The 66703-nt window shown below is 63.3% G+C and overlaps 3 protein-coding genes and 1 long non-coding RNA gene across 5 annotated transcripts; 2 read left to right on the top strand and 2 right to left on the bottom strand.

Moving 5' to 3' along the window:
• Positions 1-3688: 3688 nt before the first annotated feature.
• CLBA1 (clathrin binding box of aftiphilin containing 1) lies at positions 3689-11332 on the bottom strand. Of its 2 annotated transcripts, none has more exons than XM_060620952.3 (5): positions 10820-11332; positions 8347-8492; positions 6662-6791; positions 5475-5588; positions 3689-4492 (listed from the first exon to the last, which is right to left on the bottom strand). In XM_060620952.3, the coding sequence occupies exons 1-5, from the start codon at positions 11327-11329 to the stop codon at positions 4328-4330; spliced, it is 1065 nt and encodes a 354-aa protein (XP_060476935.3). In that variant the 5' UTR covers positions 11330-11332; the 3' UTR covers positions 3689-4327. The 2 variants fall into 2 exon arrangements, with proteins under 2 accessions (XP_060476935.3, XP_060476937.3); XM_060620954.3 differs by having other exon boundaries at positions 10050-10900.
• LOC132670399 (uncharacterized) lies at positions 11235-12377 on the top strand. The gene is made up of 2 exons (XR_009606652.3): positions 11235-11342; positions 11538-12377. It is a non-coding gene; the product is annotated as an uncharacterized LOC132670399 (long non-coding RNA).
• A 16501-nt stretch (positions 12378-28878) lies between these two features.
• AHNAK2 (AHNAK nucleoprotein 2) lies at positions 28879-49155 on the top strand. The gene is made up of 9 exons (XM_081796015.1): positions 28879-29545; positions 29640-29738; positions 30354-30464; positions 31226-31376; positions 31650-31834; positions 31979-36193; positions 36236-40981; positions 41024-44110; positions 44153-49155. Exons 1-9 carry the CDS (start codon positions 29387-29389, stop codon positions 48620-48622), a joined length of 17223 nt encoding a protein of 5740 aa, XP_081652141.1. The 5' UTR covers positions 28879-29386; the 3' UTR covers positions 48623-49155.
• Positions 49156-49582: 427 nt separating this feature from the next.
• PLD4 (phospholipase D family member 4) lies at positions 49583-58280 on the bottom strand. Its single transcript, XM_060620951.3, has 10 exons — positions 58106-58280; positions 56173-56366; positions 55611-55794; positions 55350-55470; positions 54817-54944; positions 54042-54242; positions 53294-53433; positions 52987-53152; positions 52802-52898; positions 49583-52295 (listed from the first exon to the last, which is right to left on the bottom strand). The coding sequence occupies exons 1-10, from the start codon at positions 58130-58132 to the stop codon at positions 52093-52095; spliced, it is 1461 nt and encodes a 486-aa protein (XP_060476934.1). The 5' UTR covers positions 58133-58280; the 3' UTR covers positions 49583-52092.
• Positions 58281-66703: the final 8423 nt, after the last annotated feature.

Genomic DNA, 66703 nt, shown 5'->3' with positions numbered 1-66703 from the left:
CCTGAGCTTCTCCGCCGAGGAGCAGAGGCAGGTGGCTGGTTGCTGAGGACGGACCTAACGTAAATGCAGGACTCAGGCCCTGTAAGCGCCAGTGTGGACATGGTCACGTGTTTTATAACCGTTGCAGAAGGAAGGTGTGGGGACCGCAGCGCGCTCAGGCTGCTGTGTTCACCCCACCTGTCCGTGCAGCTCTGCGCTCTGGGTCAGGGAGGTCGTCATCAGCACCAAGACACCGGATGCAGGACAGCCCATCCTCGCAGGGAGAGCAGGAAAACAAGGAGAGGAGCCTGGGTCCACAGTGGCCCCCAGCAGCTGCCGGGCACCCCGAGTCAGTGGCCTGTGGCCTGACGCGCCCTCATGCAGGGGGTGCCTCTTGACCCTGTGTCCCAGGATTCACCTACCCCTAGGTCAGGGGTGGGGCAATATCAGGGGCCTGGCCTAGTTCTGTAGCCGGAGCCCGTGTGCCCAAAGCCCAGGCCTCATGGTGAGGACGGAGATGTGGGTGAGCTCCTTGCCCCATGGCCATGCTGTGGGGGCCGCCCAGTGGGTACGGGGGTCACCCTGGTGAGCGTGCACACATGTGCATGCACGTGTGTGTGTGTGTGCACGTGTGTGTGCCTGTTGGGCGAGGCACACAGGGGGTGATTCCCTGGGGGTGGTTTAGGGTTTGCTTTTCTGTCCTGGACTGTTGTTCGTGTCCCCCAGATTCATATGTTGAAGCCTAACCCTTGGTGTGATGGTGTCAGGAGGGGCCTCTGGGAGGTGCTTTCCTGCTGCCCCCCCACCCCCGCCCTGGAGGCACACGGTGAAGGGGTGAAGTCGGCTGGCCGTGAACCAGGGCAGCCCCGCGGGTCTCCAGCCTCCAGCCCTGTGGGAAGGAACTGTTCTAGCGCCCGAGCCGCTGAGACGCAGCTGAGACACGGTGTCACCCCTGGAACCTGCCCGTCCCGTAGGACACCTCCCGCCCGTCTGGTCCCCGCGTCGCGGAAGCCGCCTGCATCCTGCGCTTGGGGCCCAGAGCCCGGGCCTCGGCCCCGTCTTCCTTCGGACAGCACACTCTGGGGGGCTCGGCGACGGGGGGGCGGGGGGCCACGGGAGTCTCAGAGGAAGCGGAGGAAGGCCTTCCTGGAGGACAGGACGCACCCTCGAGTCGGGGGGCCGGCGGCCTCTGTGCCTGTTGCCAGTGGCGACCGGTTGCCACCTTTGTTCTCTGCTTTTTCCTGAAAGACTCTTAGAGCAGATGTGAGATGTTGAAACATCTTGCCGGTGAATACATCCTAGACCTCAGAACCGCAACGCGTGTGGCGGTGAGGAGACAGACACTAATTCCTTCACACCAGCCACCGCAACGCGGAGCTCCGTCACTGGGGTGCCGCGTGCACCTGAACTGCGGGGACCGATTGGTGGCGGTTCGCGCAGGAAGGGACCGGCGCTGCTCTGCCCGGCTCGGGTCTGGCAGTGGAGCGCGGGGTCGGAGAGGGTCTGTCCTGCTGGCTGGCGGTGGGGGGTTGCCGGTCACCTCCTGTGTGTCCGCGTCGAGCACGGGCCTTGGCTCCAGTCGTCGCCGCTCCCCGTTTGGGTGGCTTCTGCTCTCATGTCTGTTCTTTGAGCCTACAGCTGTCTCTCTGGCACCTTGACGTGACAGCCCGGCCGGTGGCTCTTACGCTGGCCTCGTTCCCTGATGCGCCCGCGCACGATGGCCGTCCCCTCCAAGCTGTCCCTCCCGCCGCCCCGTTTGGGTGCCGCACCTCCATCCTCGTTCAGTTTAACCTGAGGAGCCCGCCCGCGTCCTCCCTGCGGGAAAGTTCTTGGCCATTAAATCCTCGAATATCTCTCCCCTTTGGCTCCGGCTCCTGGTCCGCCCCGCAGACCCCGGACACTCGGTTCTGTCTTCCTCCCCACTCTGGTCTCCGTCCTGCCCGCATGTTTCCCGGTGACCCGTCTTCGCTGGGCCCTCCTGCAGAAGGACTCACCCTCGAGGTCACGGCCTTCACTTCTGGCATCTCCATTGTTCCGTTTGATCATTCCCACGTCTTCTGCGTGTGGCCCGCTTTTCCGCTGGATCCCCACCTCTTCTTATTTTCCGGTCTTTGGCTTTGCCCGCCTGGGCCCTCTCTGCTTCTGCTCCCGTTGACTGGGGATCAGGGTTTTGTTGCATTTGGATCGTCTTGCGAGGTTTTCCCGAGTGCCGGGCGTTTGGATGAGGGGAGCAGAGACTGGAATGTCTCACAGTTAGCCGGACAGGTTCCTGGCGGGGCGTGTCCTCCTCACCCGCCGTTCGGCTGGGTCTGGGCCCCGTGGCAGCTCGGTGAGTGTCGCCCGGGCCTCGAGGTGGCAACAGGGCAGCACTGGTGAGGCGCTGGCCGTCAGCCTGTTTCGGAGCCGGGCCGCCATGACCTCAGATCACCGGAGGCTCCCTCTGCCCCCGTCCCAGGTCCATCCACCCTGCTGCTCTTCCTGGCCCTGGTGGACCACCCTCGCCCAGGGCAAGGGCCCGGCCCCGCCACTCCTCCCAGAGGGGTCTCTCGGTTTCCGGCCCCCACTTCTGAGAGGCTGGCTTCTACTTGGGGGTTTTCTGCAGGCTGTCCCCCCCTTACACCCACTCTTACCATTGCGAGCCCTCCGCGAGGGCTGAGAGCCGCAGACCTACTGGGTGCTGGCCCTCGAGACCCCAGACTCCGCCAGCAGGCCGGGTCAGCCACCCCAGGGTCCTGCCCCGCCCCTGGGGGCACTGAATTTAATTAACGTAGGCTCCTGTGTGTCCTCGGCTCTGTGATTATTTTGAACCCTGACTGTGTAGCTAACGGGGCGTGTTCTGGTCAGGGTGACAGTGGCAGCCTCTTGGGGATGGGTGTCCCTGAGTCAGGGGACCGGTCCGCACTGACCCTCCCGGTTCACTAGGCCCCCAGCTTGAGCAGACTGGCCAGACATCAGGACAGGGAACCAGAGCCAAACTTGGTGTCTGCTTGCACGTGGACCGAGGGACAGGGACAGCCCTCCCTCTGGCTCAGGGAGCCGGACGCTGGGCTGGCTGGGGCCCAGGGGCGGTCACTTTTCTGAGGTCTGTGAGGCGCTGGCTTACCGGCAGCGGGGCGGGGGGCAGCCATGGGGGGTTCAGTGCCCGCGTCTGAGAGGGACTCTGGGTAGCAGGAGGCAGGACACAGAATGGCCTATTTTAGCTTCAGGTCTGACTTTAACCAGAGGCCGGAGATGACGGCAGGACCCCAGGAGGCCCCAAGGTGGTTCTGCCCTTTGGTGAAAGCAGTGTGAGAACACTTGTGCCTTTTTCTGGCTGAAAATAAAAAATCAGGGCAGATTCCCAGACATATGGCACTAAAAAGAAACAAAACTGTTACCCCTTAACATGAACCTCAAAACCACATGCAGTCTGGTGGAGGGTGGCCAAGGACCCACTGTGCTGGTCCTCCCCGTGACAGGTGACATCTGCCGGTCAGTGTGTCCCCACAACGTCACTCTTTGGGTCTGACACCTGGGTTGACGGAGCTGGCATCTGAGGCCAGCCCCCTGTTGTGGTCTCCCGGCCACAAGGGTGGCCTTGGAGGGACAGAAAGGTCTTCTCTGCCAGCCTGGGGTCCCCAGGCCTCTGCAGAGGGACGGGGCCGGGGCTTCCGGGCAGGCACAGGCTGAGATGACAGGACTCTGGCAACAGACCCACACAGCAGATGAATCAGCGAGAACATGGGCTTATCCAGGCCATTTTATTTAATAAAATTTTACAAAACTCAGTGCCTCCACCAGAACCAGAGAACGCTCGCTTGCTCGGGGTTGGAGAGCAGGGCCGACGCAGAGAGAGGCCGCTGGATGGCAGTGGTCCAGGTGAGCACTCACGGGGCTCTGGGGAGACCACGGCTTGGCTTTCCTGCCGCGTGGGCCCTGCCCAAGGTGCGCCCGAAACACACTCAGGGCTTCCTGGGCGCCGGGACGGCTGTCTCCTGGTGACACCCCCCACCGAGAGCCAGGCCAGCCCGGTGCGCCCCCCGCAGTGCTATGCCGGCAGCCAGACCTGGGGTCCCTCACCAGGCAGAGGACCCCAAGTGCCACCCGGGTTCATGTGAGGCCGGGGCGGAGCTCCTGGGGGGCGCAGGGCGCCTCCTTCCCGTTGGGGACAGCTCTGCAGAAGGACATACTCCTAAAGCGGTCAGACCCCAGCGTGCGCCAGTAGGCGCGGGAGTGGTTTGCACAGGGATCCCAGGAAACCGACTTGGGGTTTGAGAAACTCCCCCACAAAATAGTTCTGGTTTCCAGTAGCAAACTGAGCCAGTAAGAAAATGTAAACTTTCTCATAAAAATACCAAGGACTCCCGTCTTAGCAAACGTTACTATTAAACAAGGTCATTTTTAGGTTACGTGGACTGTAAATCTTCTTTTTCCGTGGAACTGGGATGTACTGGCCGCTGCTGCGTAAGGGGGTCTTCAGAAAGAGGCTCCACGCAGTCAGGATCCCCTGTCTGCCGCCGGAGGGCCCCGAGAGCTGGCGTGGGAGGAGGGGCACCATCAGGGTGTGGAAGGACCAGTGGACCCGCTGTCCCCGGGGCCGGCCTGCTGCGCCCCGCCCCGCGGGGCTTTCTCTCCTGTCCTCATGAGGTCAACGTGAACGCGCACGGGACACCGCCGATAGCTCCCTGGCTTCCCGCAGAGCAAATGGGGCACCACGCCGGGAAGACGGCCAGGCTGTGCGCCGGGGCCAGGGCCACATGGGGCCTCCTCGACCCGAGTGATTCTACGACCCCAGCCCGTGGCCCCCCCCCCCCCAAGCAGCCGTGGGCCCGTTTCCTACAAGGGGTCACAAGGCCCTTGTGCTGTGTGTCGGGCCCTTCCCGCCCGTTTCCCGCAGCATCTGTGAACCTCCCCCTGCACCTGCTGCGGACGTGTGGGCTACTGTGAGTGGTGCCGCTGCGGAAGCTTCTATGTCTTGCTGCTGTAAGATGGTCCCTGCCTCCTGCCCTGTGGCATTTTCCAAAGAGGTCGACCAGCGTGCTTGGGCGTTGCTGCAGATGGCCCGTGCGACCAGGCGACAGGGCCCTCTCCCGCGCTCCATCCTGCCCTCCCAGCGTCCGCGCAGCAGCCCGGCCCTCCCCAGCACGCACTGTCCCCCGTGTGCCGCTGCCCGCCTGGGGCCGGGGGCCTGCCGAGCCGACCCCACCGGTGCCCTAGCTCCTGGTACCGGAGGAGAGCAGAGGCGCCCTCACTCCCAGGAAAGGCTTAGCCCCGCCCCCGCCGCCTGCTTGGCCGCGCCCCCCCCCAACCCACTGCCCAGTGGAGCCTGGCCGTCCTGTGGTTTCCCTGCGGCCACCCGCCGCCCTCCAGTTCCCCTGGGAGACCTGCCCCCACCGGCCACACCTGCCCAGACTGTGGGAACGCGACTTTCTCTAAGTCCGCGGCACTTAGGCGGGAAGTGCCAACACACACCCACGCGGCCAGCACCACCCACGGCCTGTCCAGGGGCGGCTCACCTGAGTGTGGACCAGGGCCCTGCAGGGCTGCGCACAGACGGTGCGCACACCTAGTTCTTCAGGCTCTTGGAGGTCGGAACATTCCAGAATGTGACCCAGGTCTCCAGAAAGGTTCTAGTGAGACAAACCAGTGTCAGCCAGCGAGAAGGAAGCTAAAAGGCCACTTTGCTCTTTCTCTTTGGTAACTCAGAGCCCTCTGGCACAGTGCACTGGAATACTGCGACATGGTGACTTGGTCCCCATCCTGCTGGCACCTGGCCCAGGGCCACCCTATCCCTCCAGGACTGCAGGGCCCCTCCACCTCCTCAAGTCAAGTCTTTCGCCACCTCCAGGGTGAGCCCCCAGCCCTGGAGCTGTCCCACCTCGGAGCCTCCGGTTCAGGAGGCCGCCCCCTTCCCTGGCTTCCTGGCCGCTTTCCTCGCACGAACACAGCGCCAGGGTGGCCTCGGGGCCCCTCGCTTCCCTCCTGGCCGGCCCCACGAGGCCCCTCGGCCAGGGCAGCCTCCGGTCCCAAGGCCCTGTCTTCGCTGAGACCTGCAAGCCCCTTTTAGGTTTCCCGCGTTTGAACATTTTCATAACACGTAAAAACGGAAAGACATCTCTGCCCACTCTGTTGCCAAAAGATTGCTCTTGCTGCGATTTGCGTCTTGGCTCACTCGCAGCCGGCCCTCCCGCTGCAGCCCAGGCGTCGCCAGCCCCTCCCCTGCCACCCCTCTGCTCCAGCTTTGCTGGCTCCCAGCTCAGGTGCGAGGGCCCCACCTGGTGGCTAACCTCACACCTCTGCCTGCTGCGCTCAGGCCGCAGCTCCAGCCCCCTCCTCCACCCTCCCCTCCTCAAGGGGAGCCCCCCACCTCAACCCGCCTGCCGCCCCCCCCCCCACCATGCTGTGTGTGTCATCGCCTTCTGCCACAGCTCCTCCTCACTGCGCGACAAGGGCTGGGCCGCGCGGGGACATCCGTCAGCCTGGCGCAGGGCAGGTGCCTAATGCCAAAGAACTGACCCATCTCGCCCCTTCCCTACCTGCGTTCCACGCTCCCCCCACCGTGCTGGACACCAGTGAGTCTTCTCTCCCACCTGCTGTTTCCTGACAACAAGGTCCCCTACCCCCGGCCGTGGCCTCAGGATGGCCTGCCAGGTCGCTGCGGAGCCCGGCTGCACCCCCGGAGTCACAGCTACACCCGCATCACCTTCCGGGCAGCATCCATTCCGAGAACAAGCAACAAGTTTTCCTGGCACCGGGACTCGCTCCAGAGCCATCGGGAAGTGGATGTGCTATCTGTGTTCTGAAGAGCTCCCCAGAGCCTCCTGGACTCAGAACTGGAAAAGAAATGCATTAATTAAATTAATTGAAAGGTAACGAGAAAGTCTTCAGAGAAAAAGAGGGGCAGTGGACCTTTGAAAATCCTGAGAGCAGAGTGTCCCCTGCAGAAACACCAGGCCGTGTCACCGGGCATTTATTCAGCCAACACCTGCTACCCCGGGGACACCCGGCACGCCTTCCCTCCTCTCCTGCTTTATTTCTCCCCTGAGAGCACACCCCTGGCTCTGTCTGACTTCTCGTCACGACTCAGTGTCTCCTCCAAGCGGTGGAAGCTCCTAGAGCCCGGTGCTCCTCTGGTTTTGTTCCTCAGCAGCTGGGGGACCATGAGCGGCACTGGGTGCCACAGAGACACTCGAAAACCAGGGGCAGAGCGACGCTCAGAGGACGAACCCCTGGGTGTCTCTCACGCACCGTCCACGGTCACGAGCCATCCCCCCACCACGTGCCGTGCACGATTTCTAGCCCCCCCTTCAACCACGTGCCGTCCCCGGTTGCTGGCCCAGCTCCCACGAGGCAAGGGGAGGTGTGCCCACGGAGAACCACAGCAGGGTCAGTTACACCAAGTGTCCACATCATTCCCAAGTAGTCCTCTTGCTCGCACACCCCAAGGTACCCCCTGCCTTCCATCCCACAACCGGGCCCAGCCCCGCCAGACCTGGCCCCCGGGACCACCCACCCTCTGGGTGTCTGAGGCTCATGCTGCCACCTGAGGCCCCTCTACCTGCCTGCTGGCCCGGACCACACCTCGGGGAAGCACCACGTCCGCAGGGCGTACGGCCCTCTGGGCCATGGTGGTCACAGCCCTCTGGGCTTCGGGCCTCTGTCCCCGGGCCTCTGTCCCCAGGCCTCTGCGGGGGCTTCCCCGGGGCGGGGGGGCAGCCACCGGCTTGGACCCCAGGAGTGGCCTGTCTGCAGAGCTCCCTCTCTGACAAAGAGGCATGGAGGGGCCAGGGGAGCCAGCTCCCGCCGACCTTCACCTCCTGCCGTGGCCTTGGCCCAGTGGACCTCAAACTTTCCCGCCGGGACACACCACCCACTGAGCGGCCCTCGTCCCTCTGTCAGTCCCAGTGGAAGCGCGTCTTAGGCAACGGCCGTCTGCAAACAGCCGCATGGTGACTCCTTTAGGAAGCCGGTCCCCAGGGCGGCCAGCCTCCCGCTCCACACCAGATGCACACAGGCTGTCAGGAACGTCCCTCCAGGGCGCTGGGCTGTTTTCTTGGGGGCCCAGGACCATTCGGTCAGGTCACCCAGGAGGCCCCTGTGCTCACGGCCCAGGCCCCCGTCCTTTCCGCACCCCCAGCATGTGCAGGGAGGCACCAGGAGCTGGCACTCGCCGGCCCGCCTTGCCCCGGGTGAGCTGATGGGGGTGGAGGGGGCCACACGTGGGTCTGAGAGAAGGGACCGTGGCCAGAGCGTCAACCCACACGCCCCTCTGTCCGTGAGGGCCCCATGGCCCCAAGGTTGTGGGGACTTCAGGAGAGACGGGCTCCCGATAAAGGTCCACTTTGTCAACCAGAAGCATAAATGTTAGTTGCGATTTAAGTTCATTACCACAGTATGTGTCCAGGTCCACAGCCAGGTTTTCCCTCACTGCTCATTTCTAAGATGCGGCCTAAGGGGGAGACACCTTCAGTTGCCTGCTGGACTGGTACTTCCTGAAAAGCAAACCTGAAAACATCCTCATAGCTGAGAATGAGCTGAAAAGAAGAGAGAAACACATGGACGTTAGAAGAGATACATTACAGGGTGCCCGGGTGGCTCAGTCGGTTAAGTATCTGACTTTAGCTCAGGTCATGATCTCACGGATCGTGAGTTCGAGTCCCACATCGGGCTCCACACTGATGGTGCAGAGTCTGCTTGGAATTCTCTCTCTCTGCCCCTTCCGTGTTCCCTCTCTAAAAAATAAATTAACAACAACAACAAAAAAGACTAGAAAAAATACATTACATCACCTTATACCAAATACATAATTTTGGCGTAAATGAAACGTGTAATGATTGTACCATTACTGTTACCAAAACAGGACACGCTTGTTCCCATGGAGTGTGGGACAGCGAGATTAGGGCACAACACTCAAGCTTCGTCAGACACCTGAGAAAGAGGCACTCATAAAAATGTGTTTCCCGCATGTTAACTGGCTGGGAAATCTACCCGCATGACAGTAATGTGGCATTTCCTTGGGAGATGATCTGAGGTTGGAAAGGTTAGGGCGTGAAGCCCTGAAATGAGGGCTGTCTGAAGTCCAGCAGGAAGTGACAGGTGTGCCCGCCGGGAGGCTGGGGGCGAGGGCGGGGGTGCAAGCCGACAGGGCCGGGAACCCAGAGAGCTGTTGGAGATGTGCGCGTGCACGATGTATATATTGAGGTCAGTGGGGTGGTTTTCTGCGTTCACCTAGCGTCTCCTGCAAAGTTCACACTATCCTCAGATTGTTCCCTGACCTATTAATCACGCTGGAACACAAGTCCTGTTTCCAACACAAGTGGTGAGCAGAGCGGGCCCCATGCACAAAGGGGCCCGTCAGAGGCTGGGGAGAGCCCAGCTGCTCGGGAAACACACAGCTCGTCCCTAGAACCAGTGGAACCTTTCCTCTGGTCCCTTCTTCATCTTACTCCCTCTGTTCTCGTGGAATCCAGGGTTAGCCCTTGGGAAGAGACCGTAGAGGAAGAGAAGCCAGGGGCGGAAGAGGAAAACAAGAAAAAGCCGCATGAGAGGCAGTCACAGAAAAGGTAGACCTGGTGGTCAGGTCGGGAAGGGCAGAGCAGGGCGCCCAGGGGATGAGGCCTGGGCTCTCCGGGCCATCCCCAGCACCCGATCGTCACACAGACTGCAAATGACCCTTGGTGATGCTGTCTAAACAGGCAGACTGACAGCTGAGACAAAAAACTCTCTCCCAAGTGCCCGACCTGAGGCCAGGAAAGCACAGCCGGGTTGAGGGCAGTCGGATGCTGGAGGCCTAAGGAGGGGACGGTGGGCACAGGGCTCGTAGAGGCCTCAGGAGGGGAGGCAAGGCGAGGCCGATGTGCCCGACCCCGGACAGGTGGGCACAGAAAGCGGCCCAGTTCCCGAGTCCCCCCAGGCGCGGTCCCCTTCTGCAGCCTCGTTCCTTCCCTGTGTCAGGAGGCCAGCCAGCCAAGGATGAAGGCCAAGAGAGAAACAGGCCTCCTGTCTGGCCAGCCCACTGAAGCTGGAGGCCGGCGGCGTGTAGAGGGCTCGCTGTGCCACACGGCGGCGGACACGGGGACTGGCAGAAATACCTCGGAGGCGGAGGTGCCGGGGGTCCCGGCGGCCCAAGGCCCGCCCCGCTGAGGCTGGCCAGAACCCCGCTCCTTTGGAGTGGAGGCCGCGCTCTGCAGCCCGCGGCCCGCGTGTCTGTCCCGGAGTTCAAAGGGTTGGGAGAAGTGTGGAGACTTGGCTGAAGATTCCTGAAAGCCTTCGAACTCCCCCCAGGCGCTGCTGTGCTCCCCAGGGTCCGGAGTGCTGACCGTGCAGGCGGAAACGCCGTCGCCGCCCCCGGAGGTCCTGGGGGCGCTCCTCATGCACTGCGCCCCGGCTCCTCTCCGCCTCCCGGGCGCCGGGCTGGCCCCGCTGTCTCTAGAGGCCCGGTAGAGGGACACCTCGCCCGCTCCCTCGTTGCCCGCGCGCGGAGACCCGCAGACAGGGGGCGCGTGACCGGGCCCTGCCCCCCGCAGCCGCTGGCCCTGCATTTCGGCGCCGCCGGGCCCGCATAGACGCCGCGGGGAGACACCCACACCGCCGTGCCGGGGCTGCCCAGCGCTGCACCGGGCGGGGGCCGGGGGCCGCCGGGGCCTCCTCGGCAGCGCGGGAGGCCTGCTGTGTGGCCAGGGTCGCTGTGGGACCGACACAAGCCGCCCGGGGGCAGGGGCCGGAGCCGCGGCCCGGCTTCCTCCTGCACGCGCCCGGGCGGCCGGTCCAGCGCAGCGGCGTGTCCCGGAGCACAGCAGTCCCCGAGAGCGGGGGCGGCGCGGGGCCCTGGGTCCCCGCGAGGGTCCGGCCTGCAGCCCACCTCGGCCGCTCCGCCGCCTCTGCCTGCGCGCGCCGCGGCCGTCCGTCGTCCCCACGCCCGCCCGTTGCCTGGCAACGGAACGCGCCAGCCCCCGCGCCGGGCGCCCGCCGTCGTGACGTCACCGCCCCGCCCGGCCGCCGCTGCGCCTGCGCCGTGTCCGCCCGGCCCCTGGCCTCCCACGAGGAGGGTCCTCGGTTCGGTTGGAGCGGCGGGGCGTCTCTGGTGCCCCCGATTCCGGACCCGCGGGGGTGCCGTCTCCACCGCCCGGCCGACCCCCGAATCCCAGAGCCTAGCTCCTCCAGCGTGAGGGCGCGTGGGGATCCGCCGCCTGCGGGCCGGAGGAGCGACGCCAACACCGGGCACAGCAGGCCCAGTGTGGGGCCTGGACAGCCTGCCCCTCCTGCTGCCTCCCGCCCCGGGGCAGGGGCACCGAGGGGCCAGCTTGGCCCTCCCGCCAGCCCCTCCCAGGCAGGCCAGGCCGGTCCCCATCTGACCCCACCCCAGGCTCATGACACCCACCTTGGTGAGTCAGCTTGACTCCAGCGTCCCCAGCGCCATCATCAGATGCCTGAGCCTCACCGCGCTCCCCAGTCTCTCTCCCCGCTCACGTTTCTCTACCCTGTGACCTCCTTGGGCCCTGTCCTGTTTGCATGAGTCGCCCGCTCTCCCTGGTCCTTCCCAGCCTAGCTATTGAAGTTTTAATTCTGAAAATTACCAGATGAGATCATACCTGACCTCTGGGCTGCAGCCTCCTGTCCCCTCCCTTCCCCTGAGCCAGCAATGCAGTGTGCATGCGATGCAGTCAGACTGCCCAGCTCTGGACAGACACCTACCTGATGACCCTGCGGGAACGTGACCAGGTGACAGCTCTTCTGCCTCGACGTCACCCCGGGGACAATGTCGATCCCAGGCACTCCTGCTGCGTACCCACTGCGTGGACCCCCCTCATCCATTGTCCTTGCCGTGCTCGTAGTCCAGGCAACTGGAAAGGGGTAGGAGAAGTGGTGCCGTCATGTACAGGTGGGGAAACTGAGGCCCAGGCCCAAAGACCTGAGTGAGAAGTGTTGCTGGGGCTGGGACCAGCTCTTCTAAGCTCAGCAGTTTCCCGCACCCTGTGTGGACCTCAGTGAAGACTGAGGAAGGCACAGTGAGCTTCAGGGTGCAGGCAGGCTGGTCTGCATTCCCCGGCGTGGTAGCTGAATAACGCCTCCCGCGGGTGTGCACGTCCTGATGCCCAGAGCCTGTGAATCTGGGACCTTACGAGGCACAAGGGACTTTACAGACACGATTACATTCAGGCTTTTGAGATGGGGAGATAGTCCTGGATCATGCTGTTGAGCCCGACGTCCTTACAAGTAGGAAGCAGGAGGGTCGGAGTCTGAGAAAATGGAGAGACAGAAGCAGAGGCCAGAATGACGCAGGGCTATAAACCCAGGGATGTGGGCAGCCTCTCGAAGCTGAATGGGACGAGGAAGTTGGACCTCCCCTGAATCCCCCAGGAGGACCACAGTCCCACCGAGGCCTGGAACCATTAGGGAATAAATGCAGGTTGGTTTAAGCCACTGTGTGGTTATTTTTTCCAGCAGTCATGGGAGACTAATATATCCGCTGACCCCTGGCTACTAAAAAGGTGCTGCCTTGGGGGAGCCAAGACTCCGAGGAGGTGGCAAAGGGCACTCGCCATTGGGTGCTCGGCGGTGGGGGAGGGGGGTGCAACCCAGGTGCTGACAGGTGGCCCCTGGCTACTCAGGCCAGCGTCCAGGCAGGCCGGGCATGAGACGTGGGGGCACAGGCTGAGGGCCAGGCCTCCAGCTGGGTGGGTGGGGCAGGCTTCTGTTCAAGTTTCAAAGGCTCACCTGCTGGGAAGACTGGTCAGAGGGAGCGTAGTGCCTTTAAAGTAGGTGTGCAGGAGACACAAGCAGGACTCCCTGGAGGGTAGCGGAGGGATTGGGTGCAGTGTGGTCAGGAGGAAGAGCCTGTGTGGCCCCCCCACCTCCTCTCGGACACCTCCGTCCGCCCCTGATCTCCAGCCCCGCTGAACAGGAGTGGTGGACAGCTTCTCCACCACCAAGCTAAGCCTCAGGAGGAAGGGGCCAGCCTCCGCTTGGCCCGGAGCCCACGGTATCATGTGCCTCGCAGCACTGCCTGATGAAGATGGGGAGGTGTCCCTTGCCCCCGGAAGCACCTGAGTGTCCTGCTTCTCTGGGGTTCTTGGACCTCAAGGAGGCCACCTGCCCCCAGGCCTGGAGCAGGCACTCAGCTTGCGGGAGACTGAGGCAGTTAGAGGCCAGGGGTCAGCAGACCCGAAGCTCCCCTGCTCCCACCTATATCAGGACCGGATGGGGGGTGGGCAGATGGTGGCCGACAGGGTCCTAGATGTCCCACCACCCAATCGTGCCTCTTGGGCTGGGCCGGGCCAGGGCAGGGACAACGGCAGAGCTATTTTTGTTTATGGCACTGCGGCAGCCGCAAGGAGACATCAATCATTGATGTTCTGGGCCTCCCTGCCCACCAGAGAGGCTCGGAGAGCAGCCAGCCAGGAGGAGCGAACTCTGCTGAGGGGCTAAGCCTGTGGAGCCGGCAGCCACGACTCCTCATCCCGGCCCCACCGGTGCCCAGCATCCTAGGCTCTGGTTCCCAGGTACGCAGCCTCGGGAGGCTGCGGGCAAGCCTGAGAACCCTGACTGGCAGGCTAGGGCCAGGGCCGAGGCGTGGCCCCCAGTGTCCCCGGTGTGGTGGTCCCAGGGAGGAGGTGGAGCCCGTGTGGCCAGCAGGAGAGAGCGTGGGGCACTGCAGAACCACCACGTCCCCCGCCACCCCGACCCTCAGATGGTGGGGGCTGCATCTGGGCCGGGGGTGGCTATGAGTTGAGCCCGAGACGCCGTGCTTGTGGGAGGACAGCAATTTCTGAGCTGTGTCCAACTGCCGGGCCTTCCCCAGCAGGGCATCGGTCCCCAACGGGGCCATCAGGACAGGGCGGTAGCTGGGCGTGACGACAGCAGCTCCTGGCAGCAGCTCAGGGCTCTGCGGCAGGCTCACAGCCAGGCTTTGGCTGGGGGGCAGGGACAGGAGGGGAATGGGGGGGGCGGCAAGGCTGTGCCTGGGCAGCGTCTTCCCCTCTCTCCCCTGTGATCCTGGGGCCAGGCTGGGGCTTCTGAGGCGTCAGCAGGTGGGAGGAGGGACTGGGCCCAGGGAAGTGGGGCCCAGTCGGGCTGGCCCTGGGTGGGTGAGGGCCAGTGTGTGGGCCATCTCCCTGTCTGCAGGGGCAGCTCGCCATCACTGGTGCACACAGCTGAGGGGCCAGGCCCTCCTAGAGGTGAAGTGGGGCCCACAGGGGGCCCAGGGGAGTGTGAGGGGGTGAGCATAACAGGTGAAGTCCGCTCTCTGCTGAGAGCAGGCAGGAGAGGGGAGGGGGAAGCCTCTGGAGCAGGGGTGTCCTGTCCACCCCCACCCTGAATCTGGGGCCCTGAGCCAATGCCGAGCCAACTCCCTTGCTGCAGAGTGAGCAAGGCCCGAGGGTGACAGTGTAAGCCACCCAGCCCCCACCAAGGCCAAGGGCAGAAGTGGCCCCAGTCTCCCCCAGGCCCTGGCCGGTCAGGGGTCCCAAGGACCACCCGCCTGCAGAGGGGCTAGCTGGGGGCCAAGTGGGACCCTCCTCCTGGCCTCTGCTTAGGCAGGGCAGCCCCCTGGCCTCCCCACCCAGGGCCCCGTCATCCCCTCCCCCACACAGCTGGTAGGAGCCACCATAGCCCCACATGCATCGTGCTGGATAATCAGGACATGTCACATGGAACGAGACCGCCTCATTTGGACAGGGACCCAGGGTCCACACGACTTTACCAAGGTCACTCACCCAATGGAACAGGGGAACACAGAGCTGGGTCTGTACCCCAAGGTCCATGATTATTCAAGACCGCTCCCTTGTTCCCAGGCCCCCACAGCCAGACTCACATACGCAGACAGGCAGGCAGGCTGAGATCCCGACAGATCTGGACAGATGCTGGACACACTAGGGACGCAAACAGCACTCCCTCCCTGCACCCATGAGCGACAGGGCAGGGCAGGACCTCAGGAAGAGAGGAGAGCACAGGGTCCCTGGCTCCAGGGCAATGCCGCCCAGCCCAGGACAAAGCACCGGGGCAAGAAAGGTGAGACCCACAGCCCGTGGTCTGCACCTGAAGGACAGGGCTGTGCCCCACTGTGGCATGGGCTCAATGGATGGGAGGCTGCCAGAGCCTCTTCCCAGAAGCGATGTGCGTGCCTGTGTGACCCGCTGCTGGAAGGCTGCCCAGCTGCGGCCTGGCTAGCGGGAACTGGCGTGCATGAGTCATCCTGCTGGGCAGGCTCACCTGGGCCCCACTGGCTGGGTGAGTCCGGGAGTAGAGTGCACGTGCACGTGTCTGTGTTCTGTTGTGCACATCTGGGCACGTGGGCCCGAACGGGTACATGGGTGTATGTGTGGGCGTGTGCCCGTCTCTGTGCACAGGGACATATCAAGTAGATCCGTGACTGTGTATTAGTGTGAGTACGTTTGTCATCTCGACACGTGTGTGTGTGTGTGTGTGTGTGTGCCCGTCCACCTGTCTGTCCCGGCACCACCAGCACCATTCCTAGGAAGCCCGCAGGAATGGTCCTCCTTGGTGGCAGCTATGCTTCTCTGGGTCTGTGCTGGCCCAGGCCCCCCAGCCCCAGCCCCAGCAGGACCCACACCTCTGAGGCGCCCTTCCCCAGGTCTATGTCAGGCTGGACTGCAGCTCCCTTCCCTACTTGGTGGGAACAGAATTCTCCTGGGCCTCTCCACTCCCTGCTTGTTCGCCGAGGAGAGCCTCCTCCTGCACAACGCCAAGCTGGAGCCCGGGCCAGCCCGCAGCCGACCCCACTCCAGTCTTCAGCAGGCCCCCCGCAGGCTTCTGGAACATCCTGGGTCCTTGTCTCCTTCCTCATGTTGCTGCTCTGGCCCAGCCCCCACTGTCTTGCAGAGCTTCTGACTTGCAGCAGTGTCCCCAGGGACAACCCCTCCCCCCTCCGCCCCTCGTCCCAGCCCCTGGTGGTCTTTTCAAAGCTCTCTGACCAGTCTTGCTGCCCCCTGCCCCACGGCACCTGATTCTCAGCCCTGTGAGCTAGCCTGGGCTCTCTTACCCTGTCCTGCGCACACACTACTCCGGGCTCTGGACTGACCTTCCCGCACTCCTGACGTCCTAGCTTAGACTGACCCCTTGGGAGCCTGCCAGGAACCCCTCCCCATGCACCCCCAACACCGTGCTAGCCGGCAGAGCACATCTCTAGACCGGGAGCCCCCAGGGCAGGGCCAGTGAGGCCACAACACACGCCCCTCGCCTCTATGGCCCCCAGGGCGCCCCGCCCCCCAGCTGAAATGTCCTTCTCTGGGCTGGGAGGTAAGACTGCGGGGCGCGGGTCCAGTCCGGGAGCCTAGGCGCGGCGTGTGGAGCCCCCTCCCTGGCAGGGGCCCAGAGTCCACTGTCTGGACCCAGAAAGGCCAGCTGAGGGCGCGGGGCCGGCCCGCCGCAGGGGTCGGGACCGGCGGCTGGACGCGGGAGGGGCGGCGGCGGGGTCCCGGGGGGCGTGGCCGGGCCGGGAGGGGGCGAGGCCTTGCGGGCTGCAGCCAATGGGCTGGATGGGGCGGGGGCGGGGCAGGGTCCGGGCGGCCGCGGGGTCCCGGGGGGCGGGGCCTGGCGGGCTGCAGCCAATGGGCTGAATGAGGCGCGGGCGGGGCGGGGCGGGGCGGGGTCCGGGCGGCAGCGGGGTCCCGGGGCGCCGGCTCCGTCCGCAGTCAGAGGCTCGCGGCCCGCGGCAGCGCCAGCCAGCGGAGGCAGAGCGCGGCGCCCGCCGGCTGCCCGGCCGCCCGCGCGCCGGAGCCGAGACCAGCGACTGGACGCGACGGGCCGCCGCCGGCCCGCACCGCCCGGCCGCCGCGATGTGCGACTGTTTCCACATGGTGCTGCCCACCTGGCCCGGAGCCCCCGGCAGCGGTGCGCCTCCTCTCCGCCTGCAGCCCGCTCCCCTCGGGAGGGTGGGCTCCGCGCGGGGCCGCGCGCCGGGCGGGTCGGGGTGGGGCGCCTCGGGGACCGGCCCGGGCTCTCGCGCGCGGTCGTGCGCCTCGGGCTGCTTCCCTCCTGCTGCCTCTCTCCTGCCTCTCTCCGTCTCTGCCGCTCACTCCGTCTCTCCGGGTCGCTCGCTGACTCATCCCTACCACTCACTCTGTCGCTCCCCGCCTCGGTCACTCACTATCCCTGTCTGTCTTTTCCGTTCTGCCACTGTCCCCCTGCTCTAACCCTCTGGGACGTCGTCTTGTCCCTAGAGGCGGCCGCCGGGGAGGGCCGCACGCGTGAGTGGGGGCCGTGGGTGACCAGGCGTGGGGAGCTGCTGTCAGGCTTGCCCTCTGACCTGCTCTGGGAAGAGCAGCCTGGCTGGACCCCGAGTCAGGGCTGTTGGCCTTGGTCCAGAGTCCCATGCTGGGCTGGGTCCACAGTGTGTGGCCTCTGTGTGGCTTGGTCACCGGCTAGGTGGTGGCAATGAGGGGGGCTAGACCCGAGGTCTGAGGCTTGGTGAGGGGCCTGAGTGGGGTCAGAGATCAGGCCACAGAGTAGCCCAGTGCTGGGCAAGGGAAGGCAGGTGTTGCCCATGGGGCAGTTCCCACTCCCCACGCCTCTGGCCACAGAATGGGAACTAGGAGCTCTTTGTTACCTGTCTGTCCCCGCACTAGGTCTGGTTCCAGAGGTTGCCTGTCTCAGCGTCTTGCAGGGCAGGGTGGGGTGAGGCAGGGGCAGTTCCTGCAGCTCTGGGTCAGTGGTGCGGCAGCCACACCCAGGACATCTGGCCAGTTGCCATCTAGGGGGGGCTGGGGCCATGCTGCAATGGTGCAGGCCGGTCCCCACCGCTCGGGGTCACAGAGGTCGATGATGACAGTGGTGTGCTGAGACAGAGGGGCTCTGGGGGCCCCTTGGCTTAGGCACACCCCTCCAGCTGCAGCAGGAGCCCCCATGGGCCCTTCTGATGAACACGGCTGACCTCCTGTTTGGGCCCCCCTTGTCTGGGGGACAATGATGGCCCCCGGCCCCCTCGTCCTGACTGTGGCCCCAGCCCACATCCTGGGGATCTGCTGCATCACAGGGAAGGAGGGGCCATTGCCCTGCCTCCAGCATTCCACACTGGCCTCTGCCACCCCCCGACCCCCGCCGGCCCTTCCCCCCCCCCCCCCCCCCCCAGCTCACAGGCTACCCAGAGGCTCCCAAGATGCAGGGTCTAAGGCCATCTCATCCGCCCTCCTGCCTTGAAAAGGCCTGTTCGGGCACCCCTCCCCAGCCGAGATCTCCATTCTCTGCTTTGACCTGGTGGTTCCCTGGCCACCCCTCACATCCCGCCTACAAACCCCTCTGCTCTTAGGGAATGAGGCCAGTGGTTCTCGTGGGGCATTAGTAGGAGACCTACTGGATCGGAGCCCCTGGGGGTTCTGTCTGCTGTGCAGATGGCCAGGCCCTCCCCCACCCTTCGCAGAAGCTAGGGAACGAGCATCCCTGATAAGGCCCCCTGGGGGCTGGTCCACGTCTTTCCAGCTGCAATTCCTTCCCAGCTGGCCAGAGGTGGACAGGTCTTGCTCTGCCCTCGTCTTTCTGCCCAGTCCAAACCTGCCCTTTCTGGCCAGTCACGCTAGGTCCTCTGAAGACCCCTCCCAGAGCCTGCATGCACGTCTAACCCTCAGCCTGGGGAAGGAAGCCAACCACCTCCAGCCTGCAACCGGAGGCTGCCCCCTTGTGGCTGTGCCAGGAACACGCCGCTCAGGGATCCGCCCAGGCTCGGGGCGCCTCGGCCAGTCCGAGGCAGCTGGCCCCCAGCTCCTTCCAGGCCCCTTCCCCTATTCCTGTGTGGGGAGGGGGCTCCACCTGGCTGCACTGCCCCCACACGGGGCATCAACGGCTTCGCCCTGTGATGGGCACCAGCTGTCACATCCCTTCCTATCCCGGGGACGGCCAGTTTCTTCCCAAGGTAGAGCTGGGTCCCGGGCAACTAGACTGACAGGGAGCGCCCTACTCCTGGCCTGGGCCCGCCCCCCCACCATGCCCACCCTGAGAAGCCCCCACCAGGTCCAGGGAGGCCTTGCTTATAGTGACACACCATGAGGGGGATGGTCTGGGTGGTCTCTTCTTGGTGGGGGGCCGTGGTAATGCAGGGGTCCTTCCCAAGAGCGTTGCAATGTGGGGCTTCCCTGTGGTGGCCTCTGCACGGCCCTGGGCTTGGGGCTCCCAGGAGCCGCGGGCAGTGCCTTGTATCTGTGAACGGGAGTGGCCACAGCTGTCCGCAGCAGAGGCTGGGCAGAGGGCTGTGTGGCCAGGGAGGCCGAGTGCCAGCGCCGGTGGCTAGCGTGTCTATGCTGTCCGCACTCATGGCTTTGCCCTGGGTTGTCCGCACCGGCACAGGGCTGCGCTCCCATTTTGCAGACAGGGACACTGAGTCTGGGAGCGACGAGGCCGAGCCCCACACCCCCCCGGAGCCTCTCTGCCTCTACGGGGGCCAGAGAGGCCACACCACACTCTCAGTGCAGTGATGTCTGGCAGGTGCTGGCTCTGCCCTACCCCCCAGGCAGTGCTCTCCAGTGCCCCCCTCCAGCCTAAAGTGTCCCTGGCAGGGGCGGGCACCAAGGAGGAGGCAGCAGAGGTCGTCCTAGGCTGGGGTACCGACCCTCCCTGAGCTTTAACGGGCGGATTTTCTAAGCCACCACTGGTGGTGGCAGATGTGTTCCTGATGGCACCCTAGCTCTTCTCCCTGCGGAAAACTGACGCCACACAGCCTGCTCCTGCCCCAAAGTCTCAGGGAAGTGGGTGGGGGAGGGCCCAGCTGTGCTAGGAGGGTCCCATGCCCCAAGGCCCCCTGCCTCCCCTGCGTCCCCACTCCACTGGGGCTCACTGTGGTGGGGCAGTGAGCCCGTGGCAGGAATGCTCTCATGGCCTTCCCTCCCTCTGGCTGGTCTCTTCCATCCCTGGCTGGGCTAGGAACTGCCTCTTCCAGGTAGCCCCCTGGCTTGCCGGGCCCACCCCCCACTCCCCTCTGAGAGATTCCAACCCTCTCTGTGTCCTTTCCCCCTTGACTGCCCTTTGCTGAAGGCTTCTGGGTTTCAGGTTCAGCCTGGGGCGGGCTGCCTGGGGGTGGGGAGCAGAGGTGTCTGGGAGAGGAAAGCAAGCAGGCAGGAGGGCCGTCCCCGTGGGACGAGATGGGGCCAGGCAGGAGGGGGGACACCCCTGCCCTGGGATGGCATCGGGCCCCGTCTCCAGATAGCTTTCTGGAGGGACGCGGCACCCACATCACCGCCAGGGGACTGATGGACCTGTGGGCAGAGAGCCAGGGGTAGAGGCTGGCTGGCGGGCTCCCGGGCCCTGCTGGGTCTGGGGTGGGAATCCTGACGGGGGTCTGCGAGCTGCACCGCCACCCGCCCCCTCCCCCTCCTCCCCGCCCCCCCTCCCCCTCCCCCCCCCCCCCCCCCCCCGCCTGGACACATCGCCGGGTGTGGGTGTCAGAAAGGAGCAGCCGGGGATGGGACTTTGTGGGGTCCTCGTCTGGGCCTCACCTCCCTGTCAACACCCCCTGCTGCTTGAGGGGCCTCCCGAGCCAGGAGGCTAGTGGGCAGGAGACCCCATTTGGCCAAGTCATGCCCCCTCTGTTTGGGGCTCAAGCCCCCTGCCGGCTGCCGCTCTGAGTGGGGTCAGCCTTGGGCGACCTGTGCCAGGCTCTGGTGCTCTGCCCCCTCCTGCGTCCTACGTCCTACGTCCTGTTGACGCCCTCGTTCCCTGGATCAGCGTGGGCCCCTCCCGGGTGGGGAAGAGGATGGCCTCCTCCCCGGGCTCCCTCCCTGGCAGGCCTTACTCCTGGGTGGCACCAGCACCTCGGGGGTCTTCTGTGACACGGCCCGCTAGGAACGCCATGCCTGGGCCTGGCCTCCTCCCCCGTCGCCCTGCCCGGCCCTGGACAGCAGCTGAGCTCCCACGGCAGCTCCGAGTGGGAGCCCAGGGTGCAGGTGGCTTTAACCACCTGTGCGGTGGGCATCAGCACACGTGTGCTGGGCAGCCTGGCCCTCAGGACCCGTGCTGCCGCAGCTCATCAGACCCCCTTCAGCTGCCCTAGCACCTTCCTGGCCGCGGGGGGCCGGCAGCGGGGGGCCGGCAGGCGGGCAGGGCCTTGCACGGTGGCCCTTACCGGCCAGAGAGCCGGGTGGGACCCCCATGGGACTGGACACTATCCCGGGGACGAGGAATGAAAGGTCTTGCCCCTGCAAGGCCACAGTGGTCTGGACCCAGAGCCCTGTATGTCCAGTTCTCCCATCTGGCTGGCACCTGTGTGGAACCACGGGCCGGGGAGCCGCCCGCACACAGCGCTGGCCACGGGCCACACGTGGGAGAGAGTCCAGGGTCCGAGCTGGGAAAGCACTCCGGGCAGAGTAAGCAGCACGTGCACCCCTGGGGGCCTGGGGGGGGGGTGTCGGGGAGGGGAGGGCAGGGCTGCAGCCTGCGGGCTGCCGGGGAACCAGGGCTATGGCAGGGCCCAGGGCCCGCGGCCGGCGGATTGGGAGGCTGAGGACGTGGCTCTGTGGGTTTGGGGCACCCGGGCTCAGGAGAGGAGGGGCGGGGGTGACCCTGCTTCTCCTCCGGGGAGGCTCAGCCCTGCCCTGGGGGAGGTGACATCTGCTGGGTGTCAGGCAGGAAACAAAGAGCTCCCAGGTGAGGATCGTCTGGGCCACCAGCTTTCCTGTCTCACTGGACATAGAGTCATCTGTGACCGTTAAAGTTTTAGGGACAGGGGAGGCTGGGAGAGGCCTGGGTGCCGTCGTTCCTTCCCGGACTGGTGGCCCACCCCTGGGCTCAAGAGTGCCCGACGCCCCGGGCCCAGGCTGGCCAGAGTCTCCTTCCTCCCTGGGATCCCCCTTCCCGGCACCACACCCCAGGCCACCCCTGGCTTCTCCTGTTCTGCTGTGGGGCCTGCTGCCCTCGGCTGTCCCCAGAGCCCCCAACCTTGCTGATCCTGGCCTGTGGTGTGAGGCAGGGGTGTGTGCTCGGCCGCCCCACTGCCTCCTCCCCAGGGCCGGGCCTGACCCCTCGCTGCCCTGGAACCCTGTGTGGGTCCCTCAGCTGTGCAGGCCTGCTCCGACCTGCTCGTGGGGTGCAGATGCCAGCAGCCAGCCGGGCCCCACCCCGCGGGGCCGTGGGGCGCAGGGCGGGGCGGCTCTGGGACCCAGCAAGAGATCTGCCGATGGCACGGCGGGTGCGGTCCTGCCCGGGCCTGCCGGGGCTCCTGCAGCCCGGTCGGGCCTGGGGTCTGCGTCTTCCCACCCGCCCCTCGGTGCCCAGCGTGGGAGCTGAGTCCCGGGGCCGGCAGGGTGAGGTGACCAGATGTGGCAGACCAGGCAGCCGGAGCTTTGGGGAGCAGATGACTGGGGTCTTCAGCCACCACTTCTAGCCAAGTGACTGGGGAGGGGGTGACAGATGCAGGTTCCTGGGCCCCCAGGGCACCCACCTGGAGAGGTGGCAGCAGGGCTGGAAGGGTGGCCGGGGTCAGGCTGCCCCAGGGGGACTCGGCGGGTGAGCAGTGCCCCCCCCCCCACCCACAAGGTCACTCGCTCGCCCGGGGCCCTGGGTGGGCTGGGTCCTTCCCTGCTCTGGCCTTGCTGGTGTCTGCTGTGGAAGGATCTGGCTGTGCCCTGGGCCGGGGCCTCAGCCCAGATGGGGCAGGACTTTGTTGGAAGGGCCTATGTACGCCTCGGGCTGTGCCTCCCCTGCCCTGCACCCCCTAGCCTGGCCAGCTTCCTGCAGGGAAACTGAGGCGCGGGGCCCAAGAAAAGCTTGCCCAGAGCGTCCTATCTGACATCTTCATCTGCGTACCTGTCTACACAGCAGGACTGGACTGGACTGCACGGGCGGGTGGTAGTGACTCAGACATCCCTGGGCGGGCAGGCGTTTCCTCTCCCAGTCAGCTGCTTGGGCTGGGGCGGGGGCGGGGGGGGGCTCTGGGGGAGGGGCGGGCTCCCCAGCTCCTTGAAGCCCAGGGGGAGGGACCTGGCCCAGCTCCGGGCCTGTGAGGGGGCCGCCCATCCCTCTGGTGGGGCTCCAGGCAGGCCTGAGGAGGAGGAGGCCAGGGCCTGGCAGCGGAGGAGGGCTGTGGAGGGGAGGGACCCGGGAGGGCAGCTGCAGGGAGCACCAGCTGGGACCTTCACTCCTGGGCAAGCTGGGAGGACTTCTGAGCTGGGTAAGCCACAGCGGCCGTGCTCTGTACCTGCCCCTGCCCCCTGCCCAGGTCCAGCCCTTGGGCCCCTGCCCTCTTCACTGCCCAGTCGGTCGGCCTGAGGGGGCTGGGTGGGGGGCTCGGGCTGGGGAGCACGGCTGTCATGTCCCTGGCCCTCTGCCCTGCCTCAGCCCCAGCCCTCCTTAGGACAGACATGTCAGTTCACGGCAGCCAAGGCTGTGGCCAAGCATAGCCACTGCCATCCCAGGACAGGCAGGTCCCCAGGCTGGACCGTGAGGCTGGGGAGGGCTCCTCAGGCAAGGCCAGCTCCCCTGCAGGTGCCGTGTGGGCGGTGGGGGCCTGCGGGGGTGGGCGGGATGTCTGGGGGGTCCTGGCCAGGCAGCTCAGAGACAGAAATAGGCTCGGGCCCACCAGTCCCATCTGGGATGGGCAGGACTGTGGGGGGCCTTTTGGCTGCCGGGCCCTTTGGAGCTGGTGGCTGGTGTGCCCTCCCCCCCTGCCTCAGTTTCTCCGGGTGCAGAAGGCGAGGCGCTGGGCCCACCACTGCCCGCCTAGTCCCACAGCTCGGGGGCGTCCTCAGACTGGGTGGGACGTGCCCCTTCCCAAGAGATCTGCCCTGCTCCCCGTCTCCTTCCTGCACTAGCCCTTATTATGCACCTACTGTGTGCCGGGCTCTGAGCGCTTGGGGCCAGCGATGACGGCGGGGTGGCCACACTGGGCCCGTGAGTCGGCAGAGGAAGCAAACGTGAGAAGTGCCCGGGCCGGGGAGAGAGCCCAGTCTGGGGTGCGGCTCCAAAGGTCTGGGGCCCAGGCCTCTGCAGGCAGGACTGAGGGCGTCCTGGGGCTCGGCAGACGGGGCTGGGCATCCGGGGGCAGGACAGGGTGGTGTGGAAGTGTCCAGCTTGCGGCTGTAGCAGCAGCGGAGCCGGTGGGCCAGGACCCTCGCCCCCAGGCCGGGGCAACCAGGCAAGAGCCGTGGGGGCAGAGGCGGGAGCCGAGCTGGCCTCCCCAAGCAGCACGGTTACCCTGAGCAAGTCGGGAAGGGGGGCAGGCCCTGGCTGCCTGCGGGTGTTGCTTCGGGAAGTCTGAAGGTCTCATGACCAGTCAGCCGAGCCCAGCACTTTCCTCGTGAAGTTCCAGGATGGGGTGAGGCCCCAGCGTGCCGTGTGCCCGTGTCGGCCCTGGGCTCCAAGCCCAAGGGTAGTGTCCCCTGAGGGGAGAGCTGACTCAGGCGCCCCCATGGCTCCCTGCGTGGCTGGGGGGCCTTGCCCGGGACTGTGTGCCCGTGCTCGAGGGAGGGTTCTCGAGCCAGGCACACACGTCAACACCCACGGTCTCATAGGCGCACGCACGCACGCACCCACCCACGATGGCTTCTCGGGCCACGGTCCAGGTCCCCGTTTGCAGCTCTCCTCCCTGCCTGTCCCAGATCCCCAGTCCCACCGCTGCCCTGGCGGCACGCAAACACCCCCACCATCCCTGGCCCGCCTGGAAGGCAGCCAGTCTCCGTGCAGACTTGGGTTTTCTTTAAGCAAAGTTGCCCCACCCATGGCTGGCCCTACTCTGGACCCTCCGAGCACCCCCACGGCCAGGGGCTGACAGGGGAGCCCCCAGCATGGTCCAGAGCCCTACGGGCAAGGTGAGCGCGGGGGAGTCATCCTGGGCAGACACCCCACTGTCTGCATCCCCCTGCACCTGCTCCCCCTGTCAGCTCACCTCACCTTGGCTCTGCCCTCTCCCCAGACCCACTTCCTTGAGCCCCGCCCTAGAATATTCCAACATTCTAGGGAGTGAAACTTTTCTGCTGACCCAGGTGCGTACTCCCCTCACCCCTCACCCCAAGTCCTGAGCCCCTCCTCCCCGACCCTGGGTACAAGCACCGGCCCCAGTTGGATGTTACGGTCACATCTGAGGCCATGGAAAGGTCAGGGTTTGGGGCTGGATGGACGCGGCAGGGCCCAGAGCCAGGAGGAGGCCGGGGGAGGGCCTTTTGGGGGACACCAGGTGCCAGCAGCCAGAACTGCTGGGCTGGCTCAGACTGTCGCCCCTGCAAAGTGGGGGTGACTATATTTTTAGTAGCCATTGTTCGAGACTACCGCCGGGGCTGGACTGTCCACAGAGCCTGTCTGTGGGGCCGCAGGGGGCAGGGGGCGGGTCAGGCAGAAGGACAGGACACCTTCCCCTGCAGTCACCGCTGAGGGGGGCCCACGGGCATGGGGGCCGGTGGGAGGAGGCTCTGGGGGCACTGGGGCCTCCTCCCTCCCCGGGGTGCGGGCCCAAGGCTGGCAGTCTGCTGGCATCAGACAGGCGGGATTTCCTCCTTCCTGTTTGTGCGTCCCTGGGCCCGAGCGGGCCATCCAGTGGCTGTGCCTAGGGGGGTGCAGGAGGGCCTAGAGCCCGAGCCCGGCACCTCCCGGCACCTCCGTGGGGTGCGGCCTGGGGCCGAGCGAGCCACCTCTTAGAGCCGCTCTTCACCCTGCAGGGGTGTGGAGCCCGAGGGGCTGTGGTGAGGCTGGTTCCCAGCGAGGGGTGTGCCCCGGCCTCCGTGCTGTCAACACCTTTCCTCACCCGGGCCCTGGACGCCCACGGGACACTCCTGGAGTAGATTTGGGGGTGCAGCTTCTCAGGGCCGGGGATCCCTGCTGCACCGCGGGAGGCTCCCACCGCCGCGCGCCCCCATCCCACCCACCCCACCCCCAGGCACAGGGCGCCCAGCTGGCAGGTGGGGGGTGGCCCTTCCCAGGCCCGTGGGACTCCGCCCCGCTGCCTCTCCAGGGACACGCCCGGGGAGAGGGCGGTCGCCAGCTCCTGTTTTGTTGTGTGACTCAGGGAAACGGCTGGGCTGCGGAGGCTGTGGGCGAGGACGGGCGGCCGCGGGTTTCTGGGCGGGCCGGTGACACCTGGCGGAGCTCCCCCTGAGCAGCCTCCCTCCCCCCCACCTCGCCTGATGGCCCGGGCCGCACCCCCGACCAGACCCTTCCTCTCCCGACGCGCTGCTGGCTGGGGTGGGTGGGCACCTGTGCGTCCCCTCGGCCCCAGCCGTGTCACCAGAGCTGGTGTGAGATCAGTGCGTTTCCTCTCGGGATGTTTAGTACGATTCGGGGGGCGCCGGGCTCAGCTGTGTGTGTGGGGAGGTTCTGAGCTGATCGCTGACTCATCACAGAACCGTCTGGTCCGCTCTGCTGTGTCCACAGGGGGCTTGTCTGCAGATAACCCGGTACGTCTGAATGTGCGCGTTCACGGGCGTGAAGTTGATGATTTCCTCATTTCAACTTTATGTAGAATTTTAAAGATTCTCTCTTTTTAAAAAAATTGTTAATGGTTATTTTTGAGAGAGAGTGGGGAAGGGGGCACGTGGGGAAGGGGCAGAGAGAGGAGGGGACGCAAGGTCGGAAGCGGGTTCTGAGCTGTCAGCACGGAGCCGGACGTGGGGCCCGAACCCACGAACCTGGGCCGAAGTTGGGCACTCGACCAACAGAGCCACCCAGGCGCCCCTTAAAGATTCCTTATCGGGGAAGAGTACAAATCCTAAGCGTGTGGCTTGATGCATTTTCCCCAAGTGGCCACACGCGTGTCCCCAGTGCCCCCGTGGAGAAGCAGCTGTCCGGGCGCCAGAGGCCCTCCCCCCAGGCTCTGCCCTCCCCAGAAAGCTTGTCACGTGCGTGGGCTTGTGCCTGACGGCGAACGGCATAGACTAGACTTCCGTCTGCACTCCTTTATCCGTCACGTCGTCGCCAGAGAGCGTTCCGTCGGACAAATAGCCACGGTTTCTCCTCGCTCCACTGCCGGTGGACATTTGAGACTTTCTGGTTTCTGGTACTACCATGGTGCCAGGATGGGCATTTCTGTACCTGTCCTTTGGGGAGTGCATTTTTGGGGGCACGCCCTTGGGTACGGAGCCGCTGGGCCGTAGAGCAGGGCGGTCAGACTTCAGTAGCTACCGCTGGAGGTTTTCCAAAGCGACTGTGCCGGTGCACCCAACGCCCACATCAGGGTGGCGTTCCCGTCGCCCACGTGCGGGACAGCTCTCTGGGGGGGCCCCCTTGCCCGTTCCCGCCGTCGCCGCCGTTCCCGCCGTTCCACTGTGGCAGTGGAGCGGTATCTCGGAGCTCCCACTGGCCGCTGTCCTGAGGACCCAGCACGCTGTGTGCCTTTCCATAAGTTAATTCACGGCTCGGCGGCGTCTGTGGTGAGAACTCGCCTTTCCGAGTTCTTCTCGCCCGTCCTTCCACTGGGTTGTCTGTCTTTTCCTTTTGTGTCGCACGCATTCTTTGTACATTTTGGGTAGGAGGCCGCGGTTTGGTAAGCGTATTGCAAATCTCTGCCCAACCCGTGGCCTGACTGCTCACTCCCTCAGTGGTGTCTTTTGACGAACAGAAGCTCTTCACTTTCACGTAGACCACTTGGCCATTTCCTTCAGGGAGCGTGCTTTCTGTACGCTGGTTAAGAGTCGCTTTCCTACCGCAAAGTCGTTTCTGTTTCTCTCCTGGAAGCTTCGCTGTTAAGCCTTCCACTTTGGAACGACAATCCCCGTGACGTTAATACTTCCTGTGGCTGACGTAAGGGTTGACATTTTTCTGCACGGATCGCCAACAGACCCAGCACGAGGGACTGAAAACACCTATCTGTTTCCCACAGCTTCGTGTCTAGGAGTCTGGTTCTGGGATCTTTGTTCTGTTCTGTTGGTTTTAATTTTAATTGGTTTAACTTGTTCATTCATTTTAAATGTTTATTTACTTATTTTGAGAGAGAGAGCACATGGGGGAGGGGCAGAGAGAGAGGGAGACACAGAATCCGAAGCGGCTCCAGGCTCCGAGCCGTCAGCACCGAGCCCGATGCGGGGCTCGAACCCACGAACCGCGAGATCACGACCTGAGCCGAAGTCGGACGCCCCACCGACTGAGCCGCCCGGGCGCGCCTGCCTTGATTTTTGAAGGGTGGTTTGCTGGATGCGGGATTCTTGCTTCACAAGCTTTTCCCCTGAGCAGCTTGGGTGCCTCGGGCCGCGTCCTCCCGGCTCCCAGGGCGTTGGGTGTGAACTGTGCGGCCGAGCAGTCACAGGCGGGTCTCGCTTCTCTGGCCACTTTCACACCTTCCTCCTCCTCTTCAACCCTGTGGCCCGGATGCGTTCGGGGCCGGGCCTCTCTGTGTCTGGCACGCTGCGACCGCCAAATACCGTTGGAAACCACATTTCCCCCGCCTCTTTCTCTCTCTCCCTTCCTTCGACTGCTTGTGTGCCGCTGGGCTGAACGTGGCCCCGCGACCTCACGTGCGCTTTCGTTCTCTTGAACCTTTTTTCCTCTGTTCTCCAAATCGGACAATTTCTTCTTCTTCTTCTTCTTCTTCTTCTTCTTCTTCTTCTTCTCCTTCTTCAAGTTCTTAGTTTACTCATCCTCTCGGGAAACTTCTCCGCGATTTTCAGGAATCACCAATGGTCCCTGCAGACTCTTTCCTCCTCCTTGTTGCTGGCGCCCACCTGGCGTTTGCAGACCTCCTGACGTCCTTAGCTCTGTTCTCGCGTCCCTTTCCCCGTTTTCCTTCGTGGACGGGCCGTGTCTTACGAGTCCACGTTTGGGTTCGCTGTTCCTGCACCACCCAAGGGATCATAAACTGCGCCACCATCAAAATGGGCTCTGAATCCAACACAGAGGTGAGTCTGGTGTGGTCTTGTCCATTTGGCTCCTTTTTCCCGAATTTCTGTCTTAGGTACGGTGGCCTTTCCGGGGTGAGAAGCATCAGTGACCAGCTGCTTGCGCTGAAGTCGTCGGGTGGTCATGAACTTCCTGGTGCGGATAATTGCTGTGTGGCTCCCGCAGCCAGGGGGCTGAAAAGACCAAAGCGGCCAATTTCTCTTCGCTTTCGAGTTTTTCGATTCTTTCTTCTGGCATCTCAGTTCTGATATTGAGTCCCAGTAGTACATTTTTCAACTCCAGAATCTCTGTGTAGCTTTGTTGTCACTTGTACGTCTTTGCGACGACGTCTCCTCACTAAGCCATCGTACTTTCCATTTCTTGTGGCTGCTTGGACATTCAGAGAATTTCCAGCACTTGCTTGTTCCTCAGTATGGATCATACTTTCCTGTTTCTTTGCGTGTCGCGTGACCCTCGGCCGACTGCTGGACACCACGGGTTCCGTACCGCGGCAGCCCTGCACCCCGGCCTCCCTCGGGGCTGGGCGCGTTCTTTCCTGCGTGTTTGTCTCCTGACTTTCTTGGACTGAATCCGTGAAGTGTGCCTTGTCTGAGCTCCCCTCGTGCAGGCTCTCTGCCATCCGGCCTGCGCGTGCCCTCAGGCCCGGCGTCCGGGATGGGGCCACGTGTGCATGAACGCGGTGCGTAGACTCTCCGGGGCCCCTCCCCCCGGGCCCGCCATCTGGTCTCCGCACCCCCGAGGCCGCACTGACTCAGCCTCTCTCTCCACAGTGTCTGGCCGGCAGCTGCAGTCTGAGGACCCAGATGCAGAAACGGAAGAGGACCCCTCTGTAAGCAAGGCCCGGGGGATGCATGCCCTCCCGACACAGCCCCCGTCCTTTGGCGGGCCTCGGCAGAGCCCCCCTGATTGTCCTCTCCTGCCAGGTGACCGAAGGGCCGGTGGACGAGATCGTCCGGCCGAGGCCGCAGGGGTCCTCGCCGGTCTACGAATGCACTGCTGAGGGTGCCGGCTTTGGACTCCCGGTAAGCCTGCCGGACGGAGACCCACAGGCTGAGGGAAAGTGCGGGTGTGGGGCCACAGGGGGCCGCGTCTCCTTCGTCGCCCCGTGGGGGCAACCGGCACCATTTGTGCAGCCACACCGCCCTGCCCTGCCCTGCCCTGCCGCCCCCTGGGCCACAGTTCCAGCCGCTCCCACATCCTGACCTTCTGTCCCTCGGGACCCCTCCCTTCAGGCGGCCGGGACGCAGTTGAGATGGCACATGTGTGCGTGTGTGCGTGCGGGGGAAGGGAGCCCGCACTCTGGACGTGCACACACGCCGTCTCGGGGAGGAGGCCCGGGGGGAGGCCGGGGAGGGGGCCTGGGGGGCCGGGGGAGGCCCGGGGGGGCGCCTTCTTGCTAAATCCTTGTTTCCTTTTATTTCCTCCTCCCCCTCCACACAAAACCCCAGTTGCCCTGGGGTTTGCCCTGGGTGCGGGCGCTGGGGCCTGGGGGCTGGGCCCGGTCGGGAAGCACCAGGGCCAAGGGCCGCCTCCCCGCCGCCCCACGCGCTCGGCTCCCTGGCACGCGGCGCCGCTCCGGGCCCCCCGCGTGCTCGGGGCTGAGGCAGGTGGGTGACCCCTGGCATCTGTGCCTGCAGGGGGAGGACACACGGAGAAGGCGGGCTTCCTCGGGCTCGGGGGGTCGGAGGTCCTGGTGGAAGCGAGATTCGGGAGACGCTCGAACGTTTTCCAGGATGAGTCGTCGGCAGGTGGGTGTGGCCGCGCCCGAGGGTCGGAGCAAGGAGAGGGACTTGCCTGTCGCTTTTGTCAGGCCTGGTCTGCGGGCAGGGGCTCCAGAGGCTGGTCCGGGGTTCCCCTGAAACCTATGGGGGGGGGGGGGCAGGGACACCGGGCCGGTAGAGCCAGGCGCGTGGGCCTCGGTGTCCCCGGCTGTGTAATGGGTGCAGCTGCTTCACAAGCCAGGGGCGAGGCTGGGTTCTGGGGGCTCCCTGCGAGGAGGGCGCGCTGCCTTCCGAGGCGGCCCGCTCTGCCGTCGGTGGGTCAGCACCTCTGAAGCCGGCTGGGACCGGAAGCATCCGCTGGGTCTGAGGTCAGGCTGGCCGCACTGTGTGCCGTGCGCCCCGGGGGCTCCTCAGAGAGTGTCGGCCACGCTGCACGTCATCGCTGCCGGAGCGTGTGCAGAAGGAACGAGACTTTGGCCGCTGAGCCGGAAGGCCAGCCTCCTCGGCCCCGTTGGGCCTACGGGGCTGCCCCCGAGTCCTGGCGGGTGGGGGTGGGGGTACGAGGAGGCCGCTCCCACCGGAGGGGGCTTGCAGCTGGCTTCCTCCGGAGCTCGGAGCTCGGACACACAGCCCGGGCTCTGGCTGGGGGCTCCTCCTCTTCCCCGCATCACCTGGATGAGGGGCGGGACTCTGGGATCCCCGTGCGCAGGGCAGGGGGGCTCCGAGCACCGATGGCCACAGCGGCACGGCCCGATGGTCGCCACGGCCCCGATGTGCTTCTGATCCAGTCCGTGCAGGAGGCGACAGAGGTGACGCTGAGGACAGAGGTGGAGGCCGGAGCCAGCGGCTACAGCGTCACAGGGGGCGGGGACCAAGGGATTTTCGTCAAGCAGGTGCTGAAGGACTCCTCCGCCGCCAAGCTCTTCAGCCTAAGAGAAGGTGCCTTGGCCGCCCCACCCCTGCAGTCCCCACGGGTCCCACCGGGACGGGAGGGCCCCGGGGCTCAGGACGCCCCCGAGGACCCCGCCAGGCCCTTTCGGGCTGAGCCAGGCTTGCTCTCTGCGCGGCTGGGTGGCCTCCTTCCCACGCAGGGCTCCGTGCAGGGTGGGCCGGGCTCCCCGTCAGGGACCCCTCTCACACACTCCTGTATCTCTGGAAGGAATGGCGAGAGCGGGGAAACTGAGGCCAAGGGCCCACTCTGTGTTTGTCTAGGTGATCAGCTGCTCAGTGCAACCATATTCTTTGACAACATTAAATATGAAGACGCTCTCAAAATTCTTCAGTACTCAGAGCCTTACAAGGTTCAATTCCAAGTCAGACGGAAACGTCCTGCCTCAGGGGATGAGGAAGGGGTCTCCAGTGGCGCTCAGCCCGGCCGCAAGGACAGTGAGACGCAGGTGAGGCCGGGCCCCGACGACCGCCCCGCTCCCGGGGCCGAGGCTGAGTGGGGGGGCGCCCTCCCCTCCCGCATCTGTCCCGTGAGCCCAGGGCCCTAGAATTCCCGTGCTACTGCTGCCACGCTCCCTGTCCTTGTATTTCAGGACAAAGATGTCGCCGATGGGTGCACAGAGACCCCCACGAAAACTGTGGAAGGAAGTGGAGACAAGGAGAGACTGATCTCCAAGCCCAGGGAGGGCAGGGGCAGGCCGTCCCAAAACGAGAGGCTCTCCTGGCCCAAATTCCAGTCAATAAAGACCAAGCCCAGGTCAGGGCCGCGGAGGTCACACAGCTCTTCAGAGGCCCGTGAGCGAGGACACCCACCTGACATGTCCCCCACGAGCACAGACACAGAGGCCCAGCTCCCAACAGAGGAGCAGGAGCAGAAGGCAGGACCGGACGGCCAGCGGAGGAGAAGGTTCCTGAACCTGCGATTCAGAGTGGGCTCAGGGAAGGGTCCAACACCGGGGGCGAGGCCGAGCACAGAGGTCCAGTCCGGGGTCCTAGAGGAGGCAGCATCCTGGGATGACAGCCAAGAGGGCGCCAAGGCCAGCACAGACAGGACGGTGGAGGGACCAGAGGGGACATCAGCTCTCACTGCCCAGCAACCCGTGGAGCCGGGCCGCCCCAGCGAGGGAGCCTTGGGGGACGGGGCCAGCGTGGCACCCAGGCGCCGAAGAAAGACAAAGGAAGCGAAGGACCAGGTCGACTCTGTGTCAGATGGGAAACCCGGGATGGACTCAGGCCCAAAGCCAGGTGGAGATGGCCACAGAGAAGCCGTCCAGGGCACAGAAACTGGGATTGCCACATCGGCTCTGCAAGGCAAAGTGGACACACAGGGCCGCCAACTGGAGTTCCAAATCCAAATACCCGATGTCAAAACACCCAACTTTGAATTCTGCAAAGAAACAATGCCAGACGGAGAAGCGGGCACAGCAGCACGACTGCAGGGACCCAGACACGGAGGTCCTACAGCAGAGGCCACGGGCATCAAAGAGCAGCCGGACCACGGACCGGGGCCACAGTTGGCCGGAAAGCCTGCAGGGCCCCTGACAGGACGGGAGGAAGGAGGAGCAGAGGGAGCTGAGGCAGGGCACGGAGAGGCACACGCCGAAGACGGGGACACACACGCACAGGGCAGACAGGAGAGGAAAACTAGGTTCAAATTCAAAACACCCTCATTCGGGTGGTCTCCAGGAAAGGACATAAAATCAGGCCAGGAACAAGACAGAGAAATGGAGAGCACCCTCACCATTCTGACCGCACAGACAGGTGCCAGAGTCAAACAGTCAGAACGCGAGAAAATAAAATTAGACACACCTGAGCGAGACTCAGGAGCCACAGAGGGAGAAACAGAGGGTGTTCGGACAACTCAAGCCGATTTTACTCTGGGAGACAGGGAGGTAGCCGCCAGAGACAGCAAGTTCAAAATGCCCAAGTTCAAGATGCCATCTTTTGGTGCCTCCGTGCCAAGCAAGTCCTTGGAGGCCACGGTGGACGTGTCCCTGCCCAAGATCCAGGCGGAAGTGTCCCTGCCTTCCATGGAAGCTGAGGTCAAGAGCAATGATGTGACTGTTGAGCTGCCATCTGCTGACCTAGAACTCAAGACATCCACGGTGGGGGAGAAGGTTCCAGAAGGCCCAATACCTGAAGGGGAGCTCCAGGAACCCTCAGCAGGAGCCGGGGTCAAAGGGCACCTGCCCAAGGTGCACATACCCAGCATGAAGATGCCCAAAGTGGACTTTAAGGCGCCCCAGGTGGACATCAAGGCACCCAAGTTGGACATCAGAGGACCGAAGGTGGACCTGAAGGGCCCCAAAGGGGAGGTGAGCGCCCCTGATGTGGATGTGACCCTGCCCAGTGTGCAGATGGACGTCCATGCACCCACCGCCAAGTTAGAGGGTGACGTTACCCTGGGAGACAAGGAGGTGACCACTAGAGACGGCAAGTTCAAAATGCCCAAGTTCAAGAGGCCATCTTTCGGTGCATCAGCACCAAGCAAGTCCTTGGAGGCCGCGGTGGACGTTTCCGTGCCCAAGACCCAGGCGGAAGTGTCCCTGCCTCCCATGGAAGCTGAGGTCAAGACCAGTGATGTGACCGTTGAGCTGCCATCTGCTGACCTAGAACTCAAGACTTCCACGGTGGATCATAAGCTCCCTGATGTCCAGGTGCCCGAGGGAGAGTTCCAGGAGCCCTCAACAGGAGCCGGGTTCAAAGGGCACCGGCCCAAGGTGCACATGCCCAGCATCAAGATGCCCAAAGTGGACATCAAAGCCCCCCAGTTGGACATCAAGGGGCCCAAGGTGGACATCACGGGACCCAAAGGGGAGGTGAGCGCCCCTGATGTGGATGTGACCCTGCCCAGTGTGGACATGGATGTCCAGGCACCCACCGCCAAGTTGGAGGGTGACGTTACCCTGGGAGACAAGGAGGTTAACGCTAGAGACAGCAAGTTCAAAATGCCCAAGTTCAAGATGCCATCCTTCGGTGCCTCAGCCCCAAGCAAGTCCTTGGAGGCCGCGGTGGACATTTCCATGCCCAAGATCCAGGCGGAAGTGTCCCTGCCTTCCATGGAAGCTGAGGTCAAGACCAGTGATGTGACCGTTGAGCTGCCATCTGCCGACCTAGAGGTCAAGACTGCCATGGTGGGCATGAAGCTTCCAGAAGGCCAAATACCTGAAGGGGAGCTCCAGGAACCCTCGGCAGGAGCCGGAGTCAAAGGGCACCTGCCCAAGGTGCAAATGCCAGGCATGAAGATGCCCAAAGTGGACTTTAAGGCGCCCCAGGTGGACATCAAGGCACCCAAGTTGGACATCAAAGGACCCAAGGTGGACCTGAAGGGCCCCAAAGGGGAGGTGAGCGCCCCTGACGTGGAAGTGACCCTACCCAGTGTGCAGATGGACGTCCATGCACCCACCACCAAGTTGGAGGGTGACGTTAACCTGGGAGACACGGAGGTGACCGCTAGAGACAGCAAGTTCAAAATGCCCAAGTTCAAGATGCCGTCCTTCGGTGCCAAAGCGCCAAGTAAGTCCTTGGAGGCCGCGGTGGACATTTCCGTGCCTAAGATCCAGGCGGAAGTGTCCCTGCCTTCCATAGAAGCTGAAGTCAAGACCAGTGATGTGACCGTTGAGCTGCCATCTGCTGACCTAGAACTCAAGACTTCCACGGTGGGTCAGAAGCTCCCTGATGTTCAGGTGCCCGAGGGAGAGTTCCAGGAGCCCTCAACAGGAGCCGGGTTCAAAGGGCACCTGCCCAAAGTGCACATGCCCAGCATCAAGATGCCCAAAGTGGACATGAAAGGCCCCCAGGTGGACATCAAGGGGCCCAAGGTGGACCTGAAGGGCCCAAAAGTGGAGGTGAGCGTGCCTGACATGGATGTGACCCTGCCCAGTGCAGACGTGGACGTCCAGGCACCCACTGCCAAGTTGGAGGGTGACGTTACCCTGGGAGACAAGGAGGTGACCACTAGAGACAGCAAGTTCAAAATGCCCAAGTTCAAGATGCCATCTTTTGGTGCCTCAGCACCAAGCAAGTCCTTGGAGGCCGCGGTGGACGTGTCCCGGCCCAAGATTCAGGCGGAAGTGTCCCTGCCCTCCATGGAAGCTGAGGTCAAGACCAGTGATGTGACCGTTGAGCTGCCATCTGCCGACCTAGAGGTCAAGACTGCCATGGTGGGCATGAAGCTTCCAGAAGGCCAAATACCTGAAGGGGAGCTCCAGGAACCCTCAACAGGAGCCGGGTTCAAAGGGCACCTGCCCAAGGTGCACATGCCCAGCATCAAGATGCCCAAAGTGGACATCAAAGCCTCCCAGGTGGACATCAAGGGGCCCAAGGTGGACATCAAGGGACCCAAAAGGGAGGTGAGCACCCCTGACGTGGATGTGACCCTGCCCAGTGTGGACATGGATATCCAGGCACCCACCGCCAAATTGGAGGGTGACGTTACCCTGGGAGACAAGGAGGTGACCGCTAGAGACAGCAAGTTCAAAATGCCCAAGCTCAAGATGCCATCTTTCGGTGCCTCAACACCAAGCAAGTCCTTGGAGGACGCGGTGGACGTGTCCCTGCCCGAGATCAAGGCGGAGGTGTCCCTGCCCTCCATGGAAGCTGAGGTCAAGTCCAGTGATGTGACCGTTGAGCTGCCATCTGCCGACCTAGAGGTCAAGACTGCCATGGTGGGCATGAAGCTTCCAGAAGGCCAAATACCGGAAGGGGAGCTCCAGGAACCCTCGGCAGGAGCCGGAGTCAAAGGGCACCTGCCCAAGGTGCACATGCCCAGCATCAAGATGCCCAAAGTGGACTTTAAGGCACCCCAGGTGGACATCAAGGGGCCCAAGTTCGACATGAAGCCCCCCCAGGTGGACATCAAGGGGCCCAAGGTAGACCTGAAGAGTCCAAAAGGGGAGGTGAGTGCGCCCGACGTGGATGTGACCCTGCCCAGCGCAGAGGTGGACGTCCAGGCACCCACCGCCAACTTGGAGGGTGACGTTACCCTGGGAGACAAGGAGGTGACCGCTAGAGACAGCAAGTTCAAAATGCCCAAGTTCAAGATGCCGTCCTTCGGTGCCTCAGCGCCAAGCAAGTCCTTGGAAGCCGCGATGGATGTTTCCGTGCCTAAGATCCAGGCGGAAGTGTCCCTGCCTTCCATGGAAGCTGAGGTCAAGACCAGTGATGTGACCGTTGAGCTGCCATCTGCTGACCTAGAACTCAAGACTTCTACGGTGGGTCAGAAGCTCCCTGATGTTCAGGTGCCCGAGGGAGAGTTCCAGGAGCCCTCAGCAGGAGCCGGGTTCAAAGGGCACCTGCCCAAGGTGCACATGCCCAGCATCAAGATGCCCAAAGTGGACATCAAAGCCCCCCAGGTGGACATCAAGGGGCCCAAGGTGGACATCACGGGACCCAAAGTGGAGGTGAGCGCCCCTGACGTGGATGTGACCCTGCCTAGTGTGGAGATGGATGTCCAGGCACCCACCGCCAAGTTGGAGGGTGACGTTACCCTAGAAGACAAGGAGGTGACCGCTAGAGACAGCAAGTTCAAAATGCCCAAGTTCAAGATGCCATCCTTCGGTGCCTCGGCACCAAGCAAGTCCTTGGAGGCCACGGTGGATGTGTCCCTGGCCAAGATCCAGGCAGAAGTGTCCCTGCCCTCCATGGATGCTGAGGTCAAGTCCAGTGATGTGACCGTTGAGCTGCCATCTGCCGACCTAGAGGTCAAGACTGCCATGGTGGGCATGAAGCTTCCAGAAGGCCAAATACCTGAAGGGGAGCTCCAGGAACCCTCGACAGGAGCAGGAGTCAAAGGGCACCTGCCCAAGGTGCACATACCCAGCATGAAGATGCCCAAAGTGGACTTTAAGGCACCCCAGGTGGATATCAAGGGGCCCAAGGTGGACATGAAGGCCCCCCAGGTGGACATCAAGGGGCCCAAGGTGGACCTGAAGGGCCCAAAAGTGGAGGTGAGCGTGCCCGACGTGGATGTGACCCTGCCCAGTGCAGACGTGGACGTCCAGGCACCCACCGCCAAGTTGGAGGGTGACGTTACCCTGGGAGACAAGGAGGTGACCGCTAGAGACAGCAAGTTCAAAATGCCCAAGTTCAAGATGCCGTCCTTTGGTGCCTCAGCGCCAAGCAAGTCCTTGGAGGCCGCGGTGGATGTTTCCGTGCCTAAGATCCAGGCGGAAGTGTCCCTGCCTTCCATGGAAGCTGAGGTCAAGACCAGTGATGTGACCGTTGAGCTGCCATCTGCCGACCTAGAGGTCAAGACTGCCATGGTGGGCATGAAGCTTCCAGAAGGCCAAATACCTGAAGGGGAGCTCCAGGAACCCTCGGCAGGAGCCGGAGTCAAAGGGCACCTGCCCAAGGTGCACATGCCCAGCATCAAGATGCCCAAAGTGGACTTTAAGGCACCCCAGGTGGACATCAAGGGGCCCAAGTTCGACATGAAGCCCCCCCAGGTGGACATCAAGGGGCCCAAGGTAGACCTGAAGGGCCCAAAAGGGGAGGTGAGCGCGCCCGACGTGGATGTGACCCTGCCCAGCGCAGAGGTGGACGTCCAGGCACCCACCGCCAAGTTGGAGGGTGACGTTACCCTGGGAGACAAGGAGGTGACCGCTAGAGACAGCAAGTTCAAAATGCCCAAGTTCAAGATGCCATCCTTCGGTGCCTCAGCCCCAAGCAAGTCCTTGGAGGCCACAGTGGACGTTTCCGTGCCTAAGATCCAGGCGGAAGTGTCCCTGCCTTCCATGGAAGCTGAGGTCAAGACCAGTGATGTGACCGTTGAGCTGCCAGCTGCTGACCTAGAACTCAAGACTTCCACGATGGGCCAGAAGCTCCCTGATGTTCAGGTGCCCGAGGGAGAGTTCCAGGAGCCCTCAGCAGGAGCCGGGTTCAAAGGGCACCTGCCCAAGGTGCACATGCCCAGCATCAAGATGCCCAAAGTGGACATCAAAGCCCCCCAGGTGGACATCAAGGGGCCCAAGGTGGACATCACGGGACCCAAAGGGGAGGTGAGCGCCCCTGACGTGGATGTGACCCTGCCCAGTGCGGACATGGATGTCCAGGCACCCACCGCCAAGTTGGAGGGTGACGTTACCCTGGGAGACAAGGAGGTGACCGCTAGAGACAGCAAGTTCAAAATGCCCAAATTCAAGATGCCATCCTTCGGTGCCTCGGCACCAAGCAAGTCCTTGGAGGCCGCGGTGGACGTGTCCCTGCCCAAGATCCAGGCGGAAGTGTCCCTGCCCTCCATGGAAGCTGAGGTCAAGTCCAGTGATGTGACCGTTGAGCTGCCATCTGCCGACCTAGAGGTCAAGACTGCCATGGTGGGCATGAAGCTTCCAGAAGGCCAAATACCTGAAGGGGAGCTCCAGGAACCCTCGACAGGAGCAGGAGTCAAAGGGCACCTGCCCAAGGTGCACATACCCAGCATGAAGATGCCCAAAGTGGACTTTAAGGCACCCCAGGTGGACATCAAGGGGCCCAGGGTGGACATGAAGGCCCCCCAGGTGGACATCAAGGGGCCCAAGGTGGACCTGAAGGGCCCAAAAGTGGAGGTGAGCGTTCCCGACGTGGATGTGACCCTGCCCAGTGCAGACGTAGACGTCCAGGCATCCACCGCCAAGTTGGAGGGTGACGTTACCCTGGGAGACAAGGAGGTGACCGCTAGAGACAGCAAGTTCAAAATGCCCAAGTTCAAGATGCCATCTTTCAGTGCCTCAGTGCCAAGCAAGTCCTTGGAGGCCGCGGTGGACGTGTCCTTGCCCAAGATCCAGGCGGAAGTGTCCCTGCCCTCCATGGAAGCTGAGGTCAAGTCCAGTGATGTGACCGTTGAGCTGCCATCTGCCGACCTAGAGGTCAAGACTGCCATGGTGGGCATGAAGCTTCCAGAAGGCCAAATACCTGAAGGGGAGCTCCAGGAACCCTTGACAGGAGCAGGAGTCAAAGGGCACCTGCCCAAGGTGCACATACCCAGCATGAAGATGCCCAAAGTGGACTTTAAGGCACCCCAGGTGGACATCAAGGGGACCAAGGTGGACATGAAGGCCCCCCAGGTGGACATCAAGGGGCCCAGGGTGGACCTGAAGGGCCCAAAAGTGGAGGTGAGCGTGCCCGACGTGGATGTGACCCTGCCCAGTGCAGACGTAGACGTCCAGGCATCCACCGCCAAGTTGGAGGGTGACGTTACCCTGGGAGACAAGGAGGTGACCGCTAGAGACAGCAAGTTCAAAATGCCCAAGTTCAAGATGCCATCTTTCGGTGCCTCAACGCCAAGCAAGTCCTTGGAGGCCGCGGTGGATGTTTCCGTGCCTAAGATCCAGGCGGAAGTGTCCCTGCCCTCCATGGAAGCTGAGGTCAAGTCCAGTGATGTGACCGTTGAGCTGCCATCTGCCGACCTAGAGGTCAAGACTGCCGTGGTGGGCATGAAGCTTCCAGAAGGCCAAATACCGGAAGGGGAGTTCCAGGAACCCTCGGCAGGAGCCGGAGTCAAAGGGCACCTGCCCAAGGTGCACATGCCCAGCATGAAGATGCCCAAAGTGGACTTTAAGGCACCCCAGGTGGACATCAAGGGGCCCAAGTTCGACATGAAGCCCCCCCAGGTGGACATCAAGGGGCCCAAGGTAGACCTGAAGGGCCCAAAAGGGGAGGTGAGTGCGCCCGACGTGGATGTGACCCTGCCCAGCGCAGAGGTGGACATCCAGGCACCCACCGCCAAGTTGGAGGGTGACGTTTCCCTGGGAGACAAGGAGGTGACCGCTAGAGACAGCAAGTTCAAAATGCCCAAGTTCAAGATGCCATCCTTCGGTGCCTCAGCCCCAAGCAAGTCCTTGGAGGCCGCAGTGGACGTTTCCGTGCCTAAGATCCAGGCGGAAGTGTCCCTGCCTTCCATGGAAGCTGAGGTCAAGACCAGTGATGTGACCGTTGAGCTGCCAGCTGCTGACCTAGAACTCAAGACTTCCACGATGGGCCAGAAGCTCCCCGATGTTCAGGTGCCCGAGGGAGAGTTCCAGGAGCCCTCAGCAGGAGCCGGGTTCAAAGGGCACCTGCCCAAGGTGCACATGCCCAGCATCAAGATGCCCAAAGTGGACATCAAAGCCCCCCAGGTGGACATCAAGGGGCCCAAGGTGGACATCAAGGGACCCAAAGGGAAGGTGAGCGCCCCTGACGTGGATGTGACCCTGCCCAGTGCGGACATGGATGTCCAGGCACCCACCGCCAAGTTGGAGGGTGACGTTACCCTGGGAGACAAGGAGGTGACCGCTAGAGACAGCAAGTTCAAAATGCCCAAGTTCAAGATGCCATCCTTCGGTGCCTCGGCACCAAGCAAGTCCTTGGAGGCTGCGGTGGACGTGTCCTTGCCCAAGATCCAGGCGGAAGTGTCCCTGCCCTCCATGGAAGCTGAGGTCAAGTCCAGTGATGTGACCGTTGAGCTGCCATCTGCCGACCTAGAGGTCAAGACTGCCATGGTGGGCATGAAGCTTCCAGAAGGCCAAATACCTGAAGGGGAGCTCCAGGAACCCTCGACAGGAGCAGGAGTCAAAGGGCACCTGCCCAAGGTGCACATACCCAGCATGAAGATGCCCAAAGTGGACTTTAAGGCACCCCAGGTGGACATCAAGGGGCCCAGGGTGGACATGAAGGCCCCCCAGGTGGACATCAAGGGGCCCAAGGTGGACCTGAAGGGCCCAAAAGTGGAGGTGAGCGTGCCCGACGTGGATGTGACCCTGCCCAGTGCAGACGTAGACGTCCAGGCATCCACCGCCAAGTTGGAGGGTGACGTTACCCTGGGAGACAAGGAGGTGACCGCTAGAGACAGCAAGTTCAAAATGCCCAAGTTCAAGATGCCATCTTTCGGTGCCTCAACGCCAAGCAAGTCCTTGGAGGCCGCGGTGGACGTGTCCCTGCCCAAGATCCAGGCGGAAGTGTCCCTGCCCTCCATGGAACCTGAGGTCAAGTCCAGTGATGTGACCGTTGAGCTGCCATCTGCCGACCTAGAGGTCAAGACTGCCATGGTGGGCATGAAGCTTCCAGAAGGCCAAATACCTGAAGGGGAGCTCCAGGAACCCTCAGCAGGAGCCGGAGTCAAAGGGCACCTGCCCAAGGTGCAAATGCCAGGCATGAAGATGCCCAAAGTGGACTTTAAGGCGCCCCAGGTGGACATCAAGGCACCCAAGTTGGACATCAAAGGACCAAAGGTGGACCTAAAGGGCCCCAAAGGGGAGGTGAGCGCCCCTGACGTGGATGTGACCCTGCCCAGTGTGCAGATGGACGTCCATGCACCCACCGCCAAGTTGGAGGGTGACGTTACCCTGGGAGACAAGGAGGTGACCGCTAGAGACAGCAAGTTCAAAATGCCCAAGTTCAAGATGCCGTCCTTCGGTGCCTCAGCGCCAAGCAAGTCCTTGGAGGCCGCAATGGATGTTTCCGTGCCTAAGATCCAGGCGGAAGTGTCCCTGCCTTCCATGGAAGCTGAGGTCAAGACCAGTGATGTGACCGTTGAGCTGCCAGCTGCTGACCTAGAACTCAAGACTTCCACGATGGGCCAGAAGCTCCCTGATGTTCAGGTGCCCGAGGGAGAGTTCCAGGAGCCCTCAGCAGGAGCCGGGTTCAAAGGGCACCTGCCCAAGGTGCACATGCCCAGCATCAAGATGCCCAAAGTGGACATCAAAGCCCCCCAGGTGGACATCAAGGGGCCCAAGGTGGACATCACGGGACCCAAAGTGGAGGTGAGCGCCCCTGACGTGGATGTGACCCTGCCCAGTGTGGGCATGGATGTCCAGGCACCCACCGCCAAGTTGGAGGGTGACGTTACCCTGGGAGACAAGGAGGTGACTGCCAGAGACAGCAAGTTCAAAATGCCCAAGTTCAAGATGCCATCCTTCGGTGCCTCGGCACCAAGCAAGTCCTTGGAGGCTGCGGTGGATGTGTCCCTGCCCAAGATCCAGGCGGAAGTGTCCCTGCCCTCCATGGAAGCTGAGGTCAAGTCCAGTGATGTGACCGTTGAGCTGCCATCTGCCGACCTAGAGGTCAAGACTGCCGTGGTGGGCATGAAGCTTCCAGAAGGCCAAATACCTGAAGGGGAGCTCCAGGAACCCTCGGCAGGAGCCAGAGTCAAAGGGCACCTGCCCAAGGTGCACATGCCCAGCATCAAGATGCCTAAAGTGGACTTTAAGGCACCCCAGGTGGACATCAAGGGGCCCAAGGTGGACCTGAAGGGCCCAAAAGTGGAGGTGAGCGTGCCCGACGTGGATGTGACCCTGCCCAGTGCAGACGTAGACGTCCAGGCATCCACCGCCAAGTTGGAGGGTGACGTTACCCTGGGAGACAAGGAGGTGACCGCTAGAGACAGCAAGTTCAAAATGCCCAAGTTCAAGATGCCATCCTTCGGTTCCTCAGCGCCAAGCAAGTCCTTGGAGGCCGCGGTGGATGTTTCCGTGCCTAAGATCCAGGCGGAAGTGTCCCTGCCCTCCATGGAAGCTGAGGTCAAGACCAGTGATGTGACCGTTGAGCTGCCAGCTGCTGAACTAGAACTCAAGACTTCCACGGTGGGTCAGAAGCTCCCTGATGTTCAGGTGCCCGAGGGAGAGTTCCAGGAGCCCTCAGCAGGAGCCGGGTTCAAAGGGCACCTGCCCAAGGTGCACATGCCCAGCATCAAGATGCCCAAAGTGGACATCAAAGCCCCCCAGGTGGACATCAAGGGGCCCAAGGTGGACATCACGGGACCCAAAGGGGAGGTGAGCGCCCCTGATGTGGATGTGACCCTGCCCAGTGTGGAGATGGATGTCCAGGCACCCACCGCCAAGTTGGAGGGTGATGTTACCCTGGGAGACAAGGAGGTGACCGCTAGAGACAGCAAGTTCAAAATGCCCAAGTTCAAGATGCCGTCCTTCGGTGCCTCAGCGCCAAGCAAGTCCTTGGAGGCCGCGGTGGATGTGTCCCTGCCCAAGATCCAGGCGGAAGTGTCCCTGTCCTCCATGGAAGCTGAGGTCAAGTCCAGTGATGTGACCGTTGAGCTGCCATCTGCCGACCTAGAGGTCAAGACTGCCATGGTGGGCATGAAGCTTCCAGAAGGCCAAATACCTGAAGGGGAGCTCCAGGAACCCTCGGCAGAAGCCGGAGTCAAAGGGCACCTGCCCAAGGTGCACATGCCCAGCATCAAGATGCCCAAAGTGGACTTTAAGGCACCCCAGGTGGATATCAAGGGGCCCAAGGTGGACATGAAGGCCCCCCAGGTGGACATCAAGGGGCCCAAGGTGGACCTGAAGGGCCCAAAAGTGGAGGTGAGCGTGCCCGACGTGGATGTGACCCTGCCCAGTGCAGACGTGGACGTCCAGGCACCCACCGCCAAGTTGGAGGGTGACGTTACCCTGGGAGACAAGGAGGTGACCGCTAGAGACAGCAAGTTCAAAATGCCCAAGTTCAAGATGCCGTCCTTTGGTGCCTCAGCGCCAAGCAAGTCCTTGGAGGCCGCGGTGGATGTTTCCGTGCCTAAGATCCAGGCGGAAGTGTCCCTGCCTTCCATGGAAGCTGAGGTCAAGACCAGTGATGTGACCGTTGAGCTGCCATCTGCCGACCTAGAGGTCAAGACTGCCATGGTGGGCATGAAGCTTCCAGAAGGCCAAATACCGGAAGGGGAGCTCCAGGAACCCTCGGCAGAAGCCGGAGTCAAAGGGCACCTGCCCAAGGTGCACATGCCCAGCATCAAGATGCCCAAAGTGGACTTTAAGGCACCCCAGGTGGACATCAAGGGGCCCAAGTTCGACATGAAGCCCCCCCAGGTGGACATCAAGGGGCCCAAGGTAGACCTGAAGGGCCCAAAAGGGGAGGTGAGCGCGCCCGACGTGGTTGTGACCCTGCCCAGCGCAGAGGTGGACGTCCAGGCACCCACCGCCAAGTTGGAGGGTGACGTTACCCTGGGAGACAAGGAGGTGACCGCTAGAGACAGCAAGTTCAAAATGCCCAAGTTCAAGATGCCGTCCTTCGGTGCCTCAGCGCCAAGCAAGTCCTTGGAGGCCGCGGTGGATGTTTCCGTGCCTAAGATCCAGGCGGAAGTGTCCCTGCCTCCCATGGAAGCTGAGGTCAAGACCATTGATGTGACCGTTGAGCGGCCATCTGCTGACCTAGAACTCAAGACTTCCACGATGGGCCAGAAGCTCCCTGATGTTCAGGTGCCCGAGGGAGAGTTCCAGGAGCCCTCAGCAGGAGCCGGGTTCAAAGGGCACCTGCCCAAGGTGCACATGCCCAGCATCAAGATGCCCAAAGTGGACATCAAAGCCCCCCAGGTGGACATCAAGGGGCCCAAGGTGGACATCAAGGGACCCAAAGTGGAGGTGAGCGCCCCTGACGTGGATGTGACCCTGCCCAGTGTGGGCATGGATGTCCAGGCACCCACCGCCAAGTTGGAGGGTGACGTTACCCTGGGAGACAAGGAGGTGACCGCTAGAGACAGCAAGTTCAAAATGCCCAAGTTCAAGATGCCGTCCTTCGGTGCCTCAGCGCCAAGCAAGTCCTTGGAGGCCGCGGTGGACGTGTCCCTGCCCAAGATCCAGGCGGAAGTGTCCCTGCCCTCCATGGATGCTGAGGTCAAGTCCAGTGATGTGACCGTTGAGCTGCCATCTGCCGACCTAGAACTCAAGACCGCCATGGTAGCCGAGGAGGTCCCGGAGATCAAAATGCCCGAGGGGGAGCCTCAGGAACCCTCAGCAGGAGCCGGACTCAAAGGGCACGTGCCCAAGGTGCACATGCCCAGCGTGAAGATGCCCAAAGTGGACTTTAAGGCGCCCCAGGTGGACATCAAGGGCCCCAAGGTGGACGTGAAGACCGCCGAAGGGGAGTTGAGCGCCCCCGACACGGATGTGACCCTGCCCAGCGTGGAGTTGGACGCCCAGTCACCCAGGACTAAGTCAGATGTGGATATGTCCTCTCGGAACCTGGAATTGTTTTCTAAAGGAAGCAAGTTGAAGTTTCCTAAAATCAACATTTCTTCTTCTGGTCACCCCAGTAGTAAGTCCTCTCTGGTCTCTCCACCTGTTGAGGGAATTGCCAAAGATGTTGACCTCAGTCCTTCTTCTGGCCCCATGGATCCCGTCGTACGTGCTCGTGATGAGGATGCCGTCCCAGTCAAAGGTGACGTAGGTCTCTCAATTGGGAAAGATGGAGGTCGAAGCAAAAGCAAAAAATCCCATTTTAAACTCCCCAAAGTCTTTTCTCCACCTGGGAAAACCCCTAAAGTGTTCTTAGCTTTTGGAGGAGATGTTGCCATGCGTTCGCCTCCGAGCGAGTCTGGGCATGGCGGGTCCCCGGGGCTGTCCAGTACTTCTGAAACTTCCCTGCCGGAGTCCCGGCCCGGCTGGCTCAGTGGTCCCCGTGGGGATTCCTCTAGCCTCATTCCAGGTGAGGACGTCACACTTACAAAGTACCAGGTGACCATCCCCCGTGACCCCGCCTCCCCCGAGCTGCCCTGTGTAGGCCTGTCTGGGTCCCAGGCGGAGTCTCAGTTGCCCAGCGTGGCCGGTGCCGTGGACTCCCCATCCAGCGAGAATATTCTGCTGTCCCAGCCTGACGGCCACAGTGGCCCAGTGCACACCGTATTTCCTGAATCTTATGGCCGCGTGACTTTTCCTAAATTTCATCGACCAAAGTTCCAACTGTCATCCCCCCAGTCAGCAGCTGGCATGGCGGAGCCCGGAGCTGCAGAGGGTGTCCCCGCCCTGTCCCCTCCCCTCCCTGAGTGGGGACCTCACTCCTCGGCCAGGGAAGCCACGGGGTTCCCCTTGGCAGGCAGTCAGTTGCCGTCTGCAGGTGTCTCTGTGTCCACGGTGGCAGAGGGACATGTGGGCACCGCGGGGACATCAGCAGTGGCTGGAGGGGAAGCCCCAGCCGGAGACGCAGAGCCTGAGGGCAGGGGCGGTCCTGTGAGAGCACCAAGAGTCAAGCTTCCCTCTTTCCGCTGGTCCCCAAAAAAGGGGGCGGAGTCCAAAGCAGCCCCTGGACCCGCCCTGCCACCGGGGGTTTCCCTGCCACCAGCAGCAGCAGGTGAGGATGTGAGTCTTGGGCAGGAGGGAGAGAAGGGGGTGGTCAGAGCACCCGCCCTCGCCCTACTGAAGGTCTCACCTCCCACAATGACGGCTTCCACAGGTGGGGCCGGCGGAAGTGGCGGGGGCGGGGGTGCAGGTGCAGCAGCTGGGCCCCCAGAAGGAGCGGACGTGACCCTCCGCCCCGCACAGGCCCACGCTCCCGGTGCCGGCTTCGTCGAAGACGCGCTCAGACCTGCCGAGGCCCCGCCGGAGGCGAGCCTGTCCACCCGTGGCCCGTCCCTTGGAGACAGCAGCAGAGAGCACGGTCCTGGGGACAGCTCGCAAAGCCAGCTTTGTGGGGAGGTGATGGCCTCCTCAACAGAGGTCCCCCTGCAGCCGTCCCGGACAACCCCAGATGCCGCCTCCCCCACGGAGGGGAGCCCAGCGCGGGAGGCGCCAGCGGGAGTCACCCCGGCCGGCCCCAGGGAGAGCTGGTTTAGAATGCCCGCGCTGCGTCTGCCCAGCTTCAGGCGCCCCTCCAAGGAGAGGCCTGGGTCTGCAGGGCTGGGGGCTCAGGGGCCCGCGCCTGCCACCAGTGCGCCAGGGGAGGGACAGGCACCGACCACAGTCCGGAGTCAGGGTGTCCCTGTTCCTGAGTCCGAGGAGGAGACGACTGAGTGCCCGCGGCCCCTGGAGGCCGGTGCCGACGTGGGAGCCACTGGCATCGAGGCTTCTCACACAGATGTTCCGCAGAGGAATCTAGACCTTCAGGCCCCTGCTGCCGGCATGTCCGCTCCCGAGGTCAGGGTCCGGCCAGGCGCAGGCTCCCTGCCCCTCCCGGTGTGCGGGACACTTGCAGAGCCCCGTGGGCCTCCAGGAGAAGCAGGCCAGCGCCCCCTTGCTGGGACAGCAGCAGCGCAGGGCCCGGCCGGGGGCGCTGAGGAGCCGCCTCCCCAGCCCGAAGGCCCCCTCAGACTGAGGGCCTCCAGTACCGACGTGCCGTCCCAGGTTTCCGTGGTCAACGTGGGTCAAGTCTGGGAGGACTCTGTGCTCACCGTCCAGTTCCCCAAGTTAAAGGTTCCGAGGTTCAGCTTCCCAGCCCCCAGTGCGGAGGCTGACGTTTTCGTGCCCCGTGTCAGAGAGCTGCCATCCCCACAGAGCCATCCTGACACTGCCCTGCTGGGGCAAAGCCCCGGCGCCCGGGACGCCGGCGTCCTGAAGGCGCCCGAGGCCGTCCCCTCAGAAGCCGCCCCCATCTGTAAGGTCAGGGTGCACATTCAGAGCGCGGAGGCCGAGAGCAGGCAGGTCACCGTACAAAGCACGGTGACAGCCGTGTACACAGAGCTCTTGGAGCCCGAGGCTTTTCCTGCCCGGATCGTGCGGGAGTCAGAGGTCCCTGCGTCAGAGGCCCAAACGCCTTCCTATGGGTTCTCCTTACTAAAGGGGAGGGTCCCTGAGCCCACCGCTGGGTCGCAGGTACACGCGGCGACTGCGGACCCTGGGCCAAGAGGGCGCCTTCAGGAGCCAGCCCCAGGAGCAGGACCTGTTTCTGGAGACCCACAGCCCGACACCGGAGAGCCCTTTGAAATTCTCTCTCCCGATGGAGACGTGCCGGGAATGCCAGCCTGCTCTTCTGACCTGCGCTCTGGCCATGGGCGTGCAGACAGCTGTTCTGACGAGGAGCCCGCGGAAATTCTCGAGTTCCCGCCGGAAGAGGGCCGGGAGGCGGCGGCTGCCCTGGCCGAGGAGGACGGGGCCCCCAGAGCAAAAGCAGAAGGTAAAAGGTCCTCCGGCCTGTTCCGGTTTTGGCTCCCCAGCATCGGGTTTTCCTCCTCTGTCGCCGAGGCCAGCGCTGACCCCCAGGCCGAAGCCCCGAGACCCGCTCCGGTCCAGACGCAGCCCGAGGCGCGGCCGCCGCACCCGCAGGAGAGAGCGGGCTGGTTTCGATTGCCCAGGTTGGGCTTCTCCTCCTCTCCCACCAAGAAAAGCAAGAGCGCGGAGGCGGAGGCGGAGGCGGAGGCGGGTCCGGCCGAGCAGCACCTCCAGGAAGAGGCAGGCACCTTCTTTGACGCCCGAGAAAGCTTCTCCCCCGAGGAGCAGGAAGAGGGGGGGTCGGCGGAGGCCGCGGGCTCCGGGGCGATGGTGGCCTCCGCGGCGAGAACTGAGCTGATCCTGCTGGAGGGGGACGGAGCCGCCAGCCGGCCCCCGGCGCCCAGGCCCGGCAGCGAATGAGGGCCGGGCAGGGGAGACCCTTCCCCGGAGGACGGGTGCCCAAACGAAATCCCGACGCAGAGGCCCCGCCGCGCACGGGGCTCCCGTTCCGCGGCCCACGGGACTGAGGCGCAGGGCGGCGGTGCCCGGACGGACGTGGCCCTCCAGGGCGGGAGCCCTGTGGGGACCCCCGGGGCGGCGGGGCCGCGGAGGGTGTAGTAGTTTCGCTGTCCTGTAGCCCCTGTCTGGTCCCGCCCCGTCTCAGGTGGAGTCTGGCGCCTTCCAGAGAGCCCCCTGCCTGCTTGCCTGTCACGAGCTCACTCCCGGCCTCACCCAGGCGAGCTTGGGGACGACACGCGACACACGCACGCGGGGCAGAGGGAGGTGGCTGCGGGCGGGTGAGCCAGCCGAGGGGGCACCCGTCCGTGCCCGCACGGCCCCGCGCGGTCCCCGAGCCCCTTCGCGCACACGCTGCCACCAGGCCCCCCCCCCCCCCCCCGCGGAAGCTCCCTGGCTGTCCCCAGATGGGCAATAAAGGACAGGATGCACCCACAGCACTGGCTGCGAGGTCTTGTGTTCCGCTCGGGCTCCCCACGCACGCCCAGAACCAGTCTGGGCCGAGTTGCCATAGGAGAGAGTTCAGGGGGGGATCTTAGAGCAGACCTTCGCTTACCCGCGTGTCCGTCAGATCCTTCTCGAGTCAGCGGCTGTGAGAGACCGAAAGGAAGGAGGCGCAGGCCGGGAGCTCAGTGTGGCCACGCTGCCACTGCTCGGCGGGAAGGACAGGGACAGAGCAGGGCAGTTGGCTGTGACAGGCCGTCTGGGAGGCCTTCCTTCACCTCCTTCCCAGCAGCCACGGGGAACACATGGGGGGGCAGCAGTGAGGCTCCAGGGTCCCCCACCCCCGTGTCAGCTCTCCACCCCCCACCCCCCACCCCGCGGCCCGCAGCGCTAGTCCTGGGCCCAGGGCACCCGCCCGCTCTCCCCTCCCTCCTTGCCCCTGCTGGCTCCCGGAGACCCGCCACCTCGCCCCCCGAGGGGAAGGGCTGCTCTCGGGCTGAGGGGAGAGTGCAGCAGCGAAGAGCTGGGCTGGGAGCCCCCACGCGGTGCCGCCCTGGCAGGGAGGAGCAGGGCTGGAGCGCTCCCCCTCGCCCCTGCGCACACGGGCCTTTCCCTGTGGCGGGCTGGGTGAGCCACCCAAGTCAGGGGATGTGAAATCCTCTGGCAAGTGGGCACGAGGCCTCTGGGCAGTTCATGAATGAGGACGGAGAAGGAGGTCGGTGGGGTCTTTGTCCCAAAAGTCCAGTGAGGCCATCCCACGGTCCAGACGCCGGCAGCCTCCCTCTCCTCTCCGTCCTGCAGACATGGTGAGCGCGGCCCTCCTGGGGACCCCGCCGTGGGGGTCTGCCTGACTCCACGGCGGAGGTGGGGGGGGGGTCTCGCCTCCCCTGAAGCTGGGGTCAAGACCCGAGGCCCCGGGGCCCTGGCGCCGGAGGCGGGAGGGGCCGCAGAGTCTCCCGACGGGGCCTCGATGCTGCGTGGACCTACCCAGGCTGCGTCCCCGTGCTCCCACAGACCGGCAGCCGAAGACAATGTGCATTTAAGACCTCCCGGTCCCTCCCTGTGGGTCAGGGATCCGAGCACAGCTCAGCTGGGTCCTCTGCTCAGGGTCCCACAGGCTGCGAGCCGGGGCTGGGCTCTCGTGGCTCGCACCGTTCAGTGGGGCAGCTCCGTGTGCCCGGGGCACCGTCAGCGCCCTGCCGCCCCGGCCTCGGCCTCGCGATTTGCTCCTTCACCCCCGCAAGGAACAGACTCCCAGCAAGACGCCGGCACAAGCTTGTGTCGCACGGTCACCGCCGCACACTCTATTGGCTACAGGCGAAGGCAGGGGTTCCGCACCCCCAAGCGGAGGGGATCACACGCGGGTGTGGGTCCGGGAGGCGGGGGTGTGGGGACCATTTTAGGGTATGTCCACCTCCCACCCCCCCCCCCGGAAGCAGCCGCATCAAGGTCCCCCGGGGCGTCTCTTGAGGCTCGTCAAACTGGGTCTCCCGTGGGGTCTGCTTTGGAGCAGGCCTTCAAGCCTGCCACCGAGGTGTGGCCACCACTTCCACTGGCTGATGGCCACCGGGCCACTGGACCCGTTATCCCAGCGTGGCCTGGGGCACGGAGCCTGGGGACAGGCCACGCGCTCTGAGACACACAGGAAGCAGAGGGCAAACCCACACCGGCAGCCTTGGAGAGCAGAGCGGGTCTCGGATGGCGTCTGCTCCGGAGGGGAGCTGCCGTGCGGCACGTGAGCCCGGGGTGGGAGGCTGGGCAGCCGCTGGGGCTTGGCTGGGTCAAGTGCGGCCCACACGCAGACCAGCTCCCAGAGGCCCTGGATGCCTTGCAGGGCCACGTGGCCCCCAGACACCCCCTCCGGACGCGTGCAGGGCTGGGCGGGGAGGCGGGCTGGGTTGGGGGACCCTCTTCACCGATGAGGATGCGGATGGGTAAGGTGCCCCACCCCAGCCCGTCCGGCTCTCTCCGGGGCAGAGGGGACCGGGTGAGGCAGGGAGGAGGAGCCCCAAGATGTGGGGAGAGGAGGATCTTGTATCCACTCCCTTAGGTCCCTCGGCGTCCAGTGTCCCTTGGACCACTGAGCCAGCCCCAAGCGCCAGCCTAGGGCGGCCACAGGGTCTCCACGGGCCAGGTGGGCTCCAAAGCCTTGGCCAGAAGCCAGGAGGTGACGGAGGCTGGGGTGCCAGAGACAGGCCTCCGGTCCGGCAGGAGGCCGGGAGCTGAGGGAGGTGTCCGACGGGATTCAGACCCTGCCTCTGCAGTGTCGGCCTCCGCCTCTGCAGGGCAGCTCCCAGGACAGGGGGCTCCAGCACGCGTGTACCCGAGTCCCCACCCTGCCCCCGCCCCCTGCTCAAAACCAGGTTCTCTGGACGCTGCCCGGAGTCCTGGACCCCTACGCACCAGGACCACCCCACGGGCCCAGGCGCCCACCTCGCCTCTCCGAGACCCGCCCTCACAGTCCTGGGTCCCCCTGTCCCGGCACCTGCCCCTGCCCCGTCCCCTGGTTCCTGCGGGCAGGGACCGGACAGCAGCGAGAGTCAGCGGCTCTCATGGCACACGGGCAGACAGCAGCTTCACCCGGCAGCTGTGTGGACCCTCACGGGGTCGGGGGTGCTGAACTCCGACCTGGGGCCAGCGGGAGGGGATGCAGCCCATGTGGGACTCACACAGAGAGGCAGGGAGGGCAGGGGGCTTCTGAAGCAACCCCCCCTTGTGGGTGGGGACTATGGCTCTCAGATCAAGGGGGAGCATCCTGGAGGGCTCTCTACAGGAGGTGAGGTTTAAGAGGGGATGGTTCAGAGAGCTGAGGGCTGGCAAACAGTTTGCACCTGCCAGGAGTGGGGAAGTCCTGGGCCTGAGCGGGGCTTGTGAGGGTGGGGACAGGCCACCGGGAGCCATGGGGCCCGGGAATCAGGTGTGGCTGGACCTCAACCCTGCCAAGCGCAGTCCTGACCCTGGGCTTGTCCGTCCAGGCCCACGGCGTAGGGGGAATCCCAGTCCCGTTCGAACAGGTGCCGTAACTGCTCCTGCACGGTGGGCACCCCCGGCCGAGCGCGGGAGGCCCTCTGGCTGACCACCAGGCCTGCCCCTGAGGTGCTGCTGAAGTAATCTTCCGACCAGTTGGAGGTGCCTGTGGGGGGTGGGGTGGGGAAGGGTCCCTGACGACCGGGCTCGCACAGGGACTCTGCCGCCTGGCCCAGGTGTGTGGCTCAGCCACAGCTTCGGGGACAGGTGTGCACGGCCGCTGGCGTCCCCTCAGGTGCGGCTCGGGGCGGGGCAAGGGCCCCTCGTGTGTGAGGCTCCACCCACAGCCTCCTGGGACGGGGGTCCGGACTCAGGGCTCTGACAACCCTGTGCTCAGGACTCGCCACCTGCCCGTGGGGCCGGGTCACAGCGGGGCTGGCCGCCTGGTCCTCGGAGCCCCACCGGGCACCCTAGCCCTCGGCCCTGAGGGGCCCCCGCTGGACAGAAGGGCAGTGTCGCCTTCGGCACCCCGGCCCGGCCACGCTCGAGGGCCACGGCCCCCTTCTGTGGGTTTATGTGGCCCCCGCGTCCCGTACAGTTGGCACCCGGAAAGGCTCGAGGGCCCGGGGACGCCCAGGCCCGAGCCCACCGCCCACCGCCCTCGCTGCTCACCTATGTAGGCCGCCTTCTCTGTGACCATGAACTTGCTGTGGTTCACCCTGCTGAACGGGATGTTGGAGTGGTTCCTCACGGGCACAATGAAGACTTTCTTTGGGGAACGGAGAGGGGGCGGGTCAGGAAGGGGCGGGGCCGCCCCGCCCCCCGCGTCCCATCCCGCGCAGGGAGTGGGTGCCCACCACGTCCACGGAGACGCCGGCCTCGGGGTCGCTGAGAGCCTGCAGGGACCGCAGGCCGGGGAACATCCTGGGGTCTGTGTGCAGCCAGCAGCTGACCAGCAGACGCACGCGCACGCCCCTGTTGAAGGCCGCTGTCCGCAGCGCGGTGTCCAGCACCGGCCAGTACCTGGGGGAGGGAGGGTCGGGGTCTCGGGCCTGCGGGGTCCCTGCCTGCCAGCCGCGGGCGGGCAGGGGCCCCCGCGGGACGGGGAACGGCAGCGGAGGGGCCTCCACCCTGCAGGGCCGCCGGGCTCCCACCCGGACCCACCTGGCAGGGCGGCTGAAGCGCGTCGTGGGGAAGTACTCCATCACCGAGGCGTAGATGAACTCCCGGGCGCCCCCCATCACCGCCAGCAGCGCCTCCAGGTCCCCGGTGCGGCCGTGCGGGCAGAGCGGAGGAGGCGATGCCTGTTCGGGGAGGGGGTCCCTGAGGGCACAGCCGGCCCGGCCGGAGCCGAGCCGTTTGCTTTCTGGACCTGTGACCCTAGCGTGCGCCCCACCCCCCGCCCCGCCCCAGCGTTTGGGAACCTGGAGGAAACCGAGAGGTGCTGCCTGGAGAGGGGGGAGACTCGGGGCGGCCCCCAGTCTTGGCGGGAGAGCCTGGAAGCCGGCGGGCCTCCCCCCGCACCCCGCCCAGGCCCAGCTCGGCCCGACTTCCTGGAACAAAGCAGCCCCCTGCGCCGGGGAGGCATGTGTCTGTCAGGGCCCTGCCCCCCCCCCCACCCGTGCAGGCCTTCCGGGGCTCCATGCTGGGTCTCCTCCTCCCCCACCCTCCCTGGTCCCAAGACAAGGCCCCTCGAGCCCACCCAGCAGTGTGCTTGGAGCCCCCCCCCACCCCGCTCCCAGGACCCCAGGGTGCCCTGCCACCTCCCAGGCTGCCTGTCTCCCATGGACGGTGATGACTGGCATCCTCCCCTACAGCTGGGTCCCTCCCCTCCCCGGCCTCCCAGACCGGTGCCCCGAGGACCTGCCCCAGACCTCCCTGGGGGTCTGGCCGGCTCCTCAGCCCCTCTCACCGAGAAGTAGGCAGTGGTGGGCACCCCCTCAAAGCTGTCCCGGAGGGGCTGGAAGCGGTTGATGTGGGACGAGAGGTTCCGAGGCCAGGCTCTGGGGAGGACGGCCTTCGGCGCCCCCAGCACCCAGTAGGTCTGGAAGGTCTTCTCCAGGTCCCGGGCCAGGTGGCTGCAGTTGTAGATGATGACGCCGAGCTCCTTCACCTGCAGGGACAGGGCAGCGGCTGCGGGAGACGGCCCCGGGGTGCGCGCGTGCGCGCGTGCGCGCGTGTGGCCCCCAGGCAGAGCGCAGCCCCCCCCCCCCCCCCACTGGCAGCGGGTCCAGGCAGCGTCACCCACAGGAGCCACGACGGACAGCGTGCTCGGGGGAGGCGATGAGGTGGGGGTGCCCAGGGCTCCCGGCTCTTCTCGCGCACTGGGTTCTAGTAATCACAGCGACACACGCGTCTCGCAAAAAAACCAGGAAATGCGTAAAATCGTTCTTTGTGTCGCGGTCCGGCCACACACGCAGCTGTCCTTGCCACCCCCGCCCTTGCACTGGGTTTCGACGCGGTCCGCAGGCGTCCGTGTAAGCGACTGGCACGGCCTCCCCTGGGGCGCCGTGGTGTCGCTCAGTGTGTCAGCGGCCGCCGGGGCCCCTGCCTTACTGACCCGGCTCTGGCGACTCCCCGCAGGGCCCCGCTTGATGGTGAGCTGCAGGGGACGTCAGGCCGAGCCCCCGGGAGTGTGGGCGGCGGACAAGCTCCGGGTGTCTCCCCGCGCTGGGCTCCGGACCCACCTGTGTCAGGGAGCGCCAGTCCATGTTGGCACTGCCCAAGTAGATGTGCCGTGCGTCCACGACCCAGAATTTGGAATGCAAGACGCCGCCGGTGAGCTTCCGCAGGGGCACGTACCGCACCTGGGCACCTGGCCGAGAGTTGGGGGCGCTGTGGCGAGGCTGGCTCTCAGCCCTGTACGTCGGGTCGACGTGTGGACCCTCACATCGGTCCTCAGCCGATGCCATCAGCGCCCCCACTTTACAGGTGGGGAAATGGAGGCGTTGACCGGCCCGGGATCCCTCCGCGCAGCCCAAGTCCGGAGCCCAGGTTTGCACGGATTGCGCCCACGGCCGCTTGCTCCCTGGCTGAGCTGCCCGCCCGAGCCCCAGCCCCACCCCGCGCTCCGCCCTGCAGAAAATGACCCCCCCGGCCCTGGCCGCCCGCCCTCCTAGCGACCGAGGGGAGCAGGGGCGGCCTTTCCCGGCCTCTCCCCTTGTCCCGGGGTGCCGCACTCACGCCGGGGCTCAGAGGCCCAGGCCGGGCGGCCACCTACCTTGGGCTGCCAGCACCTGCAGGTCAGTGGACTTCCTGGCCAGCGACGGGCTGCTGGTGGCCACGGCCAGGGAGACGTTCCTGGCCAGCCGCTGCTGCAGCTTGCTCAGAAGGGCCTCTCCCTGCGGGGCCAGGCCGGCCGTGAGGGTGACCCCTGCCGAGCCGGAGGGACCCAGACCTTTCCCCAGGAGCCCGCCCTGCACACCCACGGCTCAGAGCCAGAGACACGTGCCCGGAGGGGGCGGGCCGGGCCCGGTCGTACCGGCCGGGAAGACGAGTCGTTGACCCCGATGTCGGGCCCCGTGAGGGACCAGTAGAAAGAGGCCACGTGGATGCTCTCCTGGGCGGCGTCCAGCAGCTGCGACCAGGCCTGGGCGAGGGGCTGGGCAGACGGGCTGCCGGCCGCGGAGGGCAGGTCCTGCGGGATGCTTTCCACAAGGACAAGCCTGCAGGAGGGGCACAGGGGCCAGCGTCCCCTCCGTCTACCTCCGTCCCCGCCGGCCGGCCGAGCCGGAGGGGCCGCTGCCAACGTGGGGCCCCGCCCAGGCCGAGGGTGCGTGCAGGGGGTGCCACCAGATTGGGCCGGGCAGACCTCAGCTGCTGGAGGGCTGTGGGCCTGAGCGGGGCTTTGGGTCTGGGCCGCCTACCGGTGCGGAGGCCCTTGGAGGCGGCCCAAGATGGCCCCGGGGAAGGGCTGGACCGGAGGTGGTGAGTGTGCCGGCTGGGCTACACGCAGGAAGCGCGGGCAGGTGGGAGCAGGGGCGCCACCCCGGGGCAGGGGGCGGGGGCGGGGGGCGGGGTGGGGAGCCGAGAAGCCCACTCACCGACAGGCGTCCTTCTGCTGCTGCCAGGCCCCCCCTGGCAGGGGCTCCTGGGCGGGGCTGGAGCCGTGGCCCCGGGGCCTGGTGGGCCCTTCCTCGGGGTGCAGCTGGCCCCAGGTGGGGGACAGGTGCCCTTGCCACAGGAGGTAGGCCAAGGTCATGGCACCGAGCCACAGCACAGCCAGCGCTCCCGGAACCTGAAGGGGAGAAGGGCATCACTGTGGGGTCCCCAGATGGCGTGGGCTGACGTGGCCCCTCCGGGGCCCCCGAGAGGACCAGGCCTGCGGCGGGGTGGGGCCCAACAGGCAAGGGGTTGGCGAGGTTGGCACCGAGCAGGGCCCAAGCCCACTGTGCCGGGGGGTCGGGAGGCCTGGGGCGCACTCTGTGACCCCATGCTGTCCCCCAGGCCCCCCGGAGACAGGGAGGCGAGCAGGTGCAGAGCCCCTGCTGGTCTGGCCTGGGGCTCGGCCGGGCTTCAGGGCCCCCTCCCCTGGGCCCCCAGTTCCACTGCACTGGCCTCTGTCCCATGGGCTGTGGTGTCACCGGGAGCTCCAGCCCCGCCTGGAACGGCCCCGCGGTGCCCGGGCAGCTGGGGCCCCCACAGAGGCCTCCCCGTCTCGCCCAAGGCGGCGCCCCGCTGCCCTCCCCCTGGGCGGCCTGGCCTTCAGGTGGTGGTCTCTGTGCGGAGGCTGGAGAGCAGGCATGTGTGCGTGTGCGTGTGTGTGCGTGTGCGTGCGTGTGTCCGTCTGCACCCGGGACCCGGCCCTCGGGCTGTTTTCCCCTCTCAGTTTCCCTCTCGGGGGGTGTCGGTGTCTGAATCTCGGTTCCTTCTTTCAGCCACATGTGTGTCGAGTCCCGGAGTCACTTCTGCTTTCAGCCGGGCCCCCCTTACAGACCTTTACGTGGCCGCACGGGCTCTGTGGGTGGGACCAGAGGAACCGGCTCGGCCTCCGACTCCAGCCTGGGGTTCGCTCTAAGGCCGCCCCCCACGGGGTACGCTGGCCTGCCTCAGTGTGGGGAGCGGTGGGCCGCACGAGGCGTGTCTGCCCTGAGCCGGAACGTGAGGGGGCGGCGGGGACCCCCAGAAGCCAGAACAAGGCCTCAGGCAGAGCCAGGGAGGTCTGACAGCACCGCCTGCCAGAGTCCCCCGGAGGGGAGCTCGGGGTGTCGAGGTGCCCCCTCCACCTGGCAGAGCTGAGCTCAGGGGCTGCCCCTACCGCCCCCCCCCCCCAACCTGGGGGATCCGGGTCCGCGACCAGGCCTTCACTCTCAGGAGAGGCAGTCGGTGTGAAGTCCGGGCTGGGGACGGGGCCAAGGCGGCACCAGGGACATCCCTGCACACCCTCCCCGGATGCACCACATGGAAAAGGGCCTGTCCCCCAGGTGTCCCAGGCAGAGGGCAGCTCAGAGCCCTAGGGCCCCCATCCGGGACTTGGAGCTGTCGCAGGCACCGCCCCACCCCCCACCCCGGCCACTGATGCCCAGAGCACATCATCTCCTCTCGGCCACTGGGAACAACACTGGGAGGCCGGCCACGCAGGGCGGCCCTGGGCCACCGCAGCGCTGGCGACCAGGGCTGGGCAGAGGGTGACGCGCTAGCACAGTGGGCGGGGAGACCCTGCGGGGCAGCTCCAAGCACCCCCGGCCCCGCGGCAGGCAGCCCTGGGACCCTGCAGGTGTCAAAGGTCATGGCTGGAGGCGTGGACTTCCTGCCCTGCAGGGCGCAGAGCGTGGGACGAGGCTGCCCGGCCCAGGCAGGGGAGAGGGCCTGCCGTCCGCTGGCCGGGACGCCCCGAGGCCCTGCTGCTCCCGGCTGCACAGGCCGGAGGGGGAAGCGGGGAGGCCTGGAGACCCCCGGGCCCAGGGCTGCTGGCAGCCTGCCTCCAGGGCCCTCCGCCTGGCTCTCCCACCCGGCCGTGGCGCGGCTGGCACTTACCCCTGGGGCTCCTGCCTTGGCGTGCATCCTGCTCCAGCGGCAGACTGCAGGCCCCCAGCTCTGTGAGGGCGGGCGGGTTCTGGCGGCCGCCAGCCCTGCCCACCTGCCTCCTCTCTGTAGCTGCTGCTTCCCCTTCTGGCCACTTCCTCTTTGTCCTGAGTACCTCCCTCTGCACCTCCCGCAGACATCTGGAGCTGGGTGAGCCAGCCGGGGGTCGGGGGGGGGGGGGCGGTGGGGGCCTGCGAACTTTCACCTCCAGAGAAAATCTGCCCCTCCCGGGGGAGGCACTCTCTAGTCACAGGCTTGGGTATCGGTCAGGCTTGCTGCCGGCCACAGAGACCCGAGGAGGCCTGATTGTCCCCTTCTCTCTCCCACTAACCAGGTTTAGGGGCTGGTGGCCGGGAGACGGGGTGGGCTCCACGGCCACTGGGAGCCAGGTCCCTCTAGCTCTCAGCTCCCACTCCCTAGCGGTGACCACAGCCTCGTGGCTCCACAAAGGCTGCTGGAGTTCAGCCATCACCTCCGCGTCCTAGGGGCATGAGGGACGTCCCAGAAGTCCCACAGGGCACTTCCACTTATGTATCAAGACTGAAACGAATAGATTCCCTACAGGATCGCCACACGAGTGCCGCCCCTCACAAGAGCAGCGATTCCTTGATGGTAACGGGTCATAGTTCTGGTTTGTCTTAGTCTGTTCAGGCTGCCATAACAAGACAGTGAGGACCCGGGGGCTGGTAAACAGCACACAGCTGCTCCTCACAGCTCTGGGGGCTGGGAGCGCAAGGTCGAGGCGCCAGCAGATAGGGTGTCCTTGCGAGGGTGTCCTGGCTCGCCTGCTGTGTCCTCGAGTGGGGAGGGGCGGGGGCTCTCCACAGGCTCCGTCCTGAGGGCACCGATAGCCTCTCGGGGTCTCCACCCTCCGGCCCTCCCGGCCTCCTGCCAGCCCACCTCCTGACACCATCCCAAACCCATCCTCCCGCGCCCCTCCTCCTCCCCTTTTCTCCCCGCTGCGAGCCAGAGGGGGCAGGGATGGCTGCGGGGGCTGCAGCCGCGGGTCCCCCGCTAGGGACGCGAAATCTGTGCTAGGAAAACGCTCGGCCCTGCTCCCAGCAAGCAGCCCAGGGCTGACACTCTGGGGCCACACGTCCAGCTCCTCAGTGGCTTGACCCAAGCAGACCTCGGTGCCCCTCCCTCTGCGTCGGCTTCGAGGACCTTTCTGGGAGGAGCTTTCAGGCTCAGCCTGCCGTGGCATCACGAGGCTTTCTTTCTTCTTAGTTTTGTCATGTCCCCTCCCCCTCTTATTGAGAATATAACTGACACATGACGTTGTATTAGCTTCCGGGGTGAACACGATTGATATTTCCAGACGCTGGAAAGTGACCAGCGGGTCGGGTCACCCCCCACCGCACGCGGTCAGTGCTTTGCTGGGAAGAGAGCTGACACCCACTCTCTTAGCGGCCGTGCTCGCCGTGCTGCCCGCCACATCCCAGGACCCATCTGCCTGGCGACTGTAAGTGTGGCCCATGGCCCCCCACGGGGGCTGCTCCCCCCACCCCCACCCCCCAGCAACCGAGGCTGTTCTCTGTTTTTGTGAGCCCGTTGTTCTCAGACCCCACCCAAGGGATCGACCCTCCGGTGTTTGTCTTTCCCTGACTCCCCTAGGGTCACGGGATGCCCGCAAGGCCCAGCCAAGGTCACCGGTGGTGGGATTTCCTTCTTTTTCATGGCTGAGTCGTATTCTGTTGCCTCTGTGAATGCACACCACATCTTTTTTTTAAGTTTATTTATTTATTTTGAGAGAGAGAGAGGGAGAGAATCAGCAGGGAAGGGGCAGAGAAAGAGAGAGAATCCCAGGCAGGCTCCGTGCTGTCGGCACAGAGCCCGACGCGGGGCTCGATCTCATGATCCGCGGGATCATGACCTGAGCCGAAACCAAGGGCCGGGCACTCGGCCGACAGAGCCCCTCAGGCGCCCCCCACACCACGTCTCCTTTATGCATTTGTCTGCCGGTGGACGCGCAGGGTGTTGCCGCGGTGTGCTGTCGTGAATAGCGCTGCAGGGGACGTGGGGGCGCGCGGCTCCCCCAGGACAGAGTCTCCCCGTCCATCGCCAGGTTTTCTCCCCCAGCCGTGTGTGTCCTTGTATCTCTTTCCTCTTACATGGAAAATGCTGGTTCCCACCAGCGTCACTATGATTATTTATTAGCTCTGGCTTGTCACATCTTTACCACGATGTCCAAGGAGCAATCCTAACGTCAACGCTCCGTGCGGCCGGGCTGGTGGGCAAGTCCCGCCCCTTCGCCAGGACTGCCTCGCGCTCCGCACGCACCTACTGACATCACCCGGGTTTCTCTCCCTGAACCTGTTAGTGGAGCGGGTCAGGGAGTTTCTCGGGTGTAATTTCCCTCGGTCTCCTGGGAGGGCCCCATACGAACCGCGATCACCCGCGGTCGGACTGGATGCGGCGGTAACGGACTTCAGCTCGTCCATCCGAGCTCACGACCGTCACTCGCCACACTTCTTTCTCGTCCTGCGTCGCCTGGTTTTCGTATTTAAATTGTATCAGAGTCCTGGAATGGATTAGGTACGCACCCCCTTCTCCCCTTCGCCCTACGTTTCAAAGTTTGTGAAAACAGGCTAAAATACCCCTTTTCATTTGCGGGGAGCCTGGGAACCTGTCTTGATTTTTCACATCTTTGTGGGAAGGCGGTCAACCATTAATTCAGTTTCTTTAGTGGTTACAGGACCGTTCGGGCTTTCTGTTTCTCTGAGAGTCACATTTGGCAAATGATATTTTTCTAGGAACGTGTCTCTTTGTTCGCTCTTACGAGTCGTATGGACGAAGGGTATGGATAACTCCATCCTCCTCGACGCATCCGTCCCCCACGCCCACGGTGACGCCCCCTTTTCCTTCCACACACTGGCCTTTACGCCTCCTATCTTTTCTCCCCCTTGGGAGATCTTGTCAGAATTCTGGCTATTTTATTAATATTTTTTCAAGAAATCCACTTTTATATTTTTTGTTTCTATTACGATTCCACCTTTTATTGTATCCATCCTTCTGCCTCCTGTCATATATTATATATTTCTGTGGTTATTTTTCTGCCTTAAGCTGGGTGTTTGACTCCTTAATCCCCAGCTCTCTTTGCTGCTACAACTGTTTAACGGATCTGTTTTCTTTTTTTTTAATTTTTTTAACGTTTATTTATTATTGAGAGACAGAGAGAGACAGAGCATGAGCAGGGGAGGGGTAGACAGAGGGAGAGACACAGAATCTGAAGCAGGGCTCCAGGCTCCGAGCCGTCGGCACAGAGCCCGATGTGGGGCTCGAACACACGACCCGTGAGCTGAAGTCAGACGCTCAACCGACTGAGCCACCCAGGCGCCCCCAAGGGATCCGTTTTCTGCAGAATTCTGCTTTTGCTGCGTCCCACCATCCGCTATGTGGCACCACCAATATTTACCTCTGAGTATTTTATTTTTCTGTCACTCATGAATGATCTGGAAATCTGGTTTAGGGGCACCTGGCTGGGTCAGTCGGCACGGCGTGCGACTCTTGATCCCTGGGTTGTGAGTTCAAGCCCCACACTGGGTGTAGAGATTATTTAAAAATAAAATCTTAAAAAAAAAAAAAAAAAGGAAATTTGGTTTCAGATTCCCAAGTGTCATGTGAAGCTCCTTCTGTCGCTGATTCGCAGCCTCCTAGCGCCGGGGCCCCGGTGGCACTGGGTCCTTAACCTCGTGCGGCCTCCACTGGGGAGGGCCTGGGGTCTACATCCGTCTTGCGGGGCTCGCAGAAGCACTGTTCAAATATTACACATCATTTCTTACCAGCCTGTGGCGCGGGGCCACGGAGATTCCCACGTGGACTGTTGCTTCCCGCAGCGAAGGCTGTACTTCAGGTGGCTACGTCCCCGACTGGGCCACCTGTCACCACGCACTGCTCGCACTTTCCCGAATGACGGATTCCGTCTGAAAATCTATGTTGTCCGATTTTAATTTAGCTATGCCAGCTCTGTGCTGATGAATATTGGCCTGGCTTTTTAAAAACATCCTTGTACCTTAGGCTGGTGCGTGTTCCTGTATTTCAGATCTGCGTCCTACGAGTAACAGAGCGGGGGCGCCTGGGGGGCTCAGTCGATTGGGCGTCCGACTTCGGCTCAGGTCGCGATCTCACGGTTCGTGGGTTCGGGCCCCGCGTCGGGCTCGGTGCTCGACGGCTCGGAGCCGGCGCCTGCTTCGGCTTCCGTGGCTCCCCCTCCCTCTGCCCCTCCCCCGCCCGTGCTCTGTCTCTCAAAAACGAACCCACGTGGCAAAAGCCCTCCTCGGCTGTGGTCTTCTGGAATGGTCCGAGGGTGCCGCTAGAGCGGGCGTCCCTCCTCACCCCTCCGCAGACACCGCGTGTGCGGAACGAACGCGTTTACCGGTTTGCTGGGCGCCGGGCGGCTGCCACGGCAGCATCGATCGCCTCTGTTCTGGAGGCCCGGAGACCCGCGTCGGGGGCGGGCGGGGCCGGCTCCCGGGAGGGAGACGCGGTTCCGTTTTGCTGCGCCTGCACGCCGCCCCCCACGGCGCGTCGGCTCCCCTCACCTCCGCGCCGCCTCGAGGGCCGTCCCTGCGTCTCTGGCCTCCCGCCCTGCGCGCCCGGCGCGGCCCGGTGAGGTTGCTTCGCATCCGTCCGCCGTGGGGCCCGGGGCTCCGAAACCGGAGGATGCGTGCCGCGGTCATTTCTGGAAGGTTCTCAGCCGTCGCCCACTGTCCGCGCCCTCGCGTTGTGGCGCTCGCGGAACGCGAGCGCCGCGCGTCTCCGCCTCCGCGGTGGCATCGGGCCGGTTTCCAGCCGCCACCCCGTCCGCCAGCCGAGTCGCGTGTCCAGCTCTGTGCACCGGCCGCTCGGCGTTCTCTCGGGCTTCCGTTTCTTGCCGCAGCCTTTTCTTCCTCCCGCCCCGAGCCCGGAGCCGATGCGCCTCCCTGGCCTCTCGCTGGGCCCCGGGAGAGATTTCCTGACCCTTCCCCTGCGCGTGCAGACTTGGGGGCCCTCAGCTCGGAGCGGGGGTCTTGACGTCACCGCTGCTCTTCCTGGGCACGAGCCCTGGTCTGCCGAGCCCGCGTGCCCGGCCCCGACGGGAGGTTCTGGGCCCGCGGCTGCCCCCAGAGGCCCTGCGGCGCTCCCTGACCGTCCAGCTTCCAGTTCGCCCTGGACTCCTGGTACGCGGGGTTTCCCTTTCTTTCTTAAAATCTCAGCTTTGCGTCCGGTTTCGATTTTACTTTCAGCTCACGGTTCTAGATGTTCTGGTCGTCGGAGGGGAAGCAGAAAGCGTGAGGGGCCGAGAAGCCGGGTAGGAAGGCAGAATGCGTCGGGCGGACTCGCCAAGCCGGGGGGGGGGGGGGGGGGGGGGGGGGGGGGGGGGGGGGTGTAACACCGCAGTCCAGCAATGCCGGGGCCTCCGGGACTGAGGGTCCAGATCCTCCAGAGAAAGAGGAGCAGACCCTCCGGGCCGGTTTTCCTCCCGAGGCACCTGCTGACTCGTGTGCTGCACGGGACACGAGCACAGGGGGGTTCCGGAACATTACCGCTCCGGGGACGCAGAGTTGAGCTCGGGGCGACCTTCAGAGGAGGAGGGTGCTGGTGACGTCATGCGCCCCAAGGTGGGACTCCTGGGGACTCCAGGAGAGCAGAGCCCCGGAAGGACGGGCAGACAGGAGGTAGAGGAAGCCTTGTCTAGGCTCTGAAGGGATCCGTCCCTCTCTGGGGGTGATCCTGTCTGATACGTGTAACCTCATCCACAGGATCTCTTTTCGTCCCCGTTCACAATGTCTGTCACTTTAAATTCAGAGTCCCTGGGGGTTTCTGGCTCAGTCAGTTAGGTATCTGACTTGATTTCAGCTCAGGTCATAATCTCATGGTCACGAGATCAAGCCCCATATCTGGCTCGGTGTTGAGCTTAAAGCCTGCTTGGGATTCTCATTCTCTCTCTCTCTCTCTCTCTCTCTCTCTCCCCCTCTCTCTCAGAAACAAACAAAAAAGGGTCACCAGACATCAAGGGACACCCGGCTGGCTCAGTCAGAGGAATGTGTGACTCTTAACCTCAGGGTCTTGAGCATGAGCCCCACATTGGGTGTGGAGATTACTTAAAATAAATAAACTTAAAGGGGCGCCTGGGTGGCTCAGTCTGTTGGGCATCCGACTTTGGCTCAGGTCATGATCTCACAGCTCGTGGGTTCAAGCCCCGCGTCGGGCTCTGTGCTGACAGCTCGGAGCCTGGAGCCTGCTCCGGATTCTGTGTCTCCCTCTCTCTCTCTGCCCCTTCCCCTCTCATGCTCTGTCTCTCTCTCCTTCAGAAATAAATTAAAAAACAGTAAAAAAATTTTTTTTTAATAAATAAACTTAAACTTAAAAAAAAAAGAGTCACCCAGACATCAGCACATCGAGCCAAGAGGAGAAGCAGGGGTCAAGTATTGGAGCGATCAAACAAGTTTGGCACCAGTTGTGATTAATATGTTCAGAACAACAAATGGCAAGATGGAAGTTTTCACTTGGAGAAAGGAGACATTCTTTTTAAATCAAAGAAATTCTAGAATTAAAAATGAAATAACCACAGTAAAAAGTGCAACGTATGGGTTCACAGCCAGGACAGAAGTGCAGGAGGCCTAGCGAGCTGTGACACAGACACAATAAAAGACGAACACAAGGAGGAAAAATGCACAGAAAATGCGGGAAAGAGCATGACAGACACACAGGACATGCACACAGGTTTAACGCACGTATAAACTGAGTCCGAGCAAGGGGAATTGGGAAATTGGGGCCGAATTATATCTGAAGAGGGATGGCTGAGGCTTTCCCCAAACTGGTGAAAGACCAGTTCAAGAAGTGCCACGCACCTCAACACAGAGGAGCACAGAGATGCTCCTGATTGTAGGAAAACCACCGAAAAACTAAAATGAAAGAGAAAACCTAAAACAGCCAGAAAAGAAGACACCATCTAGAAAGGCAGCAGTAACGCGTTTGACCTCTCCACGCAAGTAAGGAAATCCAGAAGACGACGGAACGGTGTATTTTAAGTGCCGGAAAAAGGTAACTGCCAACTTGGAATATTATATCAATGTGCCAAGTGAAAGGAAAAGGCAAAATAAAAACATTTCCAAACACTCCCCACTCGAGAAGTAGAGAGATTTCGTCACGGCAAACCTATATACCAAAACCAAAAATCTCAGTGACAGTCTATTGGAAAATGACCCCAGGTGGAAACAGGGAAATGCCAGCTGAAAAGAAGAGTGCAAATATGTCAGTGCCTTTAGGGCATGTTGACTGCAGAAATCAATAAGACAATTCATTGTAGGGTTTATAGTATTTGCAGAGTTAAAATGCTTGCTCGTAACAGTACAAAGATGGGAGAGGAAGACGGATTTAAAGAGCGGGAAGGTCTGTATGTGGTCTAGGAAGTAGCAAAACTGCAAACTCACACTGGGTCCTAATAAGTGAAAGATAAATTTTATAAATTAATTTTAGAGTTGTGAATTATTTTGTAATTGCCAGGAAGCAGTAAAAAGAACAATTCACATTAGACCATAATAAGTGAAAGATGGGTTTTATAATTGTTTGGGTACCTACTAAGAGTATAACGAAAGTATTACTAACAAGCAAATGGGGAAACAAGCAAATGAGGAAGAAGAAGAGGAGGAGGAGAAGGGAGGGAGAGGGAGGAGGAGGAGAAGGAGAAGGAAAAGAATACTTGATTAATCCTAACACAAAAAGGGAAGAAAAATGGAATAATAGATATAATATAGCAGATTTAAAGTTAAGTACGTTGGTAATTACCAGGAATCTACTAAAAACACTCCAACTAAAAAATAGATATTGTCAGACTGAGTTTTGTAAAACAAAATCTACAAAAGTTTAAATAAAAAGATGAAAAAGGATGTTATGATAACACCAACCAGAGAAAAGCAAGATATACGGATATCATACCAAGTAGACTTTAATTAAGGCAAGGAAAATAACTCGGGATAAAGAAGACTTCATGATGATAAAAGGGCTCATCAACCAGGAATATAGCAACTAAATTGTATGCAACTAATAACATAGCTTCAAAACACATAAAGAAATACTGATGGCACTGAAAGGAGAAATAGATAAATCCACAATCACAGCGGCAGACTATAACACAGCCCTTGGAGCAACTGGTGAAATAAGTAGACAAAACATTAATGGATATATTTGAAAATAAAGCTGATCAAACTGGTAAAAGACGGAAAATATATGGAAGTATATATATTCTTTTCAAAGGCACATGAAACATTGATCACAACTGTCCATATTCTGGACAAAAAAGCATACTCTATACCTTTCCAATGATCGAAATAATTCAAAATATATATTCAGACCACAGTGGAAATAGGCTAGAAATCAATTACAAAAGAATAATGGAAAATCCTCAAATGTTTGATAATTTAGCAACACATATCTGAATAACTCACGGGCCAAGGAAGAAATCTTAATGAACACTAAAAATTGTTTCACCCACATGACAATGAAAATACAATATATCCAACTTCATGGGATCAGCTAAAGTTGTCTTTTGAAGGAAATTTGTAGCCT

The sequence above is a fragment of the Panthera onca genome, chromosome B3 (genome assembly GCF_046562875.1).
Source record: "Panthera onca isolate mPanOnc1 chromosome B3, mPanOnc1 haplotype 2, whole genome shotgun sequence".
Lineage (NCBI taxonomy): Eukaryota > Metazoa > Chordata > Mammalia > Carnivora > Felidae > Panthera > Panthera onca.
The sequence above is the reverse complement of the archived record's forward strand: the minus strand, read 5'-3'. Positions and strand labels throughout refer to the sequence as shown.

Coding starts and splice junctions, on each gene's coding strand:
- AHNAK2 (XM_081796015.1), top strand. CDS start 29,387: ATGAACGCGGTGCGTAGACTCTCCGGGGCCCCTCCCCCCGGGCCCGCC. Junction 36,194..36,235: donor TGGACTTTAAGGCACCCCAG/GTGGACATCAAG, acceptor AAGCCCCCCCAG/GTGGACATCAAGGGGCCCAA. Junction 44,111..44,152: donor TGGACTTTAAGGCACCCCAG/GTGGACATCAAG, acceptor AAGCCCCCCCAG/GTGGACATCAAGGGGCCCAA.
- PLD4 (XM_060620951.3), bottom strand. CDS start 58,132: ATGCACGCCAAGGCAGGAGCCCCAGGG. Junction 56,367..58,105: donor CCAAGGCAGGAGCCCCAGGG/GTAAGTGCCAGC, acceptor TCTCCCCTTCAG/GTTCCGGGAGCGCTGGCTGT. Junction 54,945..55,349: donor GCAGGTGCTGGCAGCCCAAG/GTAGGTGGCCGC, acceptor ACTCTCGGCCAG/GTGCCCAGGTGCGGTACGTG.
- CLBA1 (XM_060620952.3), bottom strand. CDS start 11,329: ATGAGCCTGGGGTGGGGTCAGATGGGGACCGGCCTGGCCTGCCTGGGA. Junction 8,493..10,819: donor GAGGCGGCGGAGCGGCCGAG/GTGGGCTGCAGG, acceptor TCTTCTTTTCAG/CTCATTCTCAGCTATGAGGA. Junction 6,792..8,346: donor GGACCTGGACACATACTGTG/GTAATGAACTTA, acceptor TTTCTTTTCCAG/TTCTGAGTCCAGGAGGCTCT.